The sequence below is a fragment of the Bos javanicus genome, chromosome 13, assembly GCF_032452875.1.
Source record: "Bos javanicus breed banteng chromosome 13, ARS-OSU_banteng_1.0, whole genome shotgun sequence".
Taxonomy (NCBI): Eukaryota; Metazoa; Chordata; class Mammalia; order Artiodactyla; family Bovidae; genus Bos; species Bos javanicus.
In genome coordinates, this window is record NC_083880.1 from 57,965,330 (window position 1) to 58,029,790 (window position 64,461).

Here is a 64,461-nt window from a genome sequence, read left to right on the forward strand (position 1 = left end):
AGGCTCCTCTGTCCATGGGATTCTCCAGGCAAGAAACTGGAGTGGGTAGCCATTTCCTCCTGCAGGGGATCTCCCTGACCCAAGGACTGAACCTGCATCTCTGGAGGCTCCTGCACTGGCAGGCAGGCTCTTTACCGCTGAGACACCTGGGAAGTCCCAGGCATGATGTGAGGCCCTCCGAAGCACTGCCCTTTCAAGGCCAGGAGTTGCAGCAGATTTATCACACAAAGATTAACCTGCTGCAACTGCTACACTTAACAGAAGCTGGCAGAACACACACACTTCCCTGCTCAGTCTTCTCACCCCTTTTCTTAAGTATCTGGATCCACACGGAATGGACACTGGAGACTTAACTTATAACTGCTGGCAGGGATTCCACAGCTTCATGCAATGGGTCTGTGGTTGGGAACTAGGTCTGTTCAATGTTTACCAAGAGTGCTCAGCATGTAAACATACGTGTTTCTCATCCATAGGGTCATTTTTCTTTTTAGATAGGGGTCATTTTTAAATCAACCTTCCAATGACAAAATAATAATGATAAAAATAGTAAGTACCCCCAACCCACTTAGCAAAAGTGACAAAATGACAAAAGATCTCTTAATTTGGGGGCTTTATTTTTTTTTTTTCTTTTTAAGATGCTACATAGTCAAACAGAATTGGATTGGTCTTTTACGGCATAAAATTAATTCACAGTCAAGCTCTCCATCACTACTTGACGGCTCATCCAAAGTTCCTCTCGAAGCCCCTCCCGCACCACCCCCCACGCCCCGGCCCCGCCTAGCTGGCTCCCTCTCCCCGGCCCCTCTGCTGCCTGCCTCTCTCGCCCTGATTCCAAGTCAGGGCTGCCTGGGAAGGTCAGGACCACACTGGGGCATGGGTGCTGAAGTGTGGGTGGTGGTGAGAAGCAGAGAAAGACAGCACAGGGACGGCTACCCTTTCCCCTAGACAGTGACCTCGAGCTGACTGCCGCTACTGAGAGTCCTCTCCCCACGGTGCCTATTACTTATCTACACAGAAAACATTTCCTGGCAGTTGTTCTCCAACGTTCTCACAAGCACACCTCCGTGTGTGTGCGCGCGCGTGCGTGCGTGCACATGCGCGCACACAGCCCTGAACCTTCGGCAGCAACGCCAGCTTCACTCCATGGTGTTAGGTAGCACAGGTGGGTTTTAGGCCACAGAATTAATTATAATCTTGTGACAGAAGACATGAGATGAAATACATTATATAAGTTAAATATGCATTAAACATCTCTGAATAATAATTCAATCTCACTACATGAACCAATAGTTATCTAGCTTGGTCCCTTGAAGAGAACAGCATTCAATGACTTTGACTTCCAGAGCGTCGGGTCAATCAGCAACACACACTCCCCACTGCTGATGAGCACAGCCGATGCTGCCACAGCGCCGTTCTTGGTGCCTTCAGGCCCTGTTCATCAGTCCCCAGGAACTGATGGCCGGGGTGGGCATGGAGAGGCTGCCCACAGTGAGTGAGTGGCACGGGGAAGGACATCGACAGGGTGGGCTCCAGCTTCCTAGAGGCCAGCACCAACAGACAGGGAAGAGTGTCATGTTTGCAGAGAGGAAATCCAGCAACGTGGACCAAGGCTATGGACGCTTAAAATGACATTTACAACATGCCATTACCATTTAATCATGGTTTCCCTTGTCATTAATAAGGTTCACTCTTTGCCCCAATCATTTACTATGCATTTTAAACTTTCTAAAAGATTGTTATATTATGTTCTATTTGTGTGTGTGTGTGCATGTGTGCACGCGGGCGCACACAAGCGGGGAGGGGTAATTTAAAGGCAAGACCTGTGAGATGTCATCATACATTAATTTCTCTTTACACATGGTTATGATAAATTTAAATCCCACACTATGGCGGACCCATCAATCCAATCCCCGGCTCGCATGCTGCCTCTACAAGGCGATCTTCCCTATGATCACGCCAACGATGAAGAAGAGGACGACGAGCGCCAGCAGCCGGGTGCTCAGGCCCTCCTCCTTCCCAGCCACGGCTGACGCGGGAGCAGGGCTGTTGCTCTGTGCTGTCTTCCTCATCCGAAGGCCGTCTTCCTCCTGCGGAGCAAAGACACATTTCAAAGACAGTCCAAGGCACCAGAAGCGGAAGGCAGCTGTACAGCTTAGCAGAGGTTTGGTGGGGGCTGGGGAGGGGGTGGGCAGGGAGTTACGCCCAGACTCCATCACACGATATGGTCCCCACCTCCTCATTTTGCAAATGGAGAAACAGCCTACAGAGAAGAGACTGGCTTGAGGTCCCTCTTCCTCCATGCATCCACCACAGTCTGCTGGTCCCTTTGTCTAAGGCAGGGCACTAATGTGGTTCTCTGAGATTTATAGAAAAAAGTTCTTCACAGAAAAGAATCCCAAGAAATGACCAAGTAGGGGACCTGGATGCTTTTAAATGTAGAGCTCCATGGTTGATACTTGGTGAGTTACATGGAGACTGCTGGACTGAAAATGGGATGTCTGTAATATCAAAGTATAACTGAACTGCATAACACATCTCAAATATTTTCTATTTAATGCATGGAATTTCTACCAAAGAAGAAACAATCTTTTTCCTACACATGAAGATAACTTGGCCACATTTTCCCCACCTACACAGACCTGTGAGAATTGACACTTTTCCTTTCTTCACAATCCCAAATAGGGCACACATCAAGGCCTTCCTGTTCTAATTACCCTCAATCCATCCCTGACACCCTCCACAACAGCTGCACTTTCTTTTCTTCTCCTTCAGTTCGTTCACACTCATCAAGTGTCTGATAGATCTGACGACAAGAGACAGCCAGCCCCTTGTGCCCACCTCCCATGACACTCAAGGCCACGTCTGTGGGATTATCAGTATCTGTGGCTGTGTCTTCCTGGCTACTCTGGGGCTTATCTTAAGGGCAGGGACCACCCATGTCTGTATCCCACAGTGCTGGGCACACAGGAGGGTCTTAGGAAATGTGTGGCCAAATCAAAGTATGAAAGAACACAAAACAAGAAATCCTTGTTTTGCAAGATGAAGAATCTTCTAATGTCAAGACTGGTCTGATAATATTTTAAAGACACTTTGCTCGTGGGGTATGGCCAATATTGCTGTGTGCTGATAAATGACTGGTGCTATTCGATTAACTTAAAAAAAAAAGGGGGGGCACAGCAAAATACAGCATTTATTTTATTGGGTTTATATAGAAGCTATTTCCACCTATTTATCACTTTAAATGGCACAGAAGAGAAATACATTCAAGAAGAAGCTTTAGGCGTATCTTAGACTTTTAGCCAAAAGTAGAGTGTCAGCTTCATAATTTACTCCATACTAACAGCAGTCACTGAATGAGGCAAATCATGATTACTGCAGAGAAAGACGAGGATGCCACTTCCTAAACCCTGCTGGCCCCGCTGTGTCTCCTCCCTCATCAGAGTAAGAGAAGGAAGAGTCACCTGCAGTGAATTTATGGTGTGTACCTGGTGCTATGCAGTCAGAGTGACAATCTATGGTGGCTGGGGACATGATCAAGATGAAAAGAACAGATCGGCCTCAAGACTTAAGCTGCAACAAAAGATCCTACAATCAGATGTTCAGAAACACTCTCTTTAATCCTGTGTATGAAAGGCATACTTTCAACACTGGAAGGGGCCTTAACAGGGTTTTGCAAACACAGGCCAGAAGCCGCTGTGACGGACAAAGTTACACAGAGTGTCCAAGTCTGGCTGGTCACTTCCACACTACCGCAGGCCTCCAAAGCCAAGAGTAGCACACCTGCCTCGCTCCAGCACCAGTGCAACCTCACCCCCCAACGCCAGGGCCACCCTGCAAAGCCAGGGCCACTCGCCAGGTCTAGGGCCACAAGCTGGAGCCCCTGGTTCTCTGTAATCTCCCCCATGGATGTGACAGCACCCCAGCTCCAGTCTCCTGACCATATTGATAGAGGATGAGACCCTACTGCTGATCTATTTAGGATACTAAAAAATCAGAATGATGATTGCCTTGAAACAGAATACAGATCAGTCTTTACTCTCTTCAAAAAGATTCTCATCCAATGGGGATGGAACAGGGGCTTGAAAATGTGAATTCAAGATAACCATTGTTGTTTTTTTAATTTCACTTTACACTAATGGATTTCTTGTTTGTCTGCTGTCTTTTTATGAGGGGACAAGAGTTTAAATAGTTGAAAAACTACTGCTCAAGGGACAATGGTTCTTAATTTGGGATGCATGTAGGCGTGTGTCCAAGGATTATTTTGAGAACCTTAGGAAAGGTACAGAAACTTCAGCCTGGAGGAAAAACATGCAAATACAAGACAACTCCACAAATTCGGTGTTCAACCTTCTCACCCAAGACCACAGTAGCAAGCCCCCATTCCCTGGAGATGATCAGGAAATAAACTGCCATTACCTTGAACTGCTTGTTCTCCTCCCGAAGTCTCTGGACTTCGCTCTGCAGCCTCTTACACTCTTCCATCACCTTCTTAACTTCAGTGTCATCCAAGGAGGAACTCAGAGCTTTAGACACCGTTGGTGTTTCTGTCTTTGATGCAGTTGTGGGTATAATTTTATTTATTTCTACATCATGCTGTTCAGAAATAAATGAAAGCCCAAGTGTCACCAACCACGTATTAAAGGACTTCTTCATGCAAAGTAAAGTAGTTCTCAGCAGACACCACCCAAGGCAGCGTTTCATCCAAACTGTACAATGTCACATTTACTTTTAAAACGGATCACTTTATCACCTAGTATCTTCATAATCTAAAACTGGGCTCCAGAAATTATAGATGAGGGCAAATATTGAAGTCTGGCTGAGACTAATACTTCAAAGAAAGAGAAAAGGGCCCGTGCGCACTGCACTATCAAATTCCTGCCATGAAAAATCAGCAGAGCATAGCTGTGCAAGCTCAGGAATCATCAACCACAAATTACCGTCACTACAAAGACACAAACATCCCCCAGACTGGCTGGGCGGGAGCAGAAGGCCAGAGGGGACGTGACCCAGAGGGTGATCTGTCTCCTGAACTTAGACAACTGCAGAGATGGGATGAAAGTGCAACAAATTCAGTGTCTACGGTATTTCAACCTGGGGAGGCAATGTGTTCCTCACTTACCCAGCCACGACTGTGCTGTGACCCCCTCTGGAGACCCACTGGGGATGAGTGAGTACGTGGGGGCAGGGGAAGCACGGAAGCCCTCGGGGGTCCATGCGGCAAACGGAGAACAGCGAGCTCTACCCTTAGTCTCCCAGGGGAGAGGAGTGAGGCCCTGGCAGGCAAGACCTCAACACACAGAGCTAACCTCCAAGTGCACAGCTGGGGCCAGAATACAGTCCTCAACTATACATAACTGGCAGAACACGCTGTGGCAAGAGGGAAGGGAAAAAGGAAAGACGACCACCACTCTTTCAAAGAAATGGGATAGTGATGGTGGTCAATTAGTGAGCCAGAAAAAAATGCTAAGTAGTTTTGACACAAAGCATCAGCATTCCTGGAGATCGTTATGGATAATGTTGAGAGCTTGAACATTTCTATTCCCACCACCAGCTATTAACAGCCAGGGTGGTTTAATATTCTGCATGGGTTTTAAACTGTGTTAACACAGTTTAAGTTTTTTGACTAGGGTGAAGGGAGGTCCATGCCAACCAGGCTCATGCTTTGGTTTCACACAAAGAAAAGTGAGCCGGCAGCTGGGAGGGAGTCACTTCTTACCCTCAGTGCTCAGGCAGCATAGGGGGTGATTCTCAACGAGAACTGACTCTGCCTCAGGAAGGGCGTACCGGGCGACATGCAGAGACGCTTCAGGTTGCCACGACCAGGGACGCTACTGGGGTGAGGTCAAGGGTGCCGCAGCACACCCTGCAAGGCACAGGACAGTCCCACAGCGAAGGGCTCCTGGCCCGAAAGCTGGCAGGGCTGAGGGTGAGAAACCCTCATCTAAAAGCACATTTTGACTGAAGAGAATCTGGAGTTCAAGAGGTAGACAGTTGGTGCTCAGTGCAGACAGGGAAGCCTGCAGACAGCACTGAACAGGAGGAGCTGCGCGCTCACCACCACCTGTCCATCAAGCACCAGGATAAATGGCAAATTATTCCGTTTTTGTCTTTCCCACTGTTAAATATTACAGCAACCTAGAGCTTTGCCCAAGTCAAAGAAGCTCTTCGGACTTTATGACATTTCAACAGGTTCTGCTTTTCAAAGGCAAAAAAATGTTTCAATGAGTTCTTTCTGTGAATCTTCCAAAGGCAGATTTCACAAAGGCCCACTTATTTGTTGACTTCAGCTTATTTTTCTCTTCATACATCAGAAGAAGGAAAATAATTTGCCAACTTAAATCTTGGTTTTGCAGGAGATGGTATGCAAATAAGTATCAGCTTGCAACATTCAATTATTGTTAACTATAAACATACTTACTGGTTTATCATTTTCTGCTGGCAATTCAAACACACATCTAAGTTTTGAATCCATAAGGTCTTCCGGTTTTGCCTCCTTCCACTAAAACAATTTAAATTCAATAATCAGGATATTATAAAGCTGCTAGAAGAATGATTTTCTTCTTATAACTGACAATTTCAGAAAAATACGCTTAATGAGAAAGCCCTGATGTACATCAAATAAAGAACTTAAGTCTGCTGAGATTTCAATATTTTTAACGTGACAAGATTAAATACACCAGCTCCCCTGAATATTGATTATTCTTCACCAGCCCCAGTAATGCTGCCTGACTCCTCTGTGTCCACCAACGCTCCTTGTCGCCAGGCTGTGAAAAGCACACAGGACAGAGAAGACCACCACTGGACCCAGAGGAATCTTCTAGCCTGCATCTGGATGGCCTAAGGACATCTGGGCTCTCCTTAAGAAAATACAACTTACTTTGCAGGGCATGTCTTTCTAAGCAGAAGCCCATACTACTTGGAGGTGCTTTTAGAACACTGCCAACTACCAGCAGGGCATGGGAATGGGAAGGCCACACTCTCTGTGACCCCTACTGTCTGGGCTGACCACCACTCCCTCAGCCTGCTGGTAGGAACATGTTCCTGATTAAATCCATGTTCTGGGAGGAGGCACTCCTGGCTTACTGCTCCTCGTTTTGGCAGAGGAGAACAGGAATCCCAGATGTCCTGAGAATTACAGAGTAAACCAACATAGCAAGAAGGTGATACAGCAAAAGGAACGAATTCCCCCACCCTGACCCCAGAACCATGCAGGAGGCAGAGAGAGCAACAGGTACCAAAAGTCAAAAATGGGAAATTATCTCTGTGTCAAGCAAAACAGGAACGCCAAAGTAAGCCATGGTGGGCACAGTCATGGAGCAGCATGCCATTCAAGGGATACCGAAGAGTGTTTAATTACATGGGGAAAATTCACAGGGTATAAATGAAGAAACCGCAAGCAGTCTTTTAAGTCTGCTCCTCTGCGCGCGCGCACACGTGCGCACAGATACATGCGTGTGTGTGTGCGTGTGGTAAGACCGCTTCTCTGCACATGCGCACACACACGTGTGCACAGATACATGCGCGTGTGTGCGCATACGGTAAGACCGCTCCTCTGCGCGCGCACACACACGTGTGCACAGATACATGCGCATGTGTGAGCGTACCGTAAGACCGCTCCTCTGCACGCACACACACGTGAGTACAGATACATGCGCGTATGTGCGTGTACCGTAAGACCTTCGGGCAAGGGTCATCTCAGTGTGCTGGAAGTCGCCGCGTGAAAGCCTGCTGGCAGGCAGGCAGTCCAGTGATCTTCGAGGGTCTGACTGCTCTGCGTATCACAGACCACCCCTTACCCACCGGGGCAGACGTGCTCTGCACTGGACAGAGGTGGCAGTCACCACCCTAACCACATAATCAGACCTGGTGTCACCAAAGGAGGGACATGATGCACAAAGGACACTGCCTTGCAAAAAACCAAAAATACCGAACCTGAATTTAGTCATGAGGGAATCATTTGATAAATCCAGAATGTGGGACATTCTACAAGGCACTTGGTCTGGACTGTAAACAGGATGAGTGTGCACTAGTAGAACACCAACGAAAGGCCATCTCTTGAACTGGGAAATGCTAATATGGGCTTCTCTCTTAAACACATTATTGAATTAATGTTAAGCCTCTTAGCCACGAGTGACAGGCTACTCAACAGAACTGAGTCTATGAAAGAGCCTGCCCTTGTTACAATGCATTCAGGGATGGTGAAGTTTCATGAACAGTGCATCTTACAGTTAGGAAACTCAGCAAAAAACAAAGTTTAGGACAGAGAAGAAGCAAACGTGGCAAACTGTTAAAAGGTGATCTTAGTAAAGGTTAGAAGAATAGGCACTACTGTTTTTTCAACTTTCAGTACATCAAAAATATGAAGAATAATATTTTAAAGTAAAGAAAAAGCACCAGGCTCTCACTAACAGTGGTTGGGTCTAGTATGAACAAACTACAGGTCACATAGTTTTATTTTTGCTTGTTTGTATGTATCCCAGATTTCCAACAAAGTACATCTCATTTTTTAATTGTTATGAACATTATCACGAAAGAAAGTAAAATTCACTTTTACTGTACACTGAGGCCTGGCCTGTAGCAGCACTCAGGTAAGACAGCTGCCAGACACTGCCTCGCGCTCTACACACAGCACATTTAGTCCCACGACAGCCCTGGGAACTAGGTTTTTTCCCCCATTTTGCACATGACCAAACCCTCAAGAAAGTTAATGAAAACTGCCCAAGGCCACAATGTTAGTAAAAGGCAGAGTCAGCTTCACACTCAAGACACCCAAGGCCATGCTCTTTCACCAAGCCATGCAGCGAAGCCAAACAGAACATATTCTTGGAGAGTCCACGTGGTGCATTTGCCATACATTTTTTTGATCACACAAGGTAACTTGAAGTGACACACCATGTTCCAGGAAGTGAAAGCAGTGAATGTATCCATAATTATTTCTATGAGAAGGAATGTTAACACAAAGCCTATGATCGCTGGTCTCTGTGAAACCTCAAATGTCTCATTTACCCCTCACTTCCTGCCCAGGAGTTACACGGAGTTAAGCATGAAGGTGGTCAGCTATGCTTTTCTAAAACTGAAAGAAATGGCTGTGTGGTCACACAGGGGCCTGAAGGTAGGATGTGTACTTCAAATAAAACTTTGAAAGAGAAAAAAAATAACATAGTGTGAATCCTAGCTAACTCGAATTTGTAGGCATTCCTCGGACAACACCAGTCTCTAAGTTTCACTTGATGATCTGGAAAGTGGTGAAAATGTTGAGGCAGTCCTGCCCTTCTTTTCCAAACTGTGAGGACTAGACAGTCTGCCCTCCCTGAGCTGTGGATATTAGGGGTCTATCAGTATACTGAGACTCTCACAGCACCAGGATGCCTGCTGATTGATTCACGCGTGTAAAAAGCTGGGGGTAGAACTGCCATTATAATCATCTTCTAGAAAAATCAATACAGGGGAATGGCTGTGAGGCTCTGTCCCCATGGCGACCAAAGTCCGTGGACGCTCAAGTCCTTCATAGAAGATGCTGCCGCTGCCAGCACTTCACACCCACAGAGCAGAACCCAGAGCAATGGAGGCCCAACTATAAGGTATCAACTACTTATTTTATGAAAATGAAGTCAACTTATTTTTACCAAAATGAAAAGATGGAGTTGAACACATATTTAAGGGGAGGAGGGTGGAAAAATTGAAGGAATCTGGGGGCGGGGCCGGGGGGGGGGGAGGCAGGGATACAACAATAAAAACACAAAGAATGGCACTTACTAGAACCAAGCAGGGCGAAAAAAGCCTAAAGGATTGAAGGATATTTAGTATTCAACTCTCCCGCATCCCTCTAGATTCTGGGGGATCGGGAGGAAGAGGCAGAAAGCGTTTTCTAGAATAAAAATTGCCCTTATCTGTAGGGGGAGGGAAGGGGGTGAAGGTAGAGAACCCTTAGACCATTCAAGACACAACCCACCAGAACAAGGAACTGCTGAAGGAAACCAGAAGAGTCAGATACCAGAAAAGTCAGAAGAGTGTTCTAAAAGTTACATAAAATGTTAAAATCAAAGTTCTAGAAACCCATAAAGGCAGTCAAAGTACAAACCTCCTGAAAAGCACCATTCCCCTTTAAAAACAATTTTGACATATTTTGAAATGCATGCACCCACAATTCTGCACCTATTTTTTTTTTTTTAATTACTGGAGAAAAAAAAAAAGCATTCAGTACTTACTACTGCTTCCATATCAGAAGTGTCAGTTGGAGCAAACATAGACTGAACCATAAACTTGTGTTTACTTTTCTCATTGGGATCATAATCGAAAGGCTGTAACATCACTGAGAAAGAAAATATTTCATTAGGAGGGTCAGAGCTTGGTTACCGGCAACCATTTGTTACATTAATACTTGCACTTTGGTGGTAAAGCAGTTCACCAGGACATTCTTCTCTGAGCCTCATGAAGCCCCTGGTGAAGTGAGCACTTCGAGATGAGCAGCCTCTTCCCCACCCTTCGGGTCTCAGACCTCAGGTCAGGGACATGAAGGGACCTGCCCGAGGTCAAACAGCAGGCAGTGGCAGAGCCGGGACCGGGGCTTAGGACCCAGGTCTTCAGACTCGCAGCCCCTGATCTGCCACCATGGCACACCTGACCCAACAACTGCCACAGGCCTTGCATCCAGGTCAACCAGATACAGACATCTGTACCTGTTCTGCTCAGGAAAGCACCCGCCAACGATCTCCTCAAGAACTAAGGACGGTCCACATCTGAGGAGCAGTTCAGGCATCTCTCTGTGCTATTCTCCATGTCAAGATCGTCATGGTCATACTTCAAATACAATTTTGCCAAGGATGTTAGAGAATTTTTACAACCCACACCCTCACAGCATGGAGAAGACCCCATCAGCTTTCACAACCTTTCTCCCAAGAACCTAGAGGACTCTCCCTTGCAGGCTCCCTGGACCAAGCACATCCACAGACTGAGGGGCTGTCCTATTCTGGCCAGCCTCCCCAGGACCTGCCACCCTATCCCACTGAATGACGGCTGCTTTACAACATGAGGTTTCCTACAAGGCTTTGAGAAACCACACATCTAGTTGAGCTCCCTGAAACCTAACTTGCTCACACGCAGGGAAAGCCTGCTGTAGCCCTGATGAGTGACGAGCTCCCCGGGACCGAGCGTCCCCCTGGGGCCAGAAGCTGGGCTCTGCCCTTCAGCTTTACCATCACTTCAGTTAATCCTTCAGAGGCAGGGAGTGTTGCAGAAGGTATTGTGATGCTTACTTGCAGATGGAAAAACTGAAGCACAGAAAGATTAGCCCAATACCATGATGGAGCGGTCTGACTGGAGGGCCAACGTTCAGGGCCACAAGAGGGCTGGATCTCTGTGCTGGCCACTCACCAGTGTTTTCCTGCCTTTGAACTCACTGAGAACTTCCTGGGTTCTTAAAGCCTCACAGTCATCCACCCCTGCAGCAAACAACCAGCCCTGCCCTAAGCCTGGCTTATAAAGGAATCTGGGACCCGACAAAGTGAGGGACCTGCTCAAGGTCACCACTCTGGGAAGCAGCAAAACATGCTGTTCAGCAACCCTTTTGCCACACTGGATTCTCTGACACAGGTGGGGTCACATCCCCAGATCCCCCATCATGGATCTTACACGTGACGAGGAGGAGGAACACAAACATCCCTCTCTGTCTTGGAGGTGCATGGGTCCTTTCTCTCTTGGGGACAGAGAAAGTTTATCAATAAAATACATTCAATCTGAGGATCTGATATTCAAAGTGAAACCATCAGCAGAGAGAACAAAAGGTCATTTAAAACAGGCACAGGGCCACTCCACTTGAAATTTTATTCTTGCAGATGTAAAGGCATGGCTCTATCCTGGAGAAGCAGTCCTTGCTGGTGGCCTGGGACCTGGAATGGAGACAAGTCTGCTGCTTGCATCACTGAGCTAGCAGGAGCTCTCCCAGAGCATCGCTACACACTGGGGCTTGACATTTAACCCCAGGGACAAATGGCCGGACTAGGAGGTCAACACCACAGACTTTTATTCTGAAAGCTGAATTTCCATTGCATTTTTTCCACCTCTAAGATTGCAGTAAAGATGTATGTGATAAAGAAGCCACTATCTTCACATGCACTGTGATCCTGCCTGGACAGGGAATGTCAGCTTTACTGGAGTTGGGTCACGGTCTTCCAACTACTATCAGATTAATGTTCATTTAAAAAAATTGAAGTGAATTAGGTTTTGAGAATTTCAGATCTCACCTAGCTGTGACAAAATCATGCTCTAGAATTTCTTTAGAATGGGAAAGAACTTAGTCTTAGACTGCATTTAGATTTCAGTAGGGCACAGGTCTAGCAGAAACACTGTCTCATCCTTGAGACTCTGCTTTCCCAGCTGTGAATGGCTTCCAGTCCTCCACTATGGAGGCCTCTAAGGCTGAGCCAGGATTATCTGTAAAGATGCCCAGAAGATGAGAGCCATCAGAAGACACTGCTAATTCTCAGAGAAGTTGGCTCTTTAGCTTCAACAACACTGGGTCACACACAAAGAACAGCAGCATCCAGAGACCCTAAGAGCTGTTTCCTCCCACTCTTTTCCCCTTTCCTCCAGGAGGTGCAAGCCAGAAAGAAGGGCATGTGGGCTGCAGGCCCATCCTACAGTACACTGACCCTTCCTTTCCATCTCTCCATCTTGCACCATGCTCCTGTCCCCAGTGCCTTCACAATGTCCCAAGAGCAAAAGGAAAATAACTGTTACTGGCACCTAGTATGGACCAGGCACCAAAGAAGGCATATTTTCCTTAGTTCTCCCATCAGTCTTCACAACAACCATAAAGATGGTCATGTCTTCCTTTTCTAGGTGAGAACACAAGGCTTAGAAGGGCTAAGCAGTCTTGCTTGGGCCACATGGCCAGTATCAACTGATGGACCAGAACTCCACACTGGTTCTGTGTCCACAGTCTGACTTCCACGGCACAGGTTCTCAAAGCATTACTCGCAGACCCTGAGACATCTCCACCCCCACGTCAGGTGGTCCATAAAGTCAAAGCTGGTCCTGATGATACCAAGACATTACATGTCTTTTCCACTGCACTGCTACCCCCAGTAACAGTGGGCACAAAAGCAACAGTGGGGGAACCTGCTGGTGCCTAAGTGTGGACACCAGACGGCAGGCACTGCCACTCATGTGCAGTGTGTTTAAAAGGCCATCTCACTTAAGAATATCCTCGATGAAGCAATAAACATCACTCACTTCACTAAATCCCAACCTTGGACCGCGCATCTTGGCACTCTGCTCTATGAAAACACACATCAAGCATCTCTGCTGCCCTGGGCAAAGCACTTGTGTAACCACCCCGGGTTATGAGCTAAACTGGACACTTTCGCATGGAACCACATGGAACCACAGAAAACTATGGGCATTCACACCGGGTATATGGCAGATATTTTCCTAAAAATGAATGAAGTGAACCGGTCACTGTAGGGAAAACAACTTGTAGCTCTTGTTGGTGATAAAATCCAGGCTTTCAAAAAACCTTAGAATCTTGGGAAACCTCTCTTGGCCACCAAGAGCTTCAGTTTCCCCAAGGAGATCAGAAAGGAGAGTGACAAATGTACGTTTTTGATGCTGGATAATGAAATCTGTCGACAGCTGCAAGGTCTGTGTAGCTCAGCTGGCATAATACTACCAAAGCCACCAAGTGCAAGGGAAACCAAAGCATCTTGGTGAAACAAAGTTCAAATGGTTTACTGGGACGGGGTCAGAGTCTACACTGTGCTGACGAACGTGAAGAAAAGTGCTGCTCGACAAGTTCTGGCACAGCATCAAAGAAGAACACCTACAATTACAATATATATCGTGGTAAAGGTGAAGATCCAATACACATCATATTACCACTGATATGTATTGTAATTGTAGGTATTTTACTTCATATGCATTGTAATTGTATTTGTAATTGTATTGTATTGTATTGTACAATTGTACTGTAATTGTAGGTATTTTACTTCATATACATTCACCGAAACACCCTGTAACAGAACGAAATGCAAAAGCAACTGAGAGAATCCAGAAATTAAGGAAATATGCAAAACCTATCAAATAATGCCATAATTTTTTGAAAAGTTATCTTTCACTAAAAAATGTGTGAATTGTATTTATTAAAATTGTTATGAAAGAATTAATACTTTTTAAATTTCTCAGTTTAATTTGCAATACAACAAATATTGATACAACCCACAAACCGAAAAAAAAAAAAAAAAAAGCTGTTTTGGTCTTTAATTTCTAAGCATATACAAAAGGGGCCCTGAGACTGAAAGGTCTGAGTACCATTACTCTACATCAGGGTGCCTTGCAGGCCCCTCCAGGAAGGAAATTATCTGGTTGCTAATTCAAGTGAAGGCACTGGTGGCTTCCTACAGTCCCCTCTTGGGAGAATGTGCCATTTAAAAGAGAAAGCAGTTCACACAAACCAAGTTTCCGCCCCACGTGCACACGGCTGCACACACACCTGTCCCTGAGAGGAGGAGACTGGGGCGTCCCATGCTCGGCTAACCAAACCACCTTGCTGCAGCGTGCTCCCCTCTGCAGGTGTCGCCGTCTGATACCCCTGCCACCCTCAGAACTCACAGATGTCATCAGCCCACCTCCAGGCCTAGAGTGCATTGCCCGCCAAGTTGCCATGTGCAGAGTTAGAAGGACCTCACGAAGACAGAACTTACACGAAGACCTCCGAGCTCATGAGAACACAAGCACACAAAGAAGTGGGTACTGGTGGCAACTAGCCCACCTTACAGGAGCACTGGAGACAGCAGAGGGGGCGGTCACATACCCTCTGTAAAAGGCACGGACTCAAAACATGGAAGCACAGACGCCCAGCTCACCCTAAGGCTGGCGAGGAGAAAACTTCCAACTGAGTGAAAACGATGACCACCGGTGAATTTCAGGAAGCTCAGGGTGTGAGATGGGTGCTTGGCCCCTCCCTCTCTGCAGCGACGCTCCCTCCGCCTAGAGCAGCAGGTGGAAAACAAGATGTTTGCCACCCACCAGCTCTCCTTTTCTGTGGGCTCCCCAATCAGCGATCAAGAGTGAGGAGGTCAGGTGGCACCCAGACTTCCTGAAACTTCATGAAGGCTCCTGGGCTTCAGCATCTGCATCGTGCTGCCCCCAACTCATGCCCAAAAGCCTGTATTTCTCAGCCGCTATCATCTCATGTCAAGTTCAATTTGCTAGACCCTACTAGCTGGGACTTTACGAGAACATGACAGAATAAACGTTAATCGTTTGTTCTCGCAGCTCCATACATGCAAATTGTGACAGAAATTATGTACTTTTTTCCATGACAGGCTATAAAAGAGCTTCCCATTAACTTAATTTATTTCACTTGAATTCCAGAGACACTGATGATAAAACCCTCTTAAATGAACCATCTATCCTACTTTTTAAAATGTATCGCTGATACTACATTAAAAAGAGGCCCGTTACCAGGAGACGGCCTGGAGACCAGGTCACCACTCACCAGCATTAATGCTTTGTGATACACTGTCAGCTGAATGCAGGTTGCAAAAGTGGGATCCTGTTAGGAAAGGGCCTTCACAGTCATAAAACACTGGATCAATAAGATCGGACTTTCTTCAGAAGACATGCAGAATATACACTACTTAACACACACAAGCGCACACACCTCGGAGAAATGACTTCATTAAATGCTGCATAAAAGCTTATGAGAACCCGGGCAAGTCACAGATCACTTTCATCTGCATTATAACGGCAACAGAGCACATGAACAAAAGCTTAACAAGGCACCCTGGCAACTGCTTTATTATTATTTTTTAATCTCAGAATTTTATCTTTAACATGCCTCTCTCCTGTTTACATGACCACCATCTCAGTGCAGGCCTCCTCCAACATCCAGGTTTCTCCTCCCAGATCTCCCACCTCCTCCCAGTTTCTCTCAGAGCCCCTGTAACCCACATATTCCATCTCCCCCAAGTACCCGGCTCACCAGCTTGATAGTCCTCAAACGAAAAAAAACTATTTCCCAAGTAAAAGACAATCAATCCATGTCCACAGTCTCGTTCTCTCAGTTTCCTGATATGATCCAACAATTGTTCACGCTGCTGGTCCAACAGGTGTGCACAGGGCGCCGGCCACGCCCACACCCCCAGGTGTTCTCCACTGCGCCTCTGACCCCGTTGGCCTTAGGCGGCTGGCACATCCCTCGTGGTCCACCTGCCCTACTCGCATCTCAGTATGCCATACCTTCTCGGGCTTTCTCTGACTCTGAACCTTCTACTAGTCTGACTGTCACGAGGGGGTCTCCAACTTCAGCTTGCAGCAGACCTACCTGGAGTGTGTGTTAGAACACAGGTGGCAGGGTCCCACCTCCAGCTTCTGATTGCACAGGTCTGGGGTGGGGTGACGGGTTCCCAGCTGCTGCTGCTGGTGATCCAGGACCCACACCCGGAGAAGGTGGGCTGAAAGCACCCCTGAAGGCCGTCTCACCCTCTCGTCCTTACTGGACTTACTGTCAGCGGACACCACCCATACAGAGCTCTCCCACAGGCTCCCCTTTCCCACACTCACTCTTCATCTCCTGGTTTAAGACAATGGTTTCTAAACTTTTTTTTTTTTTGGAGGCCACAATTTGCTGTTTTTATTTTTGGCCTCAGGATGCGGGATCTTAGTTCCCTGACCAGGGACTGAACCCACATCCCCTGCAGTGGTAGGGCAGAGTCTTAACCACTAGACCACCAGGGAAGTCCCGGTTTCTAAACTTCTTATCACCACTGTCCTCTCACTATCTCTTCGCTTTTATGCCTCTGTCAAACTGTCGTCTACCAAACTGCATTTACAACGTCATAATGAAGTCACTGCTCCACTTTTTTGGAAACTGATCAGAGACAAACCAGAACTCTGTCAACAGCTTATAATAACCAGTGTTACCGCAATGAGGCGACAGAATTCTAGCCTAAAGCAAAGGAATCAGACATTTTAGTTAGACTAGGTGCCCTTATCAGGAATAAATTTATCATTTCCTTCAGGATGCTCAAAATGTTGAAAACAAGACTAATTTCCTGGACTTCTGCCTATTCAGGGACCCATGGATGGAACTATGAGTCTAGTGGGTAATTAATCTTATCTACTTATAAATTAGTTGACACGGAATTTGTCTTTGCGTTCTCTAAAGGATCTTCCGGTTCAGTATAGATCATTTTAGATAACAAACTCTTCAGAGTCTGATTAACTTATCTGTGCAGTGTTTACAGTACAAATGTACCCCAATACTGCTGGAAATGAGGTGCATCATATACACGCCTAAGAACATGGCTCACTCACTCCCTTTCATAAATATCTTTTAAAATGCACATCTATTTTCAAAATTCCAACGCACTTTCCTATCTCCATTAATGCTTTCTAATGGAATCCCACATAGCCTTTCCTGAGTACTCTCATGTTCTGATTATCAACTCACATTGCATCTGTCTTAATCTGAACCACATGCCAGGGCCACTGTGCATGGAGAAAGGTTTGTCCTGAGGCTGGGGTTAATTTCAGACCCCCGTTATCTCTCCCATACTTGTCCTCTGGAGTGTTCCTGTCTAGGCCTTCACTGTGGCCACCTCTCACAGCTCTTCCCTTTCATCCTGTGATGGGCTGGACATCAGAATAGGTTAACAGAGAGTCTAAAGTAAGGGTATAAACAGTAGAGTTAAGGTTAGAAGCCCAGGTGTATCAATGTGCAGGGAGCTGCCATCAATGACAGGAACATGACTTTTGGCTGCTCCCAAGTTGGGCTTGGTTTCTGCTCCTTGGCCACACTGTAAGAGCTGACATTACTTTGTCTAAGTGAGGTGGACTGAATGTACTTGGATAAACCCTCTTGACCATGATCTTTTAAAATGGAAAGAATAAGTAAACTGTGTTAAACTCACAAAAAGTGAAACATGGGGTTCTTCTTAAGAAACTTAAAAATTATAGTAAACTTTTAAAGAAACCATTAAAAGCACGATTAAGCTAAATTTTTATTGGTAATCTACTCCCCCCTCTTTTTAAAAAAACCAGAATCTCAACTGGGGAAAAAGATTAAAGACATCTTGTAAGTACGACTCTGAGTTGTTCTTATCTGAGAGTAATAACCCTGATTCATGAAAACCATCTATAACAAGGTTTCGCTTATCAGAGACTTCCAAAGCAGATGATCACACGAACAATGATGCTGTTAAGATGCCTGAACCCCCCAAATACAGCTCCTGCTATCAGCACTTGACAGACGGATGCCTGACTTCCTTCTCTAAGGGCAGTGGGCTTAGACTCTGGTGCTAATCACCTAAAAGCTGCCACCCAAGGTTGGCTGGTCCAGGGCAAGCGGGCCGCTCCACTAAACTGAGTCAGCAAAATCTTAGGAGGATTAATTATCAATTGTGATCCTACCCAATTACATTAATTGACCAGTGATTCCATCCAAGAAGAGCTGCTGATATTCATTCTCTGTCCTCTGGATTTTACTGGAAGAACTCTGTGCTTTAAATGTGATTGAAGTAAGTGCTGAAAAGGGCTATATGTCAGGAATGAACATTGTTCCTGAATTCTTTGAATTTAAAATACAGATTCAGACACCAGAAGACTTGTGTCTGTTTGTCTTCAATCCACTTTCGATTCCCAGGGTACACTTAGTAAAGTGTATCTGTACCTAAATACTGGTATCTTTACCGACTCTTTCCAAGGCCCACCCCGCCAAACAGATATTTTGCATTTCTAATTTGCTTGGTACATAGGCAACCAATGTGCATAATTGAACTGCAAATGGAAGCGCGCTTGCTACTTTAGTGAAATTAGAATTCAGTGAAGGTGATAAAAATATTAAACTTAATATCATATTACAGGAAGCGTAAGTATTTTTGATGGCCCATAATTTTACCACTTCACCTGCTGTATCTGCTGGCAAACATGGTTTGGAATATTAATGGAAAACTCCCTCGTTATTAAACTACAGTATTAAAAAAAAACCCTACAACCACTAACAGCTTACCACAAAGACACTTTCAGAAATTATCTACCTTAAAAATATTTCCCCACCAGACAGTTCAGAAAACAGATTTAATTTTGTAAAGCTAGAACAAATGGAGAGACCCCCCACTGCTTCAAACAATTCATTAATTCAAAAAGTTCTATTTTCCTTGCATTTAAAATCTCTGGGGGAAAAAATCCAATCTCCTCTTCTCCAATCTCCATTTAAGTGTGCCTATTTTGCTGAGGTCCAGATTTGAATAATTCAAAACCATCTCTAGTAGATGGTGTGTGTCAAGGAGCAAGGGGCCAAAACCATGGCATTCTGGGCCAATTAATGCAAACACAAAGCACCCAGCACCCTCCCACCCACTGCACTGCCTCATCCAGCAGACAAGACCCTGATGGGGCAATCAGAAAGAGAAGAAAGGAGGACCCACCCTCATCTAAAGGGCAAAGAGAAGGACTCACTCAGAGACTCGGGTGACTAGACCCCACAACAGCCCGCTGGGAAGTCCATAAGTTTCCAGCTATGGCACTTAAAGCTCAGTTCATACCAGTTTCCAATTGTAACTTCACCACGCGAGTTTATAACACGGGGATTTGTTCCGTTTAAGGACCCCAGTACGAGACAGAAAGTGCCACTTTCTGAAGAAAATAAAACAGGTCAGAGCCAAGACTTTTGACGCAGAATGTGAGGTCCCGAGGATCAGATTAAGCTGACGGCGGAGAAAAGGTTCACAGGGTACATCTTGAAAGACATCAGACAGCTAGAACGTCTCAGTCCCCCATAAAAACCCGACCTGCAAGCCTTCAAAACCACAGTCTCTCTGGCCAGCTCCAGATACCATCCTCCTCCTCTTCTTTCTCTCCCTGCTTGCTCCCCTTTTCTAAGAATGATTTATAACCTTTCCTAATAGCTATTAGGGTTTTCAGAAATGGGGAAAGAACAACTTCCCTGGACGGTATGCTGCGACGTTCTGTGTAGACAGGGCAACACTGCTAGTTATTTTCAGTTGACCTGATGACCTCCTTTTCATATGTGAAAACCTACTAGTGACTTTTCACTATAAACAAATGCATATTACATAAAGAAGAAAAACAAAAATTTCTTGAATTAGAATTAGAAAAATTCCATAAATTAGTTAAATGCATCAAACTGATGTATTTCTAAAAGTGCAATTCAGATATGTATAACCCACCTTCAACAGAAACCAGCCAATCTTTGTCAAAGTTAGTGGAAGAAAATGCAACCCCAGTCTTGTACCACACTTCCAGTTAAAATTCTGCAGCACTAGTAACATGAATACCATTCCCTCCATCTTACAAATGAGAAAACTAGAACCTTCAGAGGTTAGTTTTGGCCAAAGACCGGCCAACAGGCTCAACAGCAGGGCTTGGGTTTCCTCTCAGGTTTCTGCACCCAGGTCTCCTCATCTCTGAGTAGAGTGGGTGCAATCCAGCTCAGCCACGCGTGCCCACGGAAGGGAAGCTGGCCTTGAACCCTCTGCACTGCCCACTGCTGGCGTCCTCCTCCTCCTGAGGAGAGGCCCTCCGCTGAAGGAACCGGGAACTCCACGTTCTCACCAGGACGCCATCACCTGGCTGTACTGTAAGAGAACCCTTGAAAAACTACAATGCTTTCTGCCCCAAGACACGGCCGTCTAATAAACAACACAGTGGCCCCTCAGCACACAAAACCCCAGCAAGCGGAGGCTGGCCTCCGGTGCCAACGGGTGAAGCTGTCCCGGAAAGGCGACGGAATCAGGCTTCACCCAGGTGCACCTCAGCACTGAGGCCAACACACACCAAATGAAAACAAAGGGGCCCTTTCTCACGTGTGAGCATAATCTTGTCTCATTAGAAGGAAGGCCTGCAAACACAAGGACATTTTGTTATTCAACTGCTTTTTTTCCCAAGTAAATGATACTCTGAGAGCCAAGGTATTTTGTTTTATATTTATTTGTAAGCGGGGCCATCCCCTGACACTGCTGAGGCAGTTGTTTTGTTCAGTCACTACGTCGTACCCGACTCTGCAACCCCATGGACTGCAGCACGCCAGGCTTCCCTGTCCTTCACCATCTCCCGGAATTTGCTCAAATTCATGTCCACTGATGCCATCCAACCATCTCGTCCTCTGTCGTCCCCTTCTCCTCCTGCCCTCAATCTTTCCCAGCATCAGGGTCTTTTCCAATGAGTCAGCTCTTCACATCAGGCGGCCAAAGTACTGGAGTTGCAGCATCAGTCCTTCCAGTGAATATTCAGGGTTGATTTCCTTTAAGATTGACTGGTGTGACCTCCTTGCTGAGGCAGTTGGTGTCACCAAAGAGCCACTGGATCAGGACAGACACCTGGCTTCCACTACCAGCTCTGCCATCATCACCACGTGCCTCTGGATGATTACCCCACCCCCCACCCCCTGAACCTTTCCTTCTTATCTGCAAAAGGAAGGCCACAACCATGAAATCTTGGTCTTCCTTAGCAGACAATCATAAATCAAAACAAATGCCCAGGGTTAGTTATTACTTTAAAAACCACTCCTCTGATGGGGGAGGGGTGAATCTTTCTGAAAGAGATACACTTATGCTCACCCATTCATATTTAATATCAGAAGGCACACCTACACTGTACATCTTCCTGTCGAGACTATTTTATTCAGAAAACGATGTTGCTGCCCCAAATTTACTGTGAAAACTGGCTAAGTCTCATCTACTGACAACTGTGCTTAAATATGTCATGGGCAACGAAATCAAGAGGTAAAAAAGAAGTCAACTTTAAAAAGAGAATAAAAAACATCAATTGCCCTTGATTTCAACAGAAAAATGCAAACCACATGAATTCAAGGAATGCTGAAATGCCAATATCCTGGGTCCCCCTCCCTAACCAGTGAGCTACAGTGCAGAAGGTTTGGGGACTAGAGCCAGACAAGCAGGATCTACATCTTGGTTTTGTCACCCGCCAGCTTTGTGAGCCTGTGGCCACCGGAGTCGTTCTGGTACAACGGGGTAACAATGCATTCCACACTGGGCAGATAACAGAAATCACACGAGATAATACGTGTGCAGACCCAGCACATAAGAGATCCTCAGCAAGTGTTGGTTCCCACCCTCCTGATTCCTCCTGGATAATAACCTGATTCGAGAGTCCGAATCAGGTCTTGCAGCTGCAGAGAGAAACACGCAGGGGTACAGCCAGTGTGGGCGCACCCTAATGAGAGAACCCAGAGGATGCAGGGAACAAGTCTACAGAAACCACGAGATAATGAAACACCTTATATCTTTCCAAAGAGGTGAGTCATTTTCTTTCAGGTGTCAAATGAATAGCCAAATGTATCACAATCAAAATCCATCAGGAAAAAAGTCAGCCAGATACCCATTTCAAATGAGGAGTAGCTTCTAATGATGCCTCAGAGCCCTTGGTGACAGTCTCCTGATATTTGAAGGATTAACACACACTCCCCAAGAGCTCCTCCACAAATACAAAAGGCACTGCTGGATCCACAAGTCCTAATGAGCTCAAAGTTTATTCCATTTCTAAAATACATTTAAACTCAAACCCATCGCTTACATCTCCTTAATTCTGAAATCCAATTCTCAGTTTGGGCACTCTACCAGCATCTTTTCAAAAGTTGGACTCTGGAAAATAAATGCACTCTCAGACAGAAGGGGGGAAAAAACCCATCAGACATGCACAAAACTTGCACCCTTGAATACATTCCAATTTCCTCAGCCTTCATCTCCCTTAGCTTTTCACAATCAGTAAAGTGCAGTTACCAATCATTGGAAATGACATGAGCTTAATGTCAGAAATCATTTAGCTTAAATAAGAAAATAACTCCATTTAGCTTTCTCCCACAAAGTAAAATTAAGTTTGTTTAGCCCTTTTTTTATTTATTGCCAAAGGGCAGATTTAATTTCAAGGGAGTGAAAACCCAACTCATTCTCAAGTAAAGTCTGATGTTAGCACTTTAATTTTGCTCTAACTATTGAGGCACAAAGGCTGTAAGCATTAAACTAAAGAGGCATTAATTATGGAAAAACAATAGGTGAGTGCGACCCACCGAGATTCTTAATCAGAGGGTAGGGAGCTGGGGGGAGATGCCTACCATCTTCCTTTGCTATACTGCAAACACAAGCTTGAAGAGACCCCACTGCCTCTAGGGAGCCTTTTTAGCCCACCCTTCAGGCCTTCATTCTCAGAACTTACCAGATACGTTAATCGAGGCCCCTGCATCAATGATCCCACTGTTGGGCCTCACGCAGTACCTACGTGGTGCCGTGGTCTTCACTTTAAAACACACATTTCGATCTGTCGGGTTGCCAAGCTTCAGGTTGGTGGTGACAACATCGGTGAAAGGACCTGCAGAATGAGACAGGGACTGGTTGGGGATCCCATGAGGACCACGCGGAGGAAAGACTGATTTATGGTACGGGGTCAGGACAGATGTGGAACGCGGCTGACCCATGATCATTTCATCATGACACACAGGAGAGATGGGCTGAGGCTGACGCACAAACAGTGACAGCTAAAATCCACCACGGTCTCGTCACACCACCAGGCACCTGGCCTAGTGAGTATTCCAACAGACAGGGTCTCCCTGATACCTCACAACTTTACTGCCAGACAAGAACGCTGAGGCTTGGGAGAACGTACCACTTGCCTAAAATTTTCATGGTAGTTAGTGGTAGTGAGGGTCTGCAACCAGGCAGCCTGAGTCCAAGGCCAGCTCTTAACCTATGCTGAACACTGATTTCCACAGTGACCAGATGAAATCTAACAGAGAGAAGGTGAAGAACTAGACTTGGGTCCAAAATGATGATCAAAGGCAGAGTGCCGAAGGCAGCAGATGCAAGAAAGACTTCCAAGTGTTAGTGGTCTGCAAACAATAACCCCCAGCACACACAATACAGTGATGCTACAGCAAGGTCAGAGTCCTGTGGGGCAGCCCACACCTACAACAGTGCGTTCGCTTTTAACTACCCAGGGTATTGGAAGACTGAAACAAAGCTCGGTGCCCTAAGGGTATTTTTTATTATTATTTATTCATTTTCTACTTTATTAGATTTTTTAATTAAAAAAGTAAAACATGCTTCTCAAAACAAGCCAAACAATAATAAAAGATGTATAAAGAGGAAGTTAATAAGCTTTCCCCTGTCCCTTGAGGTAACTAATATTAACACTGTGGGAGATCCATCCACATCATCTGTGCTTACACAAACTGTACATGCATACATGAGTGTGTGTGTGGGGGGTAACAAAAATGGGATCATACTACTCACATTACTCTGAAACTTCTCTGAAACCTGACCCGTAAGGTTTATAAAGGAGTCAGGTGGGAGGGTTGAACTATAATGTCTCTTAGGTCCTTTTCAACCCCTTTTCAAATTTACATCTTTTCACTGTGTACAGCAAAGGTGTCTTTGTGCGTCTTCCAGGCAAGCTCTTTACTCCTATCTTTACGTTCACAGGGAATTCAGAGATGGGGTGGGGAGGTATATGTGCCCCTGTGCTCACAAACTAAGAAATACATAGTTGGTTCATCTGCTCTGTAAGAAGATCCGCAACACAGATATTTACATCTGTGCCTAGAACATTTTTCAGTGAGACTCTGAGCTTCTGAGGGCAAGAATGATACCGTACCAGTTCTCACATCTCCGACACAGTGCCCGGCATCTAGTGAAGGGATGGGGGCAGGGGTTGAGAGATTGAGATTGACTGACTGAGAGTCCTTCACCAAGGAGGAAACTACCTCGTGGATTACCACCAGCAAAATTAAAATCTCAGGCTGCTTTCTCGCCTCTGGAGGTACTCTGGGTATGAAAAATCAATCTGATATGGGCTTAACAAATATAAATTAAGAAATCAATAACGGTGAAAAGAAAGAAAGGAAAAGAGACTCAATTCCAAAATAAAATAAACTACAGCCAGTTCTGCTAGAAAGCTTATTTTGAAAATGTGAATCTGTTTCAATGTGATTGATGTGCATATTAGGGGGACAATCTGAGCATAAAATGAATTTCACATTTGCTTATGTGTGATTTGTCTGCAAGAAACGCTAAATGATCACAGAAAACAACATCCAGCTGAACTGAATGGCAGAGAGATACAGAAAACACACAAGTGCACACATCTCCATCACTACCAACTATGCGGGCTCACCCCGCGGCCCTCACAAACTGTCACCCTTCCAGCGACCACTTCCACGGGCAAACGTCAGCTTTTCATGGTAAAGTATCATATTTATTACAGTATTTATCTATTTCTGAGCCATTTAATGTGTGCTAAACTGTGCTTCTGCTTATATTAGGTTCCCATCTTTATGTGTGTCTCTGACCAACAAAGCTTTTGAGTGTTACGCATCTAACCTTGTTCCTTCCTCTTAAGTCTTATGGTCTTTTGTGCTATTTTGTACAGGATGGCGATTTTTAGGAATGCATATATCATGTTATAGCAGGAACTACCATACTACTGGATTATCTATAGTTTTGTAGTTACTTACACTAAAAGCTACTTCCATTCTTTGAGCAATGACACCTTCAAGAATGAAATGGCTAGGGAATTTCCCAGTGGTTCAGTGGTTAAGACTCCAGACTTTCACTGCTGAGGGTGATAGTTCAATCCCTGGTTGGGGAACTAAGACCCTACAAGCCACGTGGCGAGTAAAAAAATAAAAAATGAAATGCCTAATAACAATTTCTCCATTTGCTTACCTTTCCCATAAGCCTTGCCTTTGACCCTCCGGCAGCCAAACTGGAAGCCACGAGAGGGGGGCATTCTCCAGGTCCAATTGTGGCCAGACGTGGGGTGTTCCGTCTCCCCTACTGACTCCACCACACAAAGCCTCTCCCTACAAGCTACGTCACCCCCTTACTGAGGGTGGGCACCCTGTGGCTCCAGGGGATTTGCAGCTACAGTGAGGGAAAGCCAGGTGCTGACCATGCTTCATCCTTGGATCAAGTTGTTGGCCTCCAGGGAGAAACAGGACACTTGGTGCTGAAGGCAGCACCTTTATGCGGGATTATCCAGGGCTCCACCCTTTTCTAATCCCCAACACACGCAGTCTGGCTCAGAATGAAGATGGAGGAAGTTTTCTCCCAGTAAGTCTCTGCTTGAAATGGTATCACTTCAGCAATGGTAAAAAAAAAAAAAACAAAAACCAAACCAAACACAACTCTGGTTTCCTGGAGTCAAAGCTATTAAACAAGCACACAAACACAGCTCAGACCTACACGGGCACGATCACCATGTACATACATTCTTTGGCCCTCACATAAAAAGGGCCCACTACAAGAACTCCACATAAGCATAGCTCCAGCTCTAATGGCCCCACACTGCTTGGGGGGAAAGGAGGAGAAAACAGATTTAAAAAATGTAGACATCTGAAAAAAGGTGAGCTTCCAAATACAAAGCCTACGGGGGAACAGTACTCTCATTGACAATTTGAATGTGATTCATAATCCACCAGGCCTTAAAGCTTTCTAGATACAAGCTGAAATCTGTTCATTTCAACAAAATTCTGCCTCAAGAACATGGAAGCATCTTCAGATCAGAATGCCAAGAATTCATAAGAGCCCACAAATCCACATCCACCACCCCACCCTGCCAAAAAAACAGCATTTTCTAAGGTGGTTTGAAGTATACTAAGCAGAAAACAGGGATTTGGTGAGATTTCACTGTGATGAAATTAAGAATACTCGTTTCCAACTCAGTTTCTCCTGTCCCTTCCTCCTCCTGCTGCCTCATAAATCGGAGTCAGGGATAAATTTAAGTGCATTTATCCTTTGCAGTGACCTTTTCTTCTAGGTAGTCCACAAAAATTAAGCAAATTTAACTGTGGACACTAATCTGCTTCTGGAAACTCCACTGGTTAACCTATTACACAGCAATCTAAATAATATTTTAACCTATATGATTCACTTAAAAGGTAGTCTAAACTATTAAAAAACAAACATTATTTGCAATAAATAAGCAGAATAAATAAATATCTCAGATTTCTCCCTCAACAAAAGTATTAGAGACTTCTTGGGCTTATGTAGGCCTTTTTTTAAAAAAAATCTAGAGGAAACAATACTAAAAATATAGGCAAGTGAACAACGTCACTGATAAAACAGCAAAGTCTAATGTGAAAAAATCAAGACATTCTGTAAAAACAGGCCAACCCTTCAACCCACCCTCCAGACAATTCAAGAATTTTACTGAAAACAAATTCTATTTGATTTGAGTAACTACAGGAAATAAACTATGTTAGTGTTCTCCTTTTCTCTTGTATTAATGAATTAGAATATACAAAAATCCCAATAAAAATGATGTAAAAGCTCGTAAGCATCATTCAGATTTTTACTAGTCATTTTCCTTTCATAAAACTGCCATTTCCATTAAAGCATTATGTAAAAATGGGATTTTACTATACCAACATGGGTGTTTATCTCCAATGAACTCAAACACTGGTTATGCAGTACAGTCAATTTTACAAATGAAATATTCACAAACTAGACTTTCTTCTTTTAAGAGATGAAAAAATGATTTGGTATCTCTAGAACTGCAGCACACTCATTTAATCATTTTTCTTTCTAATCTTCTAGTCTTTCAGACAGTTATGCAGATATTTTAAGAACATCTAAAATGTGAAATAGGAGGTCCCCCAAAATGAAACAACATGAGTTTGAGAGAAATTAGGAATATTCCTTAGAGTCCTAATTTTTTTTCTTTTCAGCCATTTGAATAATGTTCTTTATGCCCTATATTATGCATATTCATCTGTGAAAATGCTTGTGAGTTTGATAGATGCTCATGAATAGCATTAACTAACCTGAATTCAAATTCCATAACATGCTTTAAAATGTATTAAGATAAAACTAAGCACAGTATAAACCATTTCCTCACTCAGGTTCAGCTTATTGTCATTTGAAAGTGTATATTTTAAGACATGAAGATCTAGAATTGTCCTGTCTTAGAAAGTAAATAATAGAATGTCAGCAGAAATATGCACAGCATTAAAACTAAAAGCAGAAACAGTGAATCTTTCAGTCTTCCTTACAGAAATGGAGCCTCATAATTATAAAGCTTTGGTTTTAAAGATCAAGGAAACACAGTCACAAGCCAGCAAACTCCTCAACAGCATGACGTCAGACCTCAGGTAGGGGCAATTTCATTAAAAAATGGCTGGATAAACGTATCAATCAAGAAACACAAGAGCACTTTGTGGAAAAAATATTCCATTAAATCTTGAAAGATTTTACCAATATATGCATGGTTTAAGTACTTCCTTTCTGTGACCATTCACTCCAAGATCCATGGAAGAAAAGACTGTAACAAAACTCTTCCTTTCAGAAAGAGGAAACAACCATTTTCATAAAAGAATGACCTAAGCATTCAGGTCCCAATGACTTTTCTAAAGGTAACAGCGGAAACGCCAAGTGAACTCAAAACTCAATCTTGACCTTACTTATCTTTGTAACTTTAAGCAGATCATATCACCCCACATGTAAAGCGCAGGACATAATTTAAGGGGTACTACTTTTACTTAGCAATTCAACTAGAAAATAAAGACAGATAGACAGACAGACAGACAGACACACACACAATTATAAAACCTCTAGAAGATAACATAAGAAAATCCAGGTACCTTGGGTTTGACATGACTTTTCAAAAGATACAACATGGAAGGCACAATCCATGAAAGAAATAATTAATAAGCTGGACTTCATTAAAATTAAAAAGATTTGCTCTGCAATGGATACTGTTAAGGAGAATGAGAAGACAAACAAGCCAAATACTAGGAGAAAATATCTGCAAAAGACATACTTAATAAAGAATTGTCACCCAAAATATATAAAGAACTCTTAAAATTCAACAATAAGAAAATGAACAACCGAACTTTCAAAAACAATGGGCAAAAGATCTGGACACCTCAGCAAAGAAGATATACAGAAGGAAATTAAGATCTACAGATAGAAAAAAATATAGAAATGAAAAGATGCTCAACATATGTCATTAAGAAACTGCCAATTAAAACAACACATGAGATACCAATACATACTTATCAGTGGCCAAAATTTAAAACACTTACAGCATCAAAGGCTGGCAAGGATGTAGAGCAACAGTTTTCATTCCTCACTGCTGCAAATTCAAACCTCTGGAAGACAGTCTGACTGTATTTAAAACACACACACACACACAAACTCAATATACTCTCTTACTACACAATCCAGCAATCACACTCCTTGGTATTCACCCATGGGAGCAGAAAACCCACATGCACACAAAAACATGCACACAGATGTTGACAGCAACTTTATTTATACTGCCAAAACCTGAGAGCACCAAGATGTCCTTTAGCAGGTAAATAAGCTGTGGGACATACAGACCACGGAGTATCATTTCACACTAAGATGAGCTATCACACCACGAAAATTCAGACCCAGATGAGTCTTAAATGCACATTACTCAGTTAAGGAAGCCAATCTGAAAAGACTATACCCTACATAATTTCAATTATATAACATTCTGGAAAAGGCAAAACTATGGAGATAGCAGTTTGCAGGGCTTATGAAGGAATGGAGGGATAAACAGACCAAGGACAGAGGGTGGTCAGGGCAGTGAAACTATTCTGTGTGATACTACAATGGTGGATGAGTGTTATTACACATTTGTCAAAGCCCGCGGGATGTACACCACCAAGGCTGACCCCCGACTTAGACCGTGGACTTTGGGTGACAAGGACATGTCAGTGCAGGTGTATCAGCTGTAGCACCATTCTGGTGCTGGACGCCGACAGCGGAGGAAGCTGTGCGTGCGTGGGGCCAGGCGCAACTCTGTGCTAAGTTTGCTGTCAACCTAAAACTGATCTTAAAAAATAAAGCTTTCCACCCTGCCAAAAAAAAAAAAGAAGCACCCTCAACATCTCAGATATTAAGTATCACTGATTTTTAACAGACATTATGTAGATATAATTGGATAAAGATAAATGAACAAAGATGCTGCGTTTTGCTTTTCCTTTTCTGGAGTTCATGAAAAATTCTGGTGTTGCAAATAAATATTCTTCCTATGTAATATGTCTCCTGATGTAGCTACGATACTTTGAAACTCAAACTGGGTGTTACCAAGGAAGTTATATACCAATTTGATATATTATCTATCAGGTCTCAGCTTTCCAAATATAAACTTAGAGTTATTAGTTCCACACCAGTTTTTTTCACACTGCATAAAAAGAGCTATATTATTTTATACTCTTGCAAACACAATTGAGGTACATCATCTCTCTTTTCTTCAACCCTCCCAAAAAACATGTTACCATATTTCACTTCAACTCTGAAAAGATTACCTTCTGGGAAGGTAATAATCTGTCTCCAGAAGCCTAGGACTCATGATGGATTTTGTTAAGACAATGAAATTATGTTTGAGGTTTTAATACAACAGACTCTGTGTATGGGAAAATACATTAAAATGGGGGAAATGGACACTCTAAAGTAAAAACTGGCTGGATATCTTACAGATGTCTTCAAAACTGATCCTTTGACAGTCTGTTTTCATTAAAGGTGTCCTACTGCCTCCTGCCCTCCCAACCTACCTGCAGTGCACCAGCCTTCTCATTATTCTTCTTGTTTAGGTTAGGCTTCCGCTTTCAGAATGTAAACTGCCTGAACAGAGAGACTTTTCTTGTTCACTCCTGATCACAGGTTTCCAGAGCATTTCCAGACGTAGCATGGATGCTCAATAAATGTGCTGGAAAATGAGTGAATGGCCATGCCACACTTCCATCTGTTTTAAACAAGGCTTTCTCTCTTCCTGAACCCTCCCTCCTGGAGGCACCACCAGGCTCTGGGTGAATCAATACTGAGCTAGCTACAGCTCCCTCTGCAGGATTAGTCCCCTTTTCATCTTCTGCACAGGACTCAGAATCAACGTGACAGTTCACGTGTTCCTTTCCTGACTGCTTCCCACCTGGAGTGAACCTCCACACAATTCAGCACTGGATGTCCAAAGCCTAAAACCGCACATACCACACACATAGTAATGGGCTCACTAAGTGTGTGCAGCCTGAACGGATACCAGGTTTCCTCAGAGGCAACCCAACTCATTCTGACACGTTTCCTGTAAAAGAATGCCTCATCCGTAACTTCGCTCTGCAATCATGATATATTTGGGCTGACCATACACAGGTTGAAGGTACTATTAATAAAAATGGTCACTTGTGTCAATAAGGCTTTTGTCACTATTATTCTATGATAATTTTGTTTAAAGTTGTCCCTCTAAAAAATGAAAAACAGATTTCATAGTAACAGATATCCAAAGAGGGTAAACTCTTAAATAACCATGAACTCAAGAGTAACAACACTGGGAGATTTTTTTTTAATCTGTTTTCTTGATTTAAGTCTTAGCTCACACATTAATTCAATGTTTTACAAACAAAAATAAAGCTTTGCAATTAATGTGCCTTTACTGGCAGACACTGGATTCCAACACTTCAGCAGAAAGCCTTATTATATATCTCTGATTCTGAAAGTACCACAAATAAAAAGAACCCGACACACACACATAACTTTCCCAAAGAAATCTCAGAATGCAAAGTGTTCTAAATTAATAGAGCAACCAACCCACCTGATATCCCTGGGAGACAGCCAGCTATTGAGAAGCATCACACCCATTATTATAGCAAGAGAAATCAAAACCCAAGAATATTCACTAATGATCTAGACACTGGCTTGATTGAAAAAGACTATACCAACATTTAAGGCTGCTTATTCAACTCACTAGTTTCCTAGCTCCTCTGGAGCAAAAAGAAATAAAATTCAGTCTCCCATCAACTCCATGGGTGGGAAACTACCACATAAGGCACCCTGCTGTAGTGTAAGGACTCAGTGGATCAAAGTACTATGGAAGCTTAAGGACAGGCTCAGGAAAGCTCCCTGCGAAAGACAAAAAGCTGGGCAGCAAGGAACAACCGCCTAACAAGTGGAAGGATATTTGGAGCCTATGTTAACAGACAAGCAAGAATTCAGAACATATAAATAACTCTTATTAAGAACAAATGTGTCAAATTCTTATGAAAGAATTCTACACAACAATTGAAAAGAATGAAGTAGATCTGGTCTTAAAAACATGGTAAGTGATACAAACACCATAATACCACATTAGGTAAAACAAGAAAAAAAAAAAAAAGGAAACAGTTCACACTAAATTCCTCTGAAAAGTAAAGGAGAGAGGAGCATGAACGGGCAGATGTGGAGGGCAGACATGTCTTCAAATTCTTGGTGAACCTTATTCATTAAAGAAAAACTTCAAAACATTTAGTTATTTTGTATTTAGATGTTTATTACATGATCTGTATTTTTCTGTAATTGTATTTTTTCCACATGAAAAGAGCTAGAGTTTATGTAAGATCCAGACAATATTCTGAGAGAATTTTCTTCTTGCCTAGAATGCTCTCTGTATATATAAAAATACTAGAATCCTGAATTGTGGAGTTTCTTGAAAACCTATATATATACACACACACAGACATACACATCAATAGCCATTCTTATGTTATTTTTATAAAAATCAAGGTAATTATTTAAAACATGTTTAGAGTAGCAGTGGTCTCAATTCAAGACAAAAACCCAAACCCCAAATTCTTACAAAATCTATTGTAAAAACCTTGAAGACTATAATAAGCCTTTGCTGCTGCTGCTGCTGCTGCTGCTAAGTCACTTCAGTCATGTCCGACTCTGTGCGACCCCATAGACGGCAGCCCACCAGGCTCCGCCATCCCTGGGATTCTCCAGGCAAGAACGCTGGAATGGGTTGCCATTTCCTTCTCCAATGCATGAAAGTGAAAAGTGAAAGTGAAGTCGCTCAGTCGTGTCCAACTCTTAGTGACCCCATGGACTGCAGCCTACCAGGCTCCTCCATCCATGGGATTCTCCAGGCAAGAGTATTGGAGTGGGGTGCCATTGCCTTCTCCAATAATAAGCCTTTACGCACCTAGAAATAAGACTAGAAGCCTTTACACACCTAGAGATAAATTCTATGACTATTTTTGTTAATGCAACACCTCTTTTCTAAACAGGAAAATGGCAGAACGTTTATGTAAGAGCTGAAGTTTTGTACATTCCATCAATACACAGCACTAAGACATATTATGGTACACCAATGAAGATTATTTTAAGGTGATGGCACACATGTCTAGTGTGAATTTTATATCAGTTCTAAAAAGATCTTAGACTCAATTTTTTTCAATGCAGAATCTTTTGTCCCACTAACAAAACATCTAGTAATTTTTCTCTATTTAAAAGATAAAAATTTGTGATTTAGAGAGATCATGAAAATAAACAAAAAGGTAAGCAATACTCTATTAAATTAAAATTCTACTTAAATATGAGGGGCAGAACATGACATTTTTTCCACACAAAGCAGGAAGAATCAAGACAGAATTATGCCCAAATGAGAGAGACATGCGTGATTAGAGAGCAAGGGGTCCCAATTTCTCAGGGTCATGGTTGTGGCTGTAACTTGACTGAGTTATAAATTAACAGTTCAAGTCAAGTGCTGAGAGTCAGTATCAGCGGAAGTAAAAACTTCCCCAAAATGTTCAATCTTTAATGGAGACGACAGACAGCATACAAACAGCCGCCACACCAAAATCAACACATCCCAAATCACAGCAGACACACAGAGGCGAGAAGCACACACACACTTAGCATTCTGCACCTCTATGGTCCAGCGTGAGTTTTCAATTTGTGAACAATGAGAAATAGCAGAATTCGGTTTATCAGTTAGTATGTAATCTGCTTTGGTTTCCTTTTCAACAGAGAATCTAAGTGGCTACACCAGTGAAAAGAGATCAGCAGCTTCTTAAATTCAACAAGAGGCCAGGGAAAAAGGCTATGAGACTTGGATGAAAAATATCTTCTATTTTCCTCCTTCTCTGCCTTTGGAAATCATATTCATTCTTCAAAGTTTTGCTCAAATGCATTCTCTTTTGAAAAGGCTTACCTAATCTCTCAGTTGGAAAAAATTATTCCTTCCTATACTGTGTTCTAACAATAAGCTGATGATGACCAAATTTATATCCTGACCCTCTCCACTGGTGTCCACTTGTGGCTGTAATAAGCATCTTAAGTTTATCATGGCCAAGCAGCAGAGCCCAATTCCCCTCACCCAAACACACTGCTTCCCATCTCAGGAAAAAGAAACCACCATTCACCAAAAAGCTTGGGCCAAAAGCAGTTACCTTACTTCCCCTCCCATTCCACATTTAATCCTTCAGCCAGCTCTACCTTCAAAAGAGATTTGGAATCTGAGCACTTCTCATCCCATTCTCTTCATTGTCACCATGCTGGTCCAAGCCACAGTCTGTTGGCCTGGGTTAGGGACAACTTATGGATGATGTATGGGTGGACAGATTATTGGATAACTGTGTGGAGGGTGGATGGGTGGATGGATAATGGGTAAGTGTAGCAGCCTCATGGCTTCCACACACACCAACCACACATCTAAATAGCCTACTTTCCCCACACCAGCCATGGTCTTTTAAAAAGACTCTTGCTTAGAATCCTCCATGGTTTTCCAGCTCAGAACAAAATCCAAAGTCCCTCCCATGGCCTGTCTACCGGGAAGGTGCCACCTTCCTCTCTGAGCCCACCGCTCCTCTGCATGCATAATGTCTCTGCTACTCCTTGAACACACCAAGCTTATCGCCACCCTAGGGCCTTGCATTTGTCCTTTCCTCTCTCTTGAATGTTCTTCCCCCAAAATGTGTGCACAGCTTGCACTCATTTTACACAGGTCTCAGTTCCAATACTGTATTGCCTTCTCAGAAACTTGGCCTTCTCCGATTGCCCTCTTTATAACAGAACCCACTTCCAAACCCCTTTAAACTTCATCCACCATCCTCTCAACCCCATTTAGCACCTACCATTATCTCAAAGCATAGTCTACATATTTCCCCTTCTCTTATCTAGTGCCCATCTCCCCCACTAGAAAATGAGCTCCATAAGGCAAAGGTCTTGTCAGTTCTTTCATCTCAGTCTCTCAAGCATCCAGAACAACATTCAGCACAGTGCAGGCATTCAATGAGTAACTGATGACGGCACAGTCCAGGTACTGTGCTAGGCCCTCAAGCTCAGAGACGACACTGCTCTCCTGCCCAGAACCCTGAAGAGACAGGGTCAATACACTTGGACAGCCGTCCCAGGACCCAGCCAGAACTAAAGAACAAGAATCTCTGGGACTGAGGCTCTGGAATGATCTATCTTGAAAACAAAATTATCAAACGATAGTGATGTTAGTTAACACTTAACAGGTCTATTCTAAGCACTTTATATGCATCAACTCACTTAATCCTTCCAACATACCCAGAAGTGAAGAATTTGAGGCATGGAGACATTAAATATTTTATCCTAGATTTTCAGGTGGTAGATCCAGCAGTCACATCCAGGCAGTCTGGCCCAAGAATTCACACTCTCAACTGCTGTGTGGTACTCGACCTCTCACTGCACAGAACACCATGTGGAAATTAACATGTAAAGTGTTGTATAAACACAGGAGGGTGCGGGGGCGGGGAGCTGAACACTGAGGGTAAATCCCAGAGTTTGAAAAGATGAAGGAACACACTTTCTGAGTTGAAGGAAAAGTGTTGGTGTGAGCACGGTGTGGGGTGATCAAAGCACAAGGGGGCCTTGGAAAAGGAGGCCACGTGGCTACAGCAGGAGGGGTCTGAGCAGAGGGAGCGAAAGGAGAAATGGGGCGAGGGGCGATCACATCTGCTATGCTTTTTAACACCTTATAGTTTAAAAATAAGCTATAAAACCTCATACCTATACAAGTCTGGCAGTGAGCTCTACAAGAGAAAATGAAAGGAAGAAAATTAAAAGTGACTCTAGGAAGGCAGGTACGATGAAGGAAAATGGGCTTTCTCTTCTCTTCACGGGCTCTAAACAGTATCCACTGCCTCTGCCAGCCTCCAGGGGAACCCAGATGTAAGAGGAGACGTACTCACACAAGTCTGTGTGTGTCTGAGTGTTTGAACATTTCAGGTGTTTAAAATGGAGAATAAAAGCTGAGACTGTTTTAAAAATAAAAAAAAGCATGGCCCAATTTGAAAGCCTGTGATGCTGGCCTAAGAATTCTGAACACTAACCTGTAGGGTTGAGGGAGCCAACAAACGTTTTCAAGTTTAGAAAAATAACTCTAACAAGTGTACGCAGGGTGGCCTGAAGGGTCAGGGAAGGAGAGAGTATATTAGAGCCAGAGGGGGCACATGGGGCAATAATCCTGCACTCAGGATATGGCAGTGGGGAGAAGCGGAAGCAAAGGGGTACAGGAGACACTGCTGAAGACAGTGACTGACAAGATTCGAGTGGGATGGGAAGAGGGGGCAGTGGAAGACGGGTTTAGGATTCCTGGCTTACCCGCGTGGGTTCAGGGGCCACTCCCAAGACAGGGAAGGCACATTTGAGAGCGTAAGTCAGGAACGCAGCGTGGAATACAGCGAGTCCTGATATACTTTCATGACAACCAACAGGCAGGAATGTCCAGCAGGCAGAAAGCCTCGAGACCAAGATATGCTTGGAGATACAGACTTGGAAGTTTTCTGTGTAGCGGTGAGAGTTGAAAGGACTGTGAATGAGATAACATACAAAGAGTGCTTAAATGGAGAAGATGGAGAACAGAAGCTTGGGAAATGTCAACATCCAGTAACCATGATCAAGGGCTAGGGAGTTCACCAGAAAAGTCAAAGGTGAAAGTCACAAAGAGAAAATGGGTGAATTGAGAAGGGCTTCAGTGGAACATAAGGTATGAGAACTGAAAGGAAACTAGATGTAAACCACTCACTGAAATTCACTGCTTCCAAAAATTTAGTTGTGATGTAAGACTGGGCATTTGCTTAAGCGGGGGAAGATCTGGAGGAAGGTAGTTTCTTTTCAGGAAGGAGAAACTTAAGCATGTTTGTAGGCACTGGGAAAGCATCAAGCAGAACAGAAATCTGAGGCACCAGGAGGCGGCTGACTAATAGAGCGAGACACCACAGGGATGGAAAAGGGATGGAGAGAAGCACACTGCGTGAGAGGTGGTGCTGAGTCTCTGAAACAGGAGGGGAGGATGGTGGGAACATACGTTTGTAGAAGAGAAAGAAGTGACCAACCCTAGGTAGAATATCTTAATACTGAATGTCAGCTGCACATAGCAGCCTTGTTGATGGGTTCCACCATCCCTTTCCACAGAAAGCTGTCTTTTTTTTTTTCCCTCTTTACCTTTCTCGACACTCTCAGACCTGGACATTGACTCCCTGGAACGTGCCAAGCGCCGTGCATCATGCTGAGCACTGGGATCAGGGGTAAAGAAAACCGTCCAAGAGGGCAAAGGCATTGCTGGTTAGTGGGGAAGGAAAGCAAGTAACCAAACACAGCTGACTGTGCAGGGGCACAGGCATGGTGTATGTGGACAGTGTCAGGAAAACGACCGCAAAGACGTGGAGGAGGGAGCAGTGGGACAGGCGGAGAGGTGAACGCAGGAGCTCTGGGACTGGAGGAAGCAAAGCCCAGAGCGCAGGCACGAGGCAGGTGGCGCCGGGGAGATCAAGGGCACAAATGATTTCCCAGGCGTTGTTAGAGAATGCAAATTTTATTCTTTTGGCAATGGGCATACAAAAATTTAAGATTTTTAAGAAAGCAAGAGAGAAGCTAAGATTGGCCCATCTGAAAGTGCCATCAGTATGGAGACAAGCCTAAGGACTGGGACGGAAAGACCAGGTAAGAAACAATTACAGTCATCCACGGAAAGGAGGCATCACGGAGGGGACAAGAAGGACAGGACAGACCTGAATGCCGGGTTCAGAGGGAGCTGCTCAACTGTGTGCATGTGGATACCACTCAGGGAGGTACGTGTCAGAAAAGGAGGTCCAAAGGAAAAAGGAAAAGGGAGTGGGGAAGAAGACATTTTGGGGCGTGTGGCACGTAAAGTACCTGCAGCCCACATCTGAGCTTGGGTCAGCCCTAGGATCACTCTAAACGCTGGAAGAAGCCAAGGGAACTGGCGGAAGAGACAGGGCGACTGGGTGGGGCGCTGAGAGGAGGAGAGAAGAGGAACAAGAGCCGGGGCTGGAAAACCTGCGCCCCTCAGCACCATCCTCAGGGCTCCTTAAGGAGCAGGCGGAAACGGCCAGAGGAGGGGGAGAAAGCCGAAAGGTGGTGCGTGAGGAGGTGAAGGGAAGAGCGTCGAGTCCCGCGCCATCACAGAGGCCAAATGCTCCAAAGAGTACTGTACATGTGAGGTAAATACTAAAATAAAATAACAGATGTAGTAACGAGGCAGTGAAGTGCCCAGGTGACGACTCAGGAGTAAAGCTTGCTAGCACATACGCTCCTCCTGGAAGGAAGGAGCGAGGAGAGCAAGCCCACCTGAGAACACAGTTAACTCCTGTCTGAAAGTGGACAGGGAAATATTCAGATGTTTACTGAAGAGGACTAATTGCCAAAGTTGGGCATGTATGCCTAGAGTTAGGCACGTAAAAGAAAAAAAATAAAATAGTCTTGTTATGAAGGGCACTGAAGGCATAATTCATTAAAAAAAAATTTTTTTTTTAAAGAATAAAATAAAGAGACCCAGGTAAACTGACTGAGTTTTCTCTGGACTGCTCCAGATGACCTCTCCCATCTTTTCCACTTCTGTCATTCTCTGGGCAAGACGAGAGGTTAACCAGGCAGGCACTGTAAACTGTCACCCCCCTGCGCCCAAAACTCCATGAGAAGTTCTGAATGACTGGACTCTCCAAGGAGTGATTCAGGACTTTGCTTTGTTCAATTAGTAAAGCAGTGTCTGACTTTTAAAAGGTCAAAAAGCACGAATTTGGATTTTCAGAGCAGTCCATCAAGATACATTAATATGCCAACAAATCAATTCAACCAAGAGAATGAGAATTCAAATAAGCCTCCACAAGGACAAACCTTTGGTTTTTCAGCAAATCCTTCTTTTTATTCTTTATGTATGCGTCCATTTCAAATGGTCAAGCCAAATACTGAAAAGATGACCTAGTCCAGGGCTATATCCCTTCTTTGGGGTTACTATTAAATAGCAGAAGACAAGAACATATCCTATAGTTACCACCGGGGAAAAATACAGAAACAAAACCTATAGGGGCCTGCAGTCTACAGCATGGAAGACAAAGCCATCATAAATAAAGCACAAGGAGCAGATGCCATAAACATGCACAGGGTACCCGGGTTGTACAGTTTGAGGTGATGCAGAAAACACTGGAGCTGGATAAGAATATCCAAGAATACTCAGGAAAAGTTACTAGAATACAGTGAGCTTTTCAACAGGAACAAGACGGCTCATTAATTAAAGATCTGACACCCCACTAGTGCAAAGCACTGGTCGGTACTAAGAGAAATACAAACCCCAGTTTCTGCCCTCAGGGGGCTTTCCATCTTTCTTCTTCAACTAAAACAAATTTTAATAGCATGTTCTCAAGACTGGAGCTGGAAGGAACTCCAAGCGGCCTTGGGGTCAAGCTTCCTCATCCAACAGGAGAGGGAATCAAAGCTGGCTGGGGAGTGACAGCGGGGGCAGGAGCACAAGATGCCCTTTGTAATACAAGCACACAAGCAAGTTCTGCATTCCGCCAAGTGCCAGTCCAGTTCCTCTCATCTCTGAAACGCAGAGGATGATAATCCTGGCTGTTTTCCTAGATCTGAAGTGCTGGTGATGGGGCTTGGAACATTTAGGACTCTAAAGGCTGGAGAGTGCTCAGACAGTGGAGAAGCACAGAAAACTGACCTAGGTACCCTTCCTTTCCTTCCCCTTTCCCCATTATACTATAAATGTTGAGTGAAATGTGACTAAAAGGCAAAACAGTACCCAATCAGCCTGCATTGTTTGTGATGACAAGCACTGAGGCAAGAGGGCATGTGAGGAGTGAGGAAGAAGGGAAGGTATGTGATAATATCAGCACGTAATTTTCAACATTAGTATAAAAATGACACAATCAGAAGTCACTGAGTTAGGATGAAAAGTTCTTAGGGGAAACAGAATTAGTACAATTACTTTTTTTTAATCAGTCACTCCAACACTCCAGAACAACACTGGAGTCTGCTTCATGGAAGCAGTGACAAGGAAGCCATTACCAGATTACACTGACAATTAAGCATTTTTTCCTTCATTTTTATATTTCATTTGTCTTTCAGCGCTCTTTCTCCATTCCCCGGGTCCTATTTCCAGTTCTCCTTTCATCTTCCTAGCAAGGTAATAAATACCAAAGTCCTGGGCCTTCCTCCTGAGCCACACTCCCACTCACTTTTTAAGAGGAGCAACACAGTCAATGGAATGATAAACGGGGGCTCTGCAGTCAGACAGATCTTGGTTCAAATCCACATCTAATTCAGGTTACGAACCTGAGATTTGTAACTATCTTACTTCCTAGTCCTGTTTTAAGAATAACTGAGCATTTACTTATAGGAGCCTGGACATTTTAGGGCCAGGACTCCACTCCAGCCCCCACCCCAGGGCCTGGCCCACAGGAAGCTTTTGGGATGTGGCAACCAGACCAGTCCCGAATCACAACCACGTCATATTCCATCTGACAAGAGGGGCTCCTCTGTCAGTGAGGAACACCTCAAAGCCTGAGCTGTGGAAAAAGAAGAAACTCCAAACATTTCCAACTGGACAATCGTCTACTATGCACACAATCACCATACCCCTGCACATCTCATGATTCCTACGAGTGGCTGTCATCATTTAGGGAAGGAAGACTTCCCAAAGCATACCCCCTACAGAATGGAAGAGCACCTTCTAATATTCACTGTGAGTCAGTCTCTTACAGCGTTTGAGAAATCGCTAGTCATCTCAGCCCCACCTGTAAGCTTTGCGGTAGCACCGATGAAGGTCACATTTCAGACATTCTTATCTTTTTGTATTATGTGCATAATATCACATATATTATTATAGTATAGTAAAACATAAATCTTTTATGTTGTTTAGTCATTAAGTTGTGTCCGACTCTTTTGCAACTCCGTGGACTGCAGCCTGCCAGGCTCCTTTATCCATGGGATTTCCCAAGCAAGAATACCAGAGTGGGTTGCCACCTCCCCCTCCAGTGACATTCCTATTCCTAATAAACACCCTTTTGAACTCTAAATTCCCACTTTACAGATCTGCAAAAACCTGTGATATCTCTACCTCACACAAGTTTCACCCTATCTTCCAAAGACTCCAGAGCAGATTTGCAGATTACTTGAAAGTTAGTGTGTTCTAAACATACAGAATCATTAAACACCAATGGTTTCTGTTACAAAAAAGAAAAAAAGAAAATTCACAAGGTAAATCAAAGAATGCTTTGGAGTCATCTGTATGGACTTTTTAAAAGAAGAAAGAAATCCCTTCTAAAAATTCCACAAATAGTAACTCTTAATTAACTAATATTCTTAAGAAATTATCCTGACAGCTACTAAGACATCCGTAATGGTTAAAAATTCTCTGCCTTCCTCCCCCGACCCTGTTCACAAGTTCCTTCCAGAGATGATGTGAAAGAAATGGGCTTTGCTGATACACACCTGGGCTAAATCCCTGCACCACTTTTTACCCAGTGGCCCCATCCAGGGGCAGGCCTCCTGACCACTGAGTAACTCGTATCACAGAACTGTGCTACAGATTAAACAACAAGATAAAGAACCTAAAGCCTCTACCATTGTCCCCAGGCTTTGTGGACCACCTTCTGGAAATCAACCATTTCTCTTCTAGAAACATTCATTCTTCCCTTCCCTTTCCTCTCATATTGCATAACGGATGGAAGCATCACTACGGCCATTGCTTTAAATTTCGGACCCAAGTAACTGCAGGGAAGTGGTGGTGTTAGTCTAGCACTTAGCCCCTTACAAATATGCCCTCTGTTCTGAGCTCAGCCAGTTTTCTGCTCCTCTCCACTCTCTGAGCATCTTTTAAAGACAGCCCAAGGAACTTGGTTCCTAAAGGTTATAAGCAATTCAAACCTAGATAAATGGCCCACGGGGCCATTATACTGTCTTAAAGCGGTTCAGATGGCAAAGAATCTGCCTGCAATGCAGGAGACCTGGGTTCGAACCCTGAGTGAGGAAGTTCCCCTGGAGAAGGGAATTGCTACCCACTGCAGTATTCTTGCCTGGAGAACTCCATGGACAGGAGGAGCCTGGTGGGCTACAGTCCATGGGATCGGACAAAGAGTCAGAAACGACTGAGCGACTAACACACACACAAAAAGCACAATCCAAAACACACAGCAGCCTCAACCTCACTCTCCTCCAAAACATGTATTTTCCAAGCCCCTCCCAGACAGGTTAAGGCTGAAGGACCTCATTGAAATGCCAACTGTATACTAATTCAAGCACATCAGTTATCTGTGTGAAGGTGTGGCCACATGGGCCTGCACACAAACGCGCAGGCACACACACACACACACACAACCAGAAGAAGCCTGACTGAAGACAATACTTGACAGATGAAAAGAAATGCTAACCTACTTGTTAGAAAGTAATAATAACCCCTCTGAAAGGATGAAGGAAACCTCTAGGAAAGTATTTCTATACCTTTAGAGTTTTGTGCCATCAATGCTAAAATATTATTAAAAGAAAGCACTACAAGATTTTTTCCCATGGGATGATGCCATTTTTTCAAGGATTTTTTTTTCCCCCACGCCAGGGGCAGGGGGGCCAGGGGGAGAGGGGGGATCCAAAAGCACATTAAGGCATTGTTTCTAGACATCAACAGTTTTTGTTAAAACAACAGTTTAACATTTTGAAAAACAGATATTCTAGAGATACTATTTTGACACACTGGCATTTTAAAAAATAATCTTAAATTGACTGTTGAGTTCAGTAATTTTGCTTGCATAATGAAGCTCTTTAAACAACTCATGTTTTTGGAAAGCCAACAGCCTAAGTCTGTCAGGTAAAAACTTCAAAGAATGAGCCCATCCGGCAGGCAAGGGCCAAAGCAATCCTGGATATGCTATGCTGAGAGGAGCCTAAAATGACAGAAAATGAGGGCACAAGCCCACAAACCATAACACAACTTTGTTTTTAAAACAATCCCAGTGCAAAATAACTGTGCAGAAGGCTTCTATTTCACTAAATATTCGATGGCAACCTTGTCTTGACTAATGGAACTCAGCACTCTTTTTGTTTGTCTTTCTTGTGCTGAAAGCTGTGCTCATTTGTTTCAAATCATGGTCATCCTTCAGATGGCAAATTCTTCAAATACAAATGGGAGATCTATGAAGCAGTCTCGGAAATAATTCCTTATGTAAAAACTCAAGTTTCAGGTTCTAAAAATTAAGCCTAAGGGCCGTGTGTGAGCATAACCAATATAGTTTATTCCCCTGATTCCTCCCCTAATTTTCAGCTACTTGGTGGTAATATTGCTGGGTCAAAGTTCTCATATTTTGCCTTCAGCACTGGAAGGAAAGATGCTATATAATTTTAATAAATAAAAGATAGTGTTAATAATGTTTAAGAGTTCATTTCTTTAATAAGCATCAATTCAGACTAATTATTTTAACAAATCCACACTTGCATGCAGACCTACCAGGTAATTATCAAGATAACCGTGTTCACACTGCAAGCACACACAACAAGGAACTATCACCATTTTCCAAATACAAGCACACAGCCAACAACTATCCATTTTTTCCTCAAGGAGTTAACTGTAAAGAAAAGAATAAGTGAGTAAAAATAAGTTAACGTCTAATTCACATTTTTCTCCCAGGAACAAAAATTTAGGAGTTAATAACACAATCTATGAAGACTTAAGTTTGACTAAAGGTTGGTAAGTTTAATGCCACTTGCTTCTGATGAGCAAGCTGGTTAATAATTAAATAAATGAACATAATCTATTCAGGATGGATTTAAACCACAACCATAAAGAATCTTAAGCACACTGCTGACATTTTGTTGTGCTGTAAAACACAGTCTGCTCTATGTGATCATGAAATGTTAAGGAAATCAGGGCTATGCTAAAACTAAAGAATTAATGCTGTAATTAGCATCTGAAAGATAATTACTGCATAGAACAGACTATATCCACAAGGTTTTCTATTTTTTAGCTTCCTAAACAATCTTCAGCTACAAGTTAACTAAATAGGGTGAACTAAAGATTCTAAGCACTTTCCTCAGACAAAGAGAGGTCCCTAACCCATTGACCCAAGCTCCCCTTTCCTCCACAAAGTGGCAATCAACCACAACAATCCAGTGGATACATACTGACCAACAACAGGACTACCTGAGGTTTCCTGAAGGTCACTGGTTCAGTCGCAGAATCAAGCAAAGGTAAATGGGTCCACTGTGGATTTAAACCTTAACTAACCAGCTCCTGAGGACAGTTAACAGACCATTCTCACGTGACAGTGTCATGAGATGGAGGAGGACGCTAGGGTATGAAGAAAGAGGAAGAGTCCTGGGCAATGACCGAAAAAATATACAGCATACTACTTAACTGTGGATGGAATCAATGGAAGGGGAGGGAGAGGAGAAAGAAAAGAGATACGAAATACCCTAAAAGTTGACTCTCTCATAAAACTCTCACTGAGTTGGGCAACAACTGGAACCTCAGAGAGAGAAAGTAAAGGATTTGGCCTTGAAGGAAGAACAACAGAAAAGAGTAACAATGCAAAGCACACTTTTCTCAGGTTTTAAAAGCCTTTAACTCTTTCAGAAGGGTGACTCCAATCCAAAGAGATCCTACTATTCCACCATGCCGAGTATCACAGCATCGTGCTTCTTTTGGGAGGCCAGGAGGCCTTCTCCTTCTGACACTTGACCACAAAGCAGCTCAGCACTTTCTTTAAGACTGAACAAGGTCCTATAAGGCTGTGTCCTCTTTTCTTCTGTAACATTCTTAACTTCAACATAATCACACAAAATGTCCAAGATGAAAAATAATCCAACATATACAACCGTATACCATCTTAGGCTACACTTAAAAGATGATTAATTTTTTTCCTCTAGATGACAGACATTTAAATTATATCTTCTTATGTAAAGTTAGCTTACAAGTCTGATTCATCTACGTGAACTGTTCCAAGTCAGAATCATCATTCCAAGTAATCTGGAAGATACTAGTTAAATGAGCCAGTTCTCATCCTGAAATGAATGCTCTCTATACAGCAAAACAGGGTATTGAACCTCATTTCATGATTTTAGTGCTCAGTTTAAAACAAACCCACAAACAAATCATGAAAGTGGTTTATTGAAGACTGCATATGCCTCTTCTGAAGTCACAAGCCAACAGCCCTCAACAATCTGATACCAGGACTTTCCTGGATCACTTCCCCAGCAAACATATCCAGCAACTTTGGCCATCATTACTCTGGCCAACCCTAGGCTGAGAGATGACTCCTCTTTGCCACACCGTTCAGGTAAAGAAACTGAAATGATGAAACCAGTTGTGTAAAATACAACCAATCTCTGTACAATACTGCACATTTACGAAGCAGCTGAACAGCCATAATCTCAACCAAACTTTCTACAGGAAGCAAGGTAGATATGAGCACCACTCCCATGGAGAAAAGAGTAATCCCAGGTTTTGGCGAGCAAAGTGGCCAGCCTAAGCTCAAACATCACTAAGTGAAAGAACTGGGACAAGAACTGAGGAGAGTGTATGTTCAAGAGTGGGGTTAGGGCTGCAGGCAGAGGTGGGGTTAATCAGGGAGAACTAGCTGAGGAGACACAACACAATCTGCATTTGGACACAGGCTGTGTCTGTTCACAAAGGCCTTGGAAGACAGGACTCTTGTCAACCAGCCAGCGCCTCGTGACTCCAACAAAGGCTCTGTGCCCTAGTCATTCAGATATACTAATGGCATCCCAAAGGAGCCCAGTAGTCTCAGCCTTTGTGCCTCGGTACCTGCAATTTCCTCCAACTGACACACTCCTCACTCCTTTCTCCCTGTCACCCACTTCCATCTGACCTTTGAACTCAGGTCAAATGACACCTTCTTCGGGTGCTGATCTTGGAGCAATCTGGATTGCCTTGTATCACGGCACTGTTCTGGCTGATTCTGTTGTCAACTCTCTTTCCAAGAGCTAAGTTCTGGGGTGGGGGCCTGAGGGAGAATGGGGGCATCTATGTGATGTGACTCGTCTTCTCCTGTCACCTGTCACATGGAGCAGGCAATGGGTAAATGCCTGTGGACTCAAAGAATGGACGTGCCAACTTCCGGGAGGAGTTAAGCCAGGCTTCCAGGGTAGAGAATTTCAGACAACTCAAGTTGAAACCATCACCTTCCACGTTCACTTGAGTTAACAGATTCCTCTCTCAGCCTGGCTCCACTAGAAGGCCTGACCTTAAAGTACTGCCATGAAATTATAATCCACGTCACGGTTTTGTGGTCTGTGTTTGTTTGAACTGGAAAACCTTCCACTGTTTATACATTTGGAATCACTTCCAAATGTGACAACCTGAGATTGTTAACCTGGGAGGCAAAATGACAGCCACCACAGTGGAAGAATGCCCAGGGATTGAGAAAGCGTAACTGTTAAAAGAGCGTGAGCTCTGGAATCTGGGTTCCAATGTGCCATTTGCCAACTGGGTGACTCTGGGTAAATTACTCACACTACCTCCTGCCTTAAAGTGGGGTGTGTGTAGCCAGCAGGCATCGCAATGCCACAAACATCTACTGAGGAGCTACTCTGGGCCAAGTGTTGGTGACACTGCAGTGACCTGGCCGTTCAAGGGAAACCATGCTTGCATCATGCCAGCCTGTGTTAGTCCCTCCTGAAATACTCTGGAGTACTGGCTTGCCAACCTTCACTAGAAGCTAATCTTTAAGAAAGCAAGGGTCTTGTCTGTCTTGTCCATTCACCCCTCTCAAGTGCCAATCAAATGTCTGCTACACAGCCACTCAGTACATTTGGAAAGAAGGAATGGTCAAATCAGGTGAAGACCTTCTTGTCCCCTAGCACTGTACTTTGGTGGACAAAGCAGGGAATAATAACTAAAGATGAACGCACACATTACAAGGGGCTTGGGCTCGCCACAAACATATAGGTGGCCCCCTGGGCTTCCTCGGACTCCAGTTCCAGGCTCTTCTGGGTGGGGAGGGGGAAGATCTGACAACTCTCCCCCACCACCCCTCCCACGGCTGCACAGGTGTGAGCCACAGGCACAAGAAAGGCAGGAGAAGGAAAGTTGGGTCCCGTCTCGTTGGAACTTCTGAGGAGGTTCCTATCATTCACTTACTCCACAGGTTCTTATCAGGGCCCTAAGGTGTGCGGGGGATAAAGCGGAGACGTGACCAGGTCCTGTCCTCATGGAGCTTCCCTCCCAACGTGGAGCAGACACAGTACACAAGTGTGTAAAGTGGTCCTCGCACGCAGGGCTAAGTTGCCGAGCTGCCAGGAGTGATGCTACAGGGGCGGCCGCAGGTGTCCCGGGCGGGGTGGTGGGTCGGCGCGGGCCTCCCGGGGAGGCGACCTCTGACCTAGGACCTGAGCCTTCCGGGGACAGGCGGTCGCCGGGGCCCACACTCTGGGCGGAGGCCACAGACTGGACAGGAAGGGTCACAGCGGTAACTGTGCGAGTGTCTGGAGGGCGAGGCGCGGGAGGCTGTGGAGGAGCAGGCCCTGGACTCCTGCACCCGACCCTCGGGGCCGGGGAAGGGGCGCAGGCGGACTCGCCGTCGGACGGGGGCGGGGCGGGGGCCGCGGCCGGGGGGCCGACGTCACCGCCGCGCCGCCGGGCCCTCCGGAGCGCGGGAGGGAGCGCGGGGCGGCGGGCCCGGCCCGCGGCCGAAGATGGCGGGCCTCCGGGCTTACCTCGGAATTTGAGCTCGTGCTGCGGCTCGAGGCTCAGGACCTGCTCCACCTTCGCCATGTTCCTCGGCGGCGGGGCAGCTCGGGCAGGGAGACCCCTAAGAGGTCACCTGGGGCGGGACGCGTGAATGCTGCGCCCCCTTTAAATTTGGAAAGGGGGGGCCTGCCGGGGCGCGGGCGGGGGTCGCCTATGGGTTGCGCGCGGGGGGGGGGGACGGCCTACGCGGTGCAGGCGCAGGGGCGGAGGGCGAGGGTGAGGCCGCGGTGCCCAGCGAGCGTACGACACGCACGCACGCACGGACGCGCCGACGCACGCACGCACACACGCAGCAGGCCGGCCGCCTTAACCCGGCGCGCGCTCGGGGACGGCGGGGAGCAGAGCGCGCGAGCCCCTGCCGAGCAGTGCGCAGGCGCGGCGGTGGCCGTGGGGGCGGGGCTGCCGGGAGGCAGGGGGCGGGGCGTCGCGCAAGTCCCGGGGAGGGGAGGGTACGGGACACCCAGAATTGAGGACCATCATCCTGAAGATTATTTATTTAGGCAGGGCGCATGGGAGGCAGACTTTGTGTTAAGTGCTTTAGTCAATAATTAATAAAAATGAACTTCCACTTCTCCTTGCTAATGTGCCAGGCACTTAGAGATTTTGAATAATAATGAAAGTACGATTTATTCTTATAAACATGATGTTTGTGAGTGAATGATGTGTGTTAGACACGGTGATATGTGGTAAGCAATAAATATAAATTTAGTAAGCTACCAATTATTGCTTGCTTATTTTGTGCCACTCTGCTGAACGCTTCACATAACAACAGCATCGATTATAATAAAGAAAAGCTACCCTACTTTAAATGTTTACTATGTAACAAGCACTGTGCTGAATCCTGTACTGCTAAATGCAACAAATATTTAGAAATACAATGATCAGAAAAATTGACCTGGTTCCTACTTCTCACTAGAGGCGATAGATGAGACAGCCTTTGAATAAATAACCACCCACACAAACAAATACGATTTTAAAAATTACTGAGAACCTATATCCATTTGGTTTTAAAGTGAACACTCTACCTCATTATCTCATTATTGACATTTAAACTTTACTTCATTATGTAGTGTGTACTACCTGAAATATGTGTTATTAATATTTTCCTTGTCATATATAAATGAAAATAGCAAATAGCTAACATTGACTCTACATGACAGACATATAGGTATTCTTTGTACTGTTCTTCGACTTCCCAATTTGAAATTTTTCGTAATTTTTAAAAAATGTGTTTTTTTAAAGATAATCTTTGTCTTTTAACTACAGCATTTGGTCCATTTATACTTATTATATTGATGATATATATGGCTATATTTCTACCATCTTATTTTGTGCCTTCTGTTGGTCACATTTGTTTTTTTCTTTTTCCTTTCCTTTTTGCATTTTTAGAGCTGATTTTTTTCTCATTCCACTTTTCTTCCTCTTATATACTCTATTTTGTTTCAGTGATTACTCTTTACTTTGCTCCCTGAAAATAAAAGGACTTAAGTGTACTTTTAATAGCCCATCCTCTAAATTATATGCCTTAATTATACTATATTTTAAGTTTAATCTTTTCCTTTTTCACCCTGTGAGCCATTACTAAGTTATTTTATACAGTCAATATTAATTTAGACTCAACCACACAGTTCTTTGCTCATCTTTTCTTCCTGCATCTCAGAATTTACAATCAGGATCACTTTCCTCATGCCTGAATCTTTAAATTCTGTTTCAGTAAGTTTGTTGGAGCAAATGCTGTTGGATTTTGTTCTTCTAAAATTGACTTTATTTTTCTCCTGTTCTTGCAAGATATTTTGGCTGGTTTACTAGAGGGACAATGGTTTTCTCTCAGAGCTATAGGATGCCACCACTGACTTCCAGCTCCCATTGTTACTGCTGAGGTTTCAGATGACAATCTCATTATTCCTTCAGAAATGTTCTGTTTCTTCCCATTGTCCTGGGGTTCTGCAGTTTTATCGCAGTGTATCTTCTAATTTATTTGTTTTAGCTCATTCAAGCTGCTTTAGCAAAATACCATATAGACTAGATGGCTTAGATAACAACATTTCTCACAGTTCTGGGACCTGAAATTTCAAGACTGAAGCACCAGCACATTCTATGCCAGGCGAGAGCCCACTTTCTGGTTCATAGTCAGCTGTTTTCTTGCTCTCTGGAGTCATTTTTATAAGGGCACTAATCCTATTCATGAGGTTTCCCCACACATGACCTTATCACTCCCAAAGACCCCATCTCCTAATACTGTCATTCAGGAATTGGATTTTGGCATATGAATTTTGGGGAGGATACAAATGCTCAGTCTGTAGCATTTATACTGTTTGAATACTCAAGAGTTTCTGAATTTGTTGACTGGAATCTTTCATCATTCTGGAAAATTCTCAGCATTTTGAAATTTTTAAAAATTGTTGTAAAATACACATATGATTTACCATCTTAATCATTTTAAGTGTATAGTTCAATAATATTGAATACACTTACACTGTTGTGCAACCATGACCACTATCCATCTCCAGAACTCCTTCATATTGCAACTCCATACCCAATAAATAACACCCTCTCTTTATTTAAAAAAAAATTATTTATTTGGCTGCATTGGGGCTTAGTTACAGCACACATGTGGAATCTAGTTCCCTGACCAGGGATCAAACCCAGGTCCCCTGCTCCCATGCAGTCTTAGCCACTGGGTCATCAGAGAAGTCCTAATAGTTATCTCTTTTAAATGTTACCTTAGCTCCATCCTCTCACTCTTTTCTCCTAGATATCTGACTAGTAGTTTATTCAAACTAGATTTTTCAAGCTGTAGGTTGTTTCCCAAAGGTGACTTATAAAATCAATTTAGTAGGTTGTTACCAGCACTGAGAGAGAAAATGAACAGAAAATGAACAGAAAATATCAGAGTGTATTATATATTTTCATGAAAATTTTGTTTCATTGTGCTCATTAACATGCTACTGCTGCTAAGTCACTTCAGTCGTGTCCAACTCTGTGTGACCCCATAGACGGCAGCCCACCAGGCTCCCCTGTCCCTGGGATTCTCCAGGCAAGAACACTGGAGTGGGTTGCCATTTCCTTCTCCAATGCATGAAAGTGAAAAGTGAAAGTGAAGTCGCTCAGTCGTGTCCGACTCTTTGCAACCCCACAGATTGCAGCCCACCAGGCTCCTCTGTCCATGGGATTTTCCAGGCAAGAGTACTGGAGTGGGGTGCTATTGCCTACATAAAACTGTAGTGAGTTACAGATAAAACCCATTCATTAGACCTTCTCACACCATTCTCCCTCTCTCCTTGCCTCTCTGTCAGGGCTTCATCTCTCATCTCTGTATCCCATATTGTGGGTATGTCTTCAGATCTTTCAGTCCGTAATTGTCCCTGAGGCTGCAGATAAACCTATTCCAGGAGTTTTTCATTTCGGTTATTTTTTTAAGCCTCTACGTTCTATTTGGGCTTCCCTGGTTGCTCAGTTCCTTTATACAACAAAGGATCACACAGGCAGGTCTCTAACACTGGCTCCAGCCACGCCCCACCCCACTGAGGGGTTTTGGTGTTGGTCTCCACTGCTGTCACTTTAGGCAGTGGCCAGGTCATCTTGATGGGGGTAAGTCTGTGTTCTTGGGCCCATGCAGAGCTTCTACACCTGCCTCCAAGGGCACTTTAAAATAAACTCAGCATGTAAGCAATGGCTGAGGGGCCCAGAATGAGTCACCCTGTCCACTGGACTATTACTGAGTCACTGATGCCTAGGTGGGCATTCACAAGGGACACTGTGAACACCTTCACATTGTGCCCATCCCAGGGGGCACCCCCATAACCCTTCCCACACTTCCTTCTCACGAAATTCAATTCTGCTGTATCTGTTCCTAGCCACCCACTACCGACGGGTCAGTGTACATCTGTGCTTCTGGTCGTCTCTCAGCCAGATAATCATCTGAATGGACGTCTCGAGATTCTGGAAAATCAATGGATTCTCTTTATGTTGTAATTCTGCAACCTGACCAATTAAGTTTGGGGTAAGTGTGCATGCTAAGTCACTTCAATTGTGTTCAACTCTTTGCGACCCCATGGACTGTAGCCCGCCAGGCTCCTCTGTCCATGGGATTCTCCAGCCAAGAATACTGGAGTGGGTTGCCATGCCTTCCTCCAGGGGATCTTCCCAACCCACGGATCAAACATGAGCCTCTTATATCTCCTGCATTGGCAGGAAGGTTCTTTAACACTTGTGCCACCTGGGAAGAACCAATTTGGGGTATGGTTTTCAGCAAGGTCAAAAACCTATAGCTGCAAGAAAGAAAGGATTATTTTAGGGCTCCATGGAATCCCTCTGGCTTTCCCACTGGGACTTAACTGAATGTTTAGAGAGCTTGTCATTTTCTTTCCATAATAGCTCCAGGGAACTCAGACACAGCTACTACCCCACAGTCCCGGGATCATCACTGTGACATCAGGGCAGTGGCCACAGGATTCTCCCGGGTCCTTGTGGTTGTGGGTGCTACGTCACCCTCAGAGGCAGATGCGAAGGCAAGTAGTAGGTGCCACTGCATATACTTGGAGATTACTTGTAACCCGTGCTCAATGCTAAACTGACTCTCTGGGGTAAAAGTAACTCTGAGCTATAGTTTTTGCAGATTTCTGTGGTGCGAACACTCACCCCATGAGTAATTTTAAGTGACCTGGAGGTCATTGCTGAGCACAGAATTAAAAGAGGAGTGCACCATTGGCTCCTGCGAGCTAGTCTGAGCCCACACACCCCTGCCTCTATTCCACGCCCTGTGGACACCTCAGTCAGGCGTGAGGATGTGGACTGGTCAGACTGCATCCTGTCTTTGAGGGTCCATCTCCTGGGACCACTCTTGCTACTACCAGTCCAGGTCCAGCCAGGAAAGCAGAACTTACACCAGTTATTTGTACAAAGATAACTTAGCATGAAGAAATGGTTAATGGGGTGATGGGGAACTGTAAAAGCAAGAAGTCGAAGACACCAAGGTGTCTTGTGGGTAGGGGAGCAGGGGGCACCAAGAGACACAGGCAAGATATTGGGTCATTAGGACCCAGGAGCTCAGAAGAGGGGCTTCATTCAGGTAGGAGCAGAATTCTTCTTCCTCTTTTTTAATACTTATTTGGCCCATGCTGGGTCTTAGTTGTAGCATGTGAAATCTTAAATGCTGCGTGTGGGATCTAGTTGCCTGACCAGGGATCGAACCCAGGCCCCACCCCTGCACTGGGAGTTCAGAGTCTCAGCCACTGGACCGCCACAGATGTCCCAGATAGGAGCAGATTTCTGAGGAAGGGGTGCAGACTGGCCAGTGCCCAGGCCCCTGAGGGGATGCAGTGAGGCTGCCTCTGGGCTAACCCCCCCCAAAAGCTGCAGACTGCTGCCAAGGTGAAGGGTGGCTACTCAGACGACACTGAAAGCAGACGGGAGGAGCAAGACCCCCTTCTTAGTCCTCGGGTCTCCCCCAGTTGCCTAAACTGAGGAAAGTACCTGAGGAGAAAGAAGTAGAGGGAGCCACAGCCCCCGCACCTCAGGGCAGACAGCAGAGGGTTGATGTAGAGACCAGGGGAAACGGATTCTTAATGCCCTCACCCTCTGTGACTTCTTTAAACACTGAAGGCACACTTCTGTTTCCAGCCTACTCAGTTGCTGAAGTGTGTGCCATTTCGAATTACAGTTCCTGCTGGCTCAGGGCGCACTGTTTCCTTGTGTGTTTTATGATCTATCAACCTATTTAGGGGAATTCTTTGAGGCCTGGTGTTGCCATCACCTATCACCACTAGCTAGTCACTCCAAAGTCCAGTGCTTCAGACATCAACAATTCACATCGTCGGTCTCCCTCAAGGGCATCGGGGTTGCCTGGGCTCTTGTGGGGCAACAGGAGGAGAGTGGCTAGAGCCGGGCAGGGAGTTTAGGTGCCCCCAGCCCCTGAGGGCACCCTCATTTCCAACATCAACAGCTAAGACTCTGCTGTCCCAATGCAGACGGCCCTGGTTCAATCTCTGATCAGGGAACTCAGATAAGAAGAGGCGCTCCTAAAACCACCCTCCAGTGTGACAATTCAATAAGAGGTCTCACAGAACTCATGGAATTGCTATACTCATGGTTTTGGTTTATTACAGGCAAAGGATGCAGATTCACACCAGACAAGGGAAGAAGCACACGGGGAAGACGATTCTAAACACGGAGCTCCCATCACCCTCTCCCTGTGGAGTTGGGATGTATCACTCTTCAAGGTCAGTGTGTGACAGTGCTCGAAGAGGATCACCACCCTCTTCCTTGCAACTTTTTTGTAACTCCAAATCTATTTTAAATTTAAAAGTCTATTTCAAATATTTTTATTGGATTCTCAACCTTCTGAATTGGCATTCTCTGCAGTGCAATCAGTTATTATTACTCTCTGGCATTCAAATTCTGTGATAACCAGGATGCAGGCAGGGGGCTGAACCACATTGAATGGATAAGAAAGCTGTGGTACATATACACAGTGGAATATTACTCAGCTATTAAAAAGAATGCATTTGAATCAGTTCTAATAAGGTGGATGAAACTGGAGCCTATTATACAGAGCTAAGTAAGTCAGAAAGAAAAACACCAATACAGTATATTAATGCATATATATATGGAATTGAGAAAGATGGTAATGATGACCCTATATGTGAGACAGCAAAAGAGACATAGATGTAAACAACAGACTTTTGGACTCTGTAGGAGAAGGCAAGGGTGAGATGATTTGAGAGAATAGCATTGAAACATGTATATTATCATATGTGAAATAGATTGCCAGTCCAGGTTCAATGCATAAGACAGGGTGCTAAGGGCTGGTGCACTGGGATGACCCTGAGGGGTGGAATGGGGAGGGAGGGGGAGGGAGGGTCAGGATGGGGAACACATGTACACCCATGGCTGATTCATGTCAATGTATGGCAAAAACCACTACAATATTGTAAAGTAGCCTCCAATTAAAATAAATTGTTAAACAATTAAAATTTTAAAAAAAGAAAAGAAAAAATGGGTGGCTTTGTGGAATTGGTGTCTCACCCCTTTTCTCGCTTCAGAAATGCTCCTGGTTGTCCAAATCCCACCCATCCTGCCTGGCATCACTCACTCACTCATTCATTCTCTCTCTCATTCATTCGCTCATCCAAGTGGCATTTCCTAAGGACCTGCTGCGTCAGCGTCCCACAGTGGATGGATTTAACCCTGGGTCAAAGGACCTTACTGTCTGGTGAGGGGAGTTAAAAAACAACAACAACAACAAAACCCACCAAAATTGTTACAATCTGTGATAAACACTAAAACAGATGAGAAGAAAGCTACTAAGAGAGACTTTCCCAATGGTCTAATGGCTAAGACTCTGCACTCCCAATGCAGAGAGCCCTGGTTCAATCTCTGATCAGGGAACTAGGATCCTACATGCAGCAACTAAGAGCTTGCTGCTGTTGCTGCTGCTGCTAAGTCGCTTCAGTCGTATCCGACTCTGTGCGACCCCATAGACAGCAGCCCACCAGGCTCCACCGTCCCTGGGATTCTCCAGGCAAGAACACTGGAGTGGGTTGCCATTTCCTTCTCCAATGCATGAAACTGAAAAGTGAAAGTGAAGTCGTGCAGTCGTGTCCAACTCTTCTCGACCTGCAGCCTACCAGGCTCCTCCGTCCATGGGATTTTCCAGGCAAGAGTACTGGAGTGGGGTGCCATTGCCTTCTCTGGACAAACAAATAAATAAATATTTAAAAAAGAAAGCTACCAAGAGACAATGAACTTTACTCTGGGGGCTGGAAGAAAACTTAAAAGCTCATATGGTATTAGAGAATAATCTTGGAAAAATAGAAAGATCTTGCCAGACAGAAAAGAGAAGGAAGAGTTCTCCAAGTGGAGGGAAAGCAAATGCAAAGGCCCCAGGGCACATGCCTACTGGGGCTGATCTGGAGGAAAGGCAAGGAGGAATAATACTTTCTCAGGGGATCTCTCTGGAGATCCAGTGGTTAAGACGCTATGCTTCCAAAGCAAGGAGCACAGTTTCGATCCCTGGTTGGGAAGCTAAGATCCAACATCACACAGCACAGCCAAAAAATAAGTAAGTAAAAAATTTTAAAACTTATAATATTTTCTCACATTTATTTAGCTCCTGTTCTGTGTCAGGCAGTAGATTAGCATATGTTTTCATTTGCTATGGTTCTGTAACAAATGACCCACAAAAGTTCTGGAGGTTGAAAGCCTGAAATTGGCTCTTACGAGGCTAAAATCCATCTGCGTTCTGTGGTCTGCAGGCTCCTTGCCTTTTCTAGCTCCTGGAGCTTGGCCAGAGACCTTGGCTCCATGCCCCTTCCTTCATCTACAAAGCCGGCAATATAGCATCTTCGATCTTAATCTCACTTGAACCTCTAATTCCATCATATGAAGTGTATAACTGTGGGCCAGATACTGCACCAAGGGCTTTGTTTATGTTATCTAATTTAATCCTCCCATGTCAAGAGGATCATTTATCCCCACTTTACAGATGAGGAGACCAAGGCTCTGAGAAGTGTACCAGGATGGCCCAGGGGTGATGAGCCTTCTGTTGTGCTATACAGTCTAGCTGTCATGGTTGGATGCCCTTGGTTGTCCTAGAGGACATTCTATTCAGATGAGTAACATCACCAAACGCAGTGGTTCTTTGTGTGTGTGTGTGTGTGTGTGTTCTGTTAGTTTGCGTTGTTAAATTTTTTAATTTTTGTTTTTTTAAATGTATTGTGTTTGCTTATTTTTAAATTGAAGGATAGTTGATTTACAATGTTTCAGGTGTACAGCGTAGTGATTCAGTTATACATATCGAACGTACTGTTTTTCAGAAATAGATCCACAGACATAGAAAACAAATTTATGGTTACCAAGGGGGCAAGGGGGAGGGATAAATTAGGAGTTTGGGATTAACATATACACATTGTTGTTGTTTAGTTGCTAAATTGTGTCCAATTTTTGCTGACCCCATGGACTGTAGCCTGCCAGGCTCCTCTGTCCATTGGATTTCCCAGGCAAGAATACTGGAGTGGGTTGCTATTTCCTTCCCCAGGGGATCTTCCTGACTCAAGGATCGAACCCGAATCTCCTGCACTGGCAAGCACATTCTTTACCACCGAGTCACCAGGGAAACCCCAACATGTAGACGTTCAGTTCGGTTCAGTCATTCAGTCATTTAGTCGTGTCTGCCTCTTTGCGACCCCATGGACTGCAGTACACCAGGCCTCCCTGTCCATCACCAACTCTTGGAGTTTACTCAAACTCATGCCCCTTGAGTCGGAGATCCCATCCAACCATCTCATCCTCTGTCATCCCCTTCTCCTCCCGCCTTCAATCTTTCCCAGTGTCAGGGTCTTTTCCAATGAGTCAGCTCTTCGCATCAGTGGCCAAAGTATTGGAGTTTCAGCTTCAACATCAGTCCTTCCAATGAATATTCAGGACTGATTTCCTTTAGGATGGATCTCCTTGCAGTCCAAGGGACTCTCAAGAGTCTTCTCCAACACCACAGTTCAAAGGCATCAATTCTTCAGTGCTCAGCTTTCTTTACAGCCTAATTTTCACACCCATACATGACTACTGGAAAAACCATAGCCTTGACTAGACAGACCTTTGAGGCAAAGTAATGTCTCTGCTTTTTAATATGCTGTTTAGGTTGGTCATAACTTTTTTCCAAGGAGTAAGCGTCGTTTAATTTCATGGCTGCAGTCACCATCTACAGTGATTTTGGAGCCCCCAAAATAAAGTCTGCCACTGTTTCCACTGTTTCTCCATCTATTTGCCATGAAGTGATGGGGCTGGATGCCATGATCTTTGTTTTCTGAATGTTGAGCTTTAAGCCAACTTTTTCACACTCCTCTTTCACTTTCATCAAGAGACTCTTTAGTTATTCTTCTCTTTCTGCCATAAGGGTAGTGTCATCTGCATATCTGAGGTTATTGATTACTATACATAAAATAGATAACTAATAAAGACCTACTGTATAACACAGGGCACTATACTCAGTAATAACCTATGAGGGAAAAGAATCTGAAAAAGAATATATTTATGTATGCTGCTAAATCTCTTCAGTCGTGTCTGACTCTGTGCGACCCCATAGACGGCAGCCCACCAGGCTCCCCCATCCCTGGGATTCTCCAGGCAAGAACACTGGAGTGGGTTGCCATTTCCTTCTCCAATATATTTATGTATACATACATATATATCGGAGAAGGCAATGGCAACCCACTCCAGTACTCTTGCCTGGGAAATCCCATGGACAGAGGAGCCTCGTAGGCTACAGTCCATGGGGTTGCTAAGAGTTGGACACGACTGAGCGACTTCACTTTTTTCACTTTTCACTTTCATTCATTGGAGAAGGAAATGGCAACCCACTCCAGTGTTCTTGCCTGGAGAATCCCAGGGACAGAGGAGCCTGGTGGGCTTTCGTCTATGGGGTCGCACAGAATCGGACACGACTGATGCGACTTAGCAGCAGCAGCAGCAGCATACACACACACACACACACACACACACACACACACACATATATACACCTATATATATATAACTGAATCCCTTTTCTTTACATCTGAAAGTAACACAACATTGTAAGTCTACTATAGTTCAATAAAAAACAAAATAAATAAACAAAACCATTCCAATAATCAGTTCAGTCAGTTCACTCCCTCAGTCATGTCCGACTCTTTGTGACCCCATGGACTGCAGCACGCCAGGCCTCCCTATCCATCACCAGCTCCTGGAACTTGCTCAAACTTACGGCCATCGAGTTGGTGATGCCATCCAACCATCTCATCTCCTCCTGCTTTCAATCTTTCTGACTATTCCAATAGTCAGAAAGCCTTAAAAATAAACAAAATGTTTAAAACAAAAAATAAAATGTATTATTTTAAAATAAACTCTTAATCTTGCAACCATTGTAGACTTACAGAGGAGTTACACAAGCGGTCTGGAGGGTTTCTTCTACTTCTTACCCAGTTTTCCCCGTGTTATCATTTTACACAACTGCGGTGGCAACATTGGAACATTATCACTGTAAACTCCAGACTGTTTTCGGATGTCACCAGTGTTTCCACAAATGTCCTTTTTCTTTTCCCGGATCCAGTCCAGGATACCACATTGCATTTAATCAGTTTGCTTTCCACAGAGATGCCCTGGAAGCTGACTGGGGGACAGATTGATGTCAACAACAACCGTAGCCTCTGAGAACCAAGTGCCACGTGCCTGGCACCATCCTGAGAAGCACGTGAGTTTCTCTATGCTCTCACAACGATGACAGGTGACATCACTTCCTCCGGCTTGCGCTGAGAAAACCAAGGCACAGGGAAGTTCAGACACTCACCCAAGAGGAGTGAGAAATCGGAGATGGAGGATGAAGACCTGGATGAAAGGGACCATGGGGTGGGGGAGGGGAGCATCTCAGAAGTGGGGGTCATGGTGAGGGTTGGGGGTGACCGCAGAATGCCAGTGGCCCTTCCCCAGGCCCCTGCAGTGGCTGTTCCTGCTCCTGCAGTGGTCTTCCCAGGGCTACCTGACTTCGCCACTGTCATCCGATCACTTCCCGATCACCTGCTGTATGTTGGGCACCTTGCTAAGTCCTGGGCACAAGTGGAGACAGGTGCATACAGGTGAAAAGGAACCTCTGGGGGGTGGTATGAAGAAAACATGGCTAGAAGGCTGTTCCATGAGGCTTCTGGGACACCAGCTTGTCAGTCAGGCTTTTCCTTCCCAGCACTTTGGCGACATGCAATCACTTATTTATCTGTGGCCTGTCTCCCCACTTGGAGAAGGCAATGGCAACCTACTTCAGTACTCTTGCCTGGAAAATCCCATGGACGGAGGAACCTGGTAGGCTGCAGTCCATGGGGTCGCAAAGAGTCGGACACGACTAAGCGACTTCACTTTCACTTTTCACTTTCATGCATTGGAGAAGGAAATGGCAACCCACTCCAGTGTTCTTGCCTGGAGAATCCCAGGGATGGGGGAGCCTGGTGGGCTGCCGTCTATGGGGTCACACAGAGTCAGACACGACTGAAGTGACTTAGCAGCAGTCTCCCCACTAAGACATGAGTTTCATGGATGATCCATCCCTGATTTGAGCTTCTAGCAAAGGCCTGAAGCAATCCGTAGAGGGATGAGTGGAGGAAAGAAGGAAGGAATGGAGGAAGGCAGGGTGAAAGGGAGAGAGAGAGGAAGATCCTGGGTCACCAGGCGTTGAAGTTTCAAAACTAGCTCATACAGGGTTGTTGTTTGGTTGCTAAGTCATGTCCAAATCTTTTGCAACCCATGGACTGTAGCCTACCAGGTTCCTCTGTCCATGGGATTTCCCATGCAAGAATACTAGAGTAAGTTGTCATTTCCTTCTCCAGGGGATCTTCCAGACCCAGGAATTGAACCCATGTCTCCTGCATTGGCAGGAGGGTTCTTTACCATTGACCCACCAGGGAAGCCCAGCTCATACATAGGACTTGTTAAAACTCATGTACCTCCAAACTGGCCTGGATGGAGGTAGGGGTCATACTCAGAGTTGCCCCACATCTTTGCAAACAGGAGTGCAGTTGTATGGCCTAACCCTTATCCAAAGAAGTGGACCCTCCAGGCTTAGGCAGGAGGATTCAGGAGGGGTTGTCTGCTCAGGGAATGGGGTGGTTGTTGGGAGGTGCAGAGGAAGGAAACCAATGTTTTTCTCCCTTTGCCCCCATAAGTAAACTCGCCCCGCCACCCTGAACTCCCTTGGTCTCTCATTCCTAACTGGGAGCAATCAAAGAGGAGATGGATTCATGGTCCCCATCTCTGTGCCTGGCACATAAAAGGTGCTCGTTACATGTTTGATGAATGAATAAAATAATGTAATTAAAAATTTGAAGGGAGGTGGGGGAGAAAGTCTTTTCCATCCTTAGGCCATGTCCCCAAGCACCCAGAAGGCCACATTTGCATACAAATAATTGATATTCTAATTACAAATCATTTGTATTGATTTATTAACAGATCCCCAAAGGATTTCTAGAAGATAATTAGATTCCAAGCTCCTTAGGGGTTAGGAAGGCATATTTACTTCGCTGCTCCCCCTGGGCCGTGCGAGGAGCGGAGCTACCTGATAAATGTTTGATGAGGACAGGAGTAAGCCTGGTCTTCTTGTGGGGAGAGGCAATAGCCGCCCCACAGACAATTTCCAGTGTGTCTGGGGTTCTGTGGCGGGGGGAAGACGGTGCATTCACTTGTATGTGTGTGTTCGTCTGTGTGTGTGTGTGCGCTTAAAATGTGCAAAGCTTGCTAGTCTCTAAGCCCCAGTGATTTTTCACTGTGTATGCAGCTTTCCCTCCGGAGTCCTTGCCAGGGGCTGGCAGGGGGCTGGGGGTGTTAGACCTTTCTCATCATCTCTATGGGCCTCTCCCCAAGACACCCCAAATAAATAACATTAGTACATTAAGAAAAAAAAAGCAACTAGCGAAGGAAGGCATCAATAGAAAACTTGACAGTTTTCATTGGTCTGATGAAAAACTCTGCTTGCTCTCTGAATGCAGTTTCGAGTCCCCCCCCCCACCTACTGTCTTGCTGAACCACTGGCCACTCCCCAGGGCCCTCTGAGAACAGAAACTGTGCTGCAGCCCCGGACACCAGGCTCAGAAGAGGAGGATGAGTTCCTGCAGCCTGACTGCCCCCCCTACCCCAGAACGTGGTGGCAAAGCCAGTGGAGCAGGGGCCCCAAGGGGAGGGTCGAGGGAGGCAGAGGTGATGGGGTGGAGGTGTTTGAGATTTGGCTTCTCCATTTTCTTGTTCCTGCGATAGCTCCCAGGAATCCTTAGGGCCATGGATTCTCAAGTGACTGTCATGACTCTGCGTTTTTATCTGGGGGAAAAAAACAAAACAAGTGATTGCAATATGTAAAGCGAATGCAGTGTTCTCAGGAAATCTGAATGGTTGCCATAAATACCATCCTTTCACGCTGGGAAAGGTGTGATCCTATGTGGGGCAGTGGAGCCTGCTACCTAGGCCAGACCCCAGTTGAGCAGCTCTGAGAGGTGCTAGGTGTGTGACCTCTGGCAGGTTCCTAAGCTGTGGGCAATGCCCTCCAGCCAATGCTCCGAGAACACAGCTGTAAAGGAATGCATGCATGAGTGCTCAGTCATGCCTGACCCTTTGTAACTCCATGGACTGAAGCCCACCATGCTCCTCTGTCCATTGAATTTTCCAGGCAAGAATACTGGAGTGGCTTGCCATTTCCTCCTGCAGGGAATGTTCTTGACCCAGAGATTGAACCTGTGTCTCCTGTGTTTCCTGCATTAAAGGTAGATTCTTTACCGCTGAGGCACCTGGGTGGCCACTGTAGAGGAATGAGGTGGGGTTATTACTCTCTGTGGCAGGGAGGAGGGAGCTTGCAGAACACCTGAAGGACTGGAGGAAGTAGGGTTTCGCTCGGGGTTAGATGCCACCTGGCATGCTACAGTCCATGGGGCTGCAGAGTCAGACGTGACTGAGTGACTGAACAACAAAAAAATGCTGCCAGGAAGGGGTGATTCCATGATCTGGTGGGGATCCAGAGGGGGCAGACCAGAGCCAGCCTCCAAGTATGAGCAACTGGCAAAGCAGCAGCCTGCCCACCACTCAGGTTAGCTGCGAGAGGTCAATTTGGGTGGGGTTAGACAGTTTTCTTGTCTGGGCTTAGAATGATGACTGGAGTAGATTCTTGTTATTGTCTGGACTCTCTCTGGTCATGGAGTGGCCTGTGTGATGCTGGTGTCCTGTGGAATTCTGCTCAATAAGAGAGAGAGCATCAGGACCCACTGTGAGTGCCTGGCCAGTTCCTGGCCACCATGAGTGGCTTTTCCTTCCCTGTCCATGCCCCATCTGTAAGGTGTGTGCATGATCAGTTGATCAGTTGCTCAGGCGTGTCTGACTCTTATGAGCCTGCCAGGCTCCTCTGTTCGTGGAATTCTTCAGTCAAGAATTCTGGAGTGGGTTGCCATTCCCTTCTCCAGGGGATCTTCCTGACACAGGAATCAAATCTGCGTTGATTTGAACACAGGGCCTTCTGCTTTGCAGGTGGATTCTTTACCATCTGAGCCAATCTGTAAGGTGGGGTACAGTCAGTTTCTCTTGCTAAGGTTTGGGGAGGATGCAATGAATCAGTGCCAGGAAAGTCCTTAGTGCCCTGTGCTGGGCACATGGTAAATCCTCAATGAAGTATATCTATGACCACGAGGGTGGCATTTCAAAGAGCTCCCCTGGTCTCTTGTGTTACATCTGGGAGGCTTGTATGCTGTGTGGGGTTGGGAGCAGTGATGTTCCTGGAGATTTTAGTTATTTCAGGGCGGGTTTGTTTTTTGGTAATTTGTAAAGGAAATGAGCAAATACGTCTCACTCCAAGTACAGCATATCCAGGAAACAGCATGAAAAACCGGCTCTTCACGATCAGTGTGTAACTTGGTGAAGACATCCCCTATCCACCCATCTTTTATTCAACACAAGCAAGTTATTCTTTATTCGCAACAATTAGAAAAGGGGGCATGTAGTAAATGCCTTCTGTTATTTCCTCCCATGGGAAAGGTATCAGAAAGAACCAGCTTTATCTCTTAGAAGATTAATTCCCTCATGGGGTCCTCATGTATTTGTGTTGTGATAACGCATGGTGTGTGATAGGGGTCATAAAACCTTGTGATTTTTCATCTACTTATTCCTCCCTGTCCAAGATGTAGGGCTTTGCAGTGGCAGGAAAGTTTTAACATTGGACGGTATTAGTAACAAATAATGATGGATCAACCTCTGAAAGCTGGTACCTGGGAGGGCAGGGAGTGGCATTTATCTTGCTGTGGCCGTGGGCATCAGTGCCTTTGGGCACAGCCACTTTGTCATTTCAGCTGTTCTTGTCCACTTCCATCTCCTCTGTGCTCCCTCCTCACAGCCTCAAAGCTCTCTGGTCCAAACCCTTCTCATTCTGTGCCGTTCTCCGGAGACTGGGGCTATAAGACCGCTTCTTTTTTTTTCATTTTACTTTGCCATTTAAGTCGTTGCCTTTGCTTCATTTTGTGTGAGCCTGTGTACTCAGAGGCATGTGTGGGTGTGTATTTTTATTTAAACTACAGCATTATGAAAAGCAAAGACAAACTTTTATATTTTTTAGGCTGTAATATAGAAACAAGCAAAGAGTCCCTAAAGGGACCATGGTGGAAAAAAAGCAGGCGCTGACCCTGTGTGGTTTTGTAACAGGCTATCAGACGCCAGAGCTAATAATAGAATTTGTATGTTTATTGTTGATGCAATTAATAATATTGATTTATGGAGCTTGAGTTCTTGCCATCATTAGCTATTCACAGTAGCCCCATGAAGTTGGCATCACTATCATTTAGCAAATAAAATCACACGCTGCCTTGCAGAGGAGGTAGCCAGAGTTGAAGCAGTCACTGAGTTGGCAAAATACTAAATGTCTTCGGGTTGGCCTTGGAACCCCCTTCGAAAAACGAGCCCCGAGTCATTCATCTCAGAGAACAGCTCAAGGAAACATAATCTTATTCCATGTCTTGAAATGCTCTCTTCGAGATTACTGGATCCCAAAGCCTGCACATCAGTTTAATCCAATTAATGCCAAAGAGTCTTTCCAGGTTGTCTTTCCTTCAAGGTGGCCTGAGGTTTCTTTTTTTTTGGGGGGGGGGGGCGGGTAATGTGATACACACAACAATCGTCACCGTATTCGTATTC

The 64,461-nt window shown here is 44.7% G+C and overlaps 1 protein-coding gene across 1 annotated transcript; it reads right to left on the reverse strand.

Annotated features, from left to right (window-relative positions):
- Positions 1 to 593: 593 nt before the first annotated feature.
- On the reverse strand, positions 594 to 48,128 carry VAPB (VAMP associated protein B and C). The gene is made up of 6 exons (XM_061437047.1): positions 47,751 to 48,128; positions 23,194 to 23,346; positions 10,209 to 10,312; positions 6,419 to 6,499; positions 4,417 to 4,593; positions 594 to 2,087 (listed from the first exon to the last, which is right to left on the reverse strand). Exons 1-6 carry the CDS (start codon positions 47,806 to 47,808, stop codon positions 1,929 to 1,931), a joined length of 732 nt encoding a protein of 243 aa, XP_061293031.1. The 5' UTR covers positions 47,809 to 48,128; the 3' UTR covers positions 594 to 1,928.
- Positions 48,129 to 64,461: the final 16,333 nt, after the last annotated feature.

Excerpts from the sequence above, each read along its gene's own strand:
- VAPB (XM_061437047.1), bottom strand. The coding sequence starts at position 47,808 with ATGGCGAAGGTGGAGCAGGTCCTGAGCCTCGAGCCGCAGCACGAGCTC. Across the intron at positions 23,347-47,750 it reads GCACGAGCTCAAATTCCGAG|GTCCTTTCACCGATGTTGTC; the intron begins GTAAGCCCGGAG and ends CTCATTCTGCAG. Across the intron at positions 4,594-6,418 it reads CAGCAGAAAATGATAAACCA|CATGATGTAGAAATAAATAA; the intron begins GTAAGTATGTTT and ends ATTTCTGAACAG.